The sequence below is a fragment of the Chrysemys picta genome, chromosome 17 (assembly GCF_011386835.1).
Source record: "Chrysemys picta bellii isolate R12L10 chromosome 17, ASM1138683v2, whole genome shotgun sequence".
Classification (NCBI taxonomy): Eukaryota; Metazoa; Chordata; order Testudines; family Emydidae; genus Chrysemys; species Chrysemys picta.
In genome coordinates this window covers 15,313,606-15,371,271 of record NC_088807.1, presented here as the reverse complement: position 1 = coordinate 15,371,271, position 57,666 = coordinate 15,313,606, and the positions used below count along the sequence as shown (strand labels likewise).

Genomic DNA, 57,666 nt, shown 5'->3' with positions numbered 1-57,666 from the left:
ATGCATTTATAGAGAGCAATCATATATTTTCTCAACCTTTGTCTGATTAGGCTAAACAAGCTAAGATAATTAAAACAACAAAGCATCCGGTGGCACCTTAAAGACTAACAGATTTATTTGGGCATAAGCTTTCGTGGGTAAAAAACCTCACTTCAGATGCATGGAGTGAAAGTTATAGATGCAGGCATTATCTGTAACTTTCACTCCATGCATCTGAAGAAGTGAGGTTTTTTACCCATGAAAACTTATGCCCAAATAAATCTGTTAGTCTTTAAGGTGCCACCGGACGCCTTGTTTTTGTGGATACAGACTAACACGGTTACCCGCTGATACTTAAGATCATTAAGTTTCCTCTCCTAAGGTTGGTTCTTCTTTCTTCTGATCATCCTAATAGCCTGTTCCCGTTTGAATTCATCTTTCTTAAACATGGGAGACCAGAACTGCACACACTACTCCAGCTGAGGTCTCACCAGTGCCTTGTATAATGGTAATAACACTTCCTTAGCTCTACTGGAAATACCTCATCTGATGCATCGTAGGATTGCATTAGCCTTTTTCACAGTTGCATCACATTGATGGCTCATGGACATTCTGTGATCAACTAACACACTCAGGTCTTTCTCTTCCTCTGTCACTTCCAACGGATAAGGTGCCCACTTTATAGCAAAAATTCTTATTAGTGCCTAAATGCATGACTTTGCATTATTAAATTTCATCCCATTTCTATCCAGTATTCAAGGTCATCCACATCTTCATGTATGATATTCTGGTCTTCCTCCATATTGGCAATACCTCCCAACTTTGTGTCACCTGCAAATGTTGTTAGCACACTCACACTGAAAAATAATAAAAGGAAATACTTTTTCACACAGCATGTAATTTAGCGGAGGAACTCATTGCCACAGGAAGTCCTTGAGGTCAAAAACTTAGCAAGATTATAAAAGGATTGGATACATATGTGGATATTCTTATATCCAGTTACAATAATTATTACAAACAAAATAATGGTGATGATATTACACCTCATGCTTCTGGGTTTAAACCAATTTCTAATTGTAGGCAATCAGGATAAGACTTTGTGGGAATGGATTGTCCTATATCTGCTACTGTGGGGGTTCTTACACCAGCCTCTGAAGCATTTGATGCTAGCCACAGTCAGACAGGATACAGGGCTAGCTGGACCTTGGGTCTGATCCAGTCTGGCAATTCCTATATTCCCATGATTTCCATATCATGTGATAAAGGGACAGCCTCTCCACCCCCAACCATCTATCCCCTACCTTTTTGTTTGCAGTCCAGGCGGAACTACACAGTGGGGATAAGGGACCTAACACTCCAGAGAAGACATTACAGTATTTGAGAATTTACAGTAGGGAGGAGACAATTGGTGTCACTTACCTCAAAATGTTACAGGTGTAAGAACCAGGGTAGCCAGAATGGATGCCAGCCCAGCATCTTTTCATCTGCACGGGGTGCCTGGAAGAGATATTCACCCTTTGGAGCTGGCATCTTGCTGTTCCCATGCAGACATCACGTGTCCTGGAGTGTTGGGCTCCCTGAACCAGCAAAGTAAAACCAGACTTGAAACTTCAACTCCAAGGTAGTTAGTGAGTCTTGTGCATTGTGACTGGATGCCTGGCTTCCTGCAGCCCAGCTGTTCTCAGTGTGGATGAGTGTGTGACTTGGCAAGTTAGGTCATAACTCACTCCTGGTGCACCTGCTCTCTGGGAAGGAACAGGGGTAGCTGCAATGGAGACAAGACTCAGGAATTGCCACTGCCATCGACCCCTGACTAACAGGCTAGCCATTGGCCAAATCCTCAGAAAGGGCTGTGACAGCTGCTGCTGAGGACTCGGTGTTGGAAACATGCATGTCGCAGCAAAGCAACCCTGAGATGTCAAAATGGAATTGCAGAATGTCCTTTTCCAAGGACATCGTGAGTTGCCAAAAGAAGAGCAAAAGGGCCATGAATAAGGACTGGAGGGGGACAAGACATGCTTTGTAGACTTCATAGGAGGAGTGAGAGAGACTCCAGTGAAAGTGGAGGAAGAGGAGCCAGGTCTAGGTTAGCTTTTGCCATCTCCAACAACTCATACATATTCCTGATCTCAGTGTGGCTCTGAGCCAAGACAGGGGCTGGATCCCAAGTCCTACACTCCCACTGCCCAGGGAACAGATGACACTGAGGCCTGTCTGACATAGGATATATCTACACTTCAACCTGGGATGTAACTCACAGCTTGAGGAGATGCTCTGTTTGAGCCAGCACACTAAAAATAGAGTGTAGTTGGAGTGGCGGGAGGGATTAGCTGCCCACATATACCGGTCCAACAAGATGCCTGGCACGTTCTCAGGACAGCTAGCCCCCACACCGCCATGGCTACACTCTATTTTAGCACACCAGCTCAATCAGAGCTAATGTGGCTAGGGCTCCTCGACCTGGAAATTGCACCCCCTGCTCAAAATGTAGATGGACCTATAGTGCAAGCAGGTGGCACGGACGGGCACATGGGGCTGGCCACAGGAGGAGCTCACCTCTTTCTGGAAAGGTCCTGGAGCCTTACACTACTGGGGAAGATATCAGAAGGAAGTAGGAGGGTCCAGGGAACAGCAGAGGTCCCAGGCCTCAGCCTCAGCTCTAGAAATCCCCCTTCCAAACCGCTGTGGCAGCCTGCCTACTGGCTGCTCAGAGGGGCTCTGCCCCTAGTTTAGGAGTTCTCAAACTGGGGGTTGTGACCCCTCAGGGGGTTGCAAGGTTATTACATGGGCAGTTGCAGCTGTCAGCCTCCACTCCCAAACCCTGCTTTGCCTCCAGCATTTATAATAGTGTTAAATATTTTTTAAAAGTGTTTTTAATTTATAAGGGGCAGTTGCACACAGGCTTGCTGTGTGAAAGAGGTCACTAATACAAAAGTTTGAGAATCACTGCCTTAGCTCGTCTTCCTCCCTGCAGTCCCATTTCCTCGTTTCCCCCCCGGCCCTCTGACCACTGAGCCACAGCCATCTTCCCTGAGAAGTTTGGCTTCAGTTTCCTTGAAAACCATGGGAGTTGGCAGGGGCAGTCTCCTATACCAAGGGCAGCCTCACTGCCACACACATAGGCTGCAGGAAAATGGGGACTATCTTGACTGAGGCCAATTTGGCTTCAGACCAGTGGGAAATAATGGGAGATGATGGCCATTTTGAATAGGGGAATATTCACAGACTTGATGCCACGAACTACGCGATGGTGAGAAACTCAAAAAATCCCCCACCAAATACTGCCTGGCAACTCTGCCTCCCCCTGCACAGGGCTGCAATCACTGAGGCTGGGAGCTCTGAGATTGCCATAATGCTCCAGGAGGTGCTATCTCCTCTGAGGTCAATTCCTCGCCCTTCAACCACACTGGGAACAAATATGGCAGGGGTCGGCAACCTTTGGCACGTGGCTCGCCAGGGTAAGCAACCTGGCAGGCCGGGCTGGTTTATTTACCTGCCGTGTCCGCAGGTTTGGCTGATCGCGGCTCCCACTGTGGTTCGTTGCTCCAGGCCAATGGGGGAGGCGGGAAGTGGCACAGGCTGAGGGATGTGCTGGCCGCTGCTTCCATTGGCCTGGGACAGCAAACTGCAGCCAGTGGGAGCCACGATCAGACGAACCTGCGGACAGGATTTTTACCCTGTTGCTTTTGTTCATTCCAGTGACGAGTGTGTGAGGACTCAGAGGGGAGCTGAGAAAGGGGCTAGAGAGGACAGAGGGCCCTGAAATGGGGTTTCCCAGGTCAGGGCTGGCAGGTTCCTGAGAACTAAGGGGTGTCCGGGGCAGGGTGTCTCCAGAACCCCTACGGGGGGCAGTCTGAGGAAGATGCTGGGGGGGAAGTGGCCCCTTTGGATCCCCTTGACTGGTGATCCTGGAAAGGAGTTGGCCCTGGGCGGGGGTCTCCAGCTCTCTGCGGGGAGCCCCCTGCCCAAGGCTGCAGGGTCCCCAGCCCGGGAGCCACAGTCCCAGCCGCCTGCAGACGGGCAGCCCCAGATGTGGGGGGGAGGGGGGAGGGAAGGGCGAGCTCTGGCCCGTTGCCCCCTGCCCGGCTCTAGGGATTGAGCCCCCGAGGCGGCCGAGCGGGGGACGGGCCGGGCTCTGACTGACAGCGATCGCGGCCAATCCTCGCGCTGGAGATTAACCCTGCGCTGGCCGGGGCGGAACCTCTTTGTCTGGGGAACCGGGCCGGCCTCCCCCTGCGTCCGGGCGGGGCGGCGAGGTGAGGCGGGGGGACGGCCGGGACCTGGGGTTCCGGGAGGGGGCTGGGCAGTGGGGGGCAGGGAGCTGGGGATATGGGCAGGGGTCTGGCTGGGCTGGGGGGCCAGGGAGCTGGGAATATGGGCAGGGGGTCTGGCAGTGCTGGGGGGCCAGGGAGCGGGGGGAGGAGCAGGGACCTGGTGGGGGAGCAGGGACCTGGGGATATGGGGTCTGGCTGTGCTGGGGGGCAGGGAGCTGGGGATATGGGCAGGGGTCTGGCTGGGCAGTGGGGGGCAAGGAGCTGGGGATATGGGCAGGGGGTCTGGCTGTGCTGGAGGGCCAGGGAGCTGGGAGCGGGGGCAGGGACCTGGGGATATGGGGTCTGGCTGTGCTGGGGGAGGATTCTGGCTGTGCTGGGGAGCCAGGGAGCTGGGGATATGGGTCAGGCTGGATGGGGGTCAGGGACTCAGGGAGGGGCCTTCCTGTGCTGGGAGCAGGGCACGGAGCTGAAATGACCATTATTGCCAGTACTCACAAGCTTATCACAAGACCCCGGATATGTGATGATGTTGTTAGAGCTTCAGCTCAGTCCCTGCATTGGTTAAAATGAACGAAGTAGTAAGTTCCTACAAGGCTGCAGAGAAAAGCTTGGAAACCTGAATCCTACAGGGTGCAAAACAGAACTCAACATTTATCATTGTAAATCTCATGGTGATAAAGCTAAACTCGTGATTTTTGAGTGCTTAGTTATCAGTACTGGATTAGGGGTCAGCACGGGGCTAGTCTGTGCTGAAGGGGAGCTGGCTGTTTGGGTGAATCAGGCCTGGGTGTCTCTTTTCCCTTCTGTTTACTAGGGTCCTTGTTACACAGTGAAATCCCTAGTCAGTGTTTTGCTGCAGGAGCCCCAGGAGTATGTACCATTCCAGCAGGAACAAGGGAGAGATGCAGGTTTGAAAACTAGAGCACTTACCTCAACTGGGATAAGGCTGTTTTCACAAGGCACAAAATGGCTGCAAAGCACCGTGGTCGGAAGCCCCTGGGGCTGCAGATCCAGGGTCCACTACAACAAGTGGTGCTAACGCATGTCAAAGTGGAAACAGAAAATCCAGCAGGCCCCAAACCAGGGAAGGAATCGGAGAGAGAAGGGAAAGATGCTGCTGTGATGCCGCCCATCTCAGCAAGTCCCCCATTGTCCCGGACAGGACAACAAAAATCCAGCTCTGAGCAACGGGAGAAGATCCCCCAGCATGGGGAAAATCAAAATCAGGAAATGCTGCGAGCCCCCTGGACCTCTCCTGAGGCTGTACCGGCATTAGCCTGGGCCTGGGGAAACCCAGAACTGCCTGAGCTCACACCAGAGGATGACATTGAGGTCTATCTGGCTTCCTTCGAGCGAGTGGCTGAAGCCTGCCACTGGCCCAGAAGAGAGTGGGTGACCCGACTCCTGCCATCCCTCACTGGAAAAGCCCAACAGGCCATTAGGAGCCTGGATGCCAGAGACGCCCGAGACTATGGGACGGTGAAGGCAGCCATCCTGCGAGGCTGCAACATCAGCACGGAGATGCAGCGCCTTCACTTTAGGCAGTTCCGCTACCAGGAGGCAAAAGGGCCCCAAGAGGTCTGCAGCCGCCTGCGGGAACTCTCCCATCAATGGCTGAAGCCGGAGATCCGCACCAAGGAGCAGATTATGGAGCTGCTGATCCTGGAGCAGTTCCTGACCATCCTGCCTGAGGAAATCCAGAGCTGGGTCTGGGTACGCCACCCGGAAACCTGCGCCCAGGCTGTGTCCCTGGCCGAGGATTTCCAGCTGGGACAGCGAGAGACTGGAGTGTGGGAGCAGCAGGTGAGAGCAGGTGCAGGGGAATGTCCATTGGGCTCTGCAGGGAATTTGACGGGGCAGGTTTGAGCACTGGGTGAACATAGGAATTCTCAAGGCAGGACATGAGTGGGGCTTGTTCTGTGTAATCCTGCTCTCAGCACTGGGGTCTGGGCTGCCTGGGACTCAGGACTCAGCTGGGTCCCCAGTTACAGGGATTTCCAGAGCTCCCTGGTCTGTGATGCTCTGCTCTGCAGATCCTGGTGTTCTCTCTTTGTAAATGTTGCCACCTCCCACCTGTCCCCTTCACTCAGTACCTCTCAGCAGGCCCATCATGAGCAACTGTGGCTGCTGTTACAGTGCACTCAGTGCCTCACCAAGGCTTGGATCAATAGTGAAGCCCCAGTCTGATTGGGGAAGGTGAGAGGGAGATTTGGTTACTGTGTTTAAACATGCTGTTCAGCAGGTTATTTTGGATGTTGCAGCTATGGAAAGGGGGCAAGGAAGGAGCCATTTTTACTCAACAAGGGCAACATTATTAAAAGCCTGAGAGGGTATAAATATGCATCCACGTGCACCTGGGAGCTCTAGTGATTTTCAAAGCGAGGGTAGGACTCTGCCTGAATGCCCAGGAAACGTGTGGGTGTGCAAGGCTGAGAGGAAAAGCTCGTGGCGTTCCATTTGGTAACAAAGCCTGAGATGCAGATGTGATCTACAAGATTAAGAGTAGCAGCCGTGTTAGTCTGTATCTGCAAAAAGAACAGGAGTATTTGTGGCATCTTAGAGACTAACAAATTTATTTGAGGATAATTTGTTAGTCTCTAAGGTGCCACAAGTACACCTGTTCTTTTTGCGGATCTACAAGATGTTATCAGCCCCTACTGCAGGGTGGCCAAATCCACAGGACAGGTGATTCAGACAGCGGTCAAGGGGGCAAGGTGGGACCCTGCCAATTTGAATGCTTTGGAAGCCCTCCAGGCACATTGAGAGTGGAGTGCCTGATGCCTGTAATGTCCTGTCAGTCCTTTACAAGGCCCCAGTTGCATGGATGCCAGTTGCAATGTTGGCCCTGACTGGCTGGGACAGGACATGGCTCCAATAAATTAACCTCTGTGGCTTCCCCTTCAGCTCATCAGAGGGATGAGTCTGTACTTTAGTGAGGCAGGTCCTCCAAGTCCCCTTGACCCTGTTAGGGGCTAGGAGCGCTTTGACAGCATGGCCTTTTAGATACAGTACAGCTCCTCCCCATGAATCTCTGGCCCTGGCTCCAAAGTGATGTGCTTGTATGGGGTTCATTCCTAGGTCACAGTGTGCGTAAAGGTTGAGGAAATGGAGACCCCTGAAGCATTATGGGAATCTGAGAACTCCCAGCTGGAGCAACTGCAACCCAGTCACAAGTGCGTCTCCCCCGAGGAGGTTGGACAAAACAAGTCCAAGTTGCCCTGTGCCGAGGAGAATCAAGCGCTACAGGAAACTGGTAATAAGCCACGTATAGAGAATAAGGGGCGTTCTTCTCACCACGGGGAGGTGTGGGGCAAGGGAAGGGGGCACAGATGACAGTAACAAGGGAACCCCTAAGTCAGAGGGTCTGTGGAGGGTAAATCAATGGCTCTGGAGAACTGTAATTTTGTATAGAGCCTTTCATCTACAGGTAAGCAAGACTGATGCCTGAGAAAGAGAGGGGGCTGCATGGCGGCAGTGGGTGCTCATTAAGGGAATTTAGAGTAGGTATTGTGGGTCACAGTTCATCATCCCTGGGCCAGGAAAGCTCCAGTGCCTTAGCAGTGATTGAGGTGGGGCTGGCCATGAGAGGAATAGCTGTGCAGACCCTAGTCCTTGTCACCCGCCCCCACAATGTTGAACTATCCTCTGTGTCCTTCCTGGCATTCTGGGAGCTGTAGCAGTGGGAATGCAGGAGCCCTCTGAATTCAGGCCCTCTGAATTCACTGCCAAACTCAGGGACAAGAATATCTGCACATACTGGTGTAATGTATTATGTAGTAAAAATAAAGCCTGGAGAATGAGCCCCAGCACTGGGCATTATGGCGCTGATGGGCTGAGAAATCCTGCTGGCAAAGAAGCCTGTATAGCGTGGGTGGTATGGTGCCTAGCAAGGTGATGGGGCTGAAGGGGAGGAGAAGGAGGCTGTAAAAACCTTCTGGTGGGGTCTGAGGGGAAAAAGGAAGGGAATGAAGAATGGGGATGTGGACCTTCCTGACTTTTCCTCCTCCACAGCTCCCCTCAGCCCCATTTCTGTGTGGCTGACTCTGGGGTTCCTCTTGGGGTATCTCCAGTGGGGAGGATGTGAGGCTGCCACAGTCATGGCCATGAGACGAGTGACTTTCCTTTACAACAGCAGCACATGAAATAGATTCTCCTTTCCATCCAGGTGCTGGGATCCTGAGCAGAACTGAGGAGCAGCCTCGTGATGAAGGGCCTGAAAACCTGCTGCTGCCCAGCGTACCAGAAAGGGGATCAGGGGAGAGTGTTACCCACAAATGTGAGCAGGGAGGAGCCTGCAAGAGGCAGAAGAGGAGCCCAGCACACGAGACAGATCCCCCAGGGGAATGTGAGAGCAGATTCAGGAGACTAACCCAGCTCCCTGCACCAGGGCGACCTCGGACCATAGGGGACCATTACCGTCAAAGCAATTTTCTCAGGACAGAGAAACCCCACAGATGTAGAGACTGTGGGGAAAGGTTCTGGGAAAAACAGAAGCTTACAGAGCATGGCAAAGTCCACAGGAGTGAGAGGCCTCATCCTTGTGCTGAATGTGGGAAGAGCTTCAACCGCCTAGCTCATCTCAAAACACACCAGAGAACCCACACAGGAGAGAAACCCTATTTCTGTTCAGTGTGTGGGAAACGCTTTGGCCACCTCTCCACACTGACCACTCACCAGAGATTGCACACAGGGGAGAGACCCTACTCCTGTGCTGAGTGCAGGAAAACCTTCACTCACCCCTCAGACTTGAATAAGCACCAGCGCTCCCACACAGGTGAGCGGCCCTACCCCTGTGCCGAGTGTGGGAAGTGCTTCAGCCAGCTCTCCAACCTGACTAAACACCAAAGAAGCCACACCGAGGAGCGGCCTTACCCATGCACTGAGTGTGGGAAGAGCTTCAAGTACCTCGCTGATCTCACCGTGCACGAGCGCTCCCACACGGGCGAGCGGCCCTTCCCATGCCCTGAGTGTGGGAAGAGCTTCAGTAACAAATCCTCTCTGGCCCGTCACCAGAGAATCCACGCCAGAGCCGCAGCCAGAAACAAGTGAGACCATGTTTAGACTATAGACTAACCAAGAGCTCCGCTCCTGTTAGCCTATATGTGCGATTGGAGAAGAAGAACGTGAGCCACTACTACACAGCCTGAGGGAAATCAGCCCTCCGCCCTCCCTTATGCCATCATCACCCCCTCACATCCTACAGGAGAATGAGGGAGGCTTAAGTGGAGTCCCAGTGCCTGAAACCTCCAGAAGATATTCTGTTCTTACCTGCTTTTACTAATAACACCTAGCTCTTGTATATCTCTCTCTATATGTTGAAGTGCTGCAGAAAGGAGGTAAGGTGATAGGAGAGCACTGGTTTCCTTTCTGCTGTTCTGGGGCAGGTGTGTATTTGTAGTACCCATAAGCAAAGCAGGCCAGCCAGAAGAGGAGAAAGGATTTTTGTTTTCCAAGGTTGAGCTCTATCAACGCCACAGGAGAAACGGCCCTGCTTCCCAACAGCACTCTGCTAGCAGCACCTCTCACTGCCTGGCCCCTGCAATGCCTGATTTGTAACTCAGTAGGAAGCACCAGGGACAGGCAATCTAGCCCCTCTGCCACCACCACTGACCAGCTGTGTCACTGCCATCTTCCCTGCTCTGCCTCACTGGCCCTAGCTGCATCCCAGTCCTGGGAATGGAGCCTCAGTATGTAACTCACTGATGTACCTCATTTGCTGCTGTTCTGATTTATTTATATGATTTCCTGTTCACCTGATTATAATGAATTTAACAGCACTCCTTGTCAGTTCAGTCATTAGTGCTGTGTACTTAACTCCTTCCCTAGTCACTTGTCTAACCTACAGCACTGTCCCTTAATTGGTAATCATAGAATCATAGACTTTAAGGTCAGAAGGGACCATTATGATCACCCCTGATCAAATTGGCCCTGTCAACACTGTTTCTCCACTTGTGAGGTAACTCCCTTCCCTTCATGTGTCATTATATAATGCCTGCATTTGTAATTTTCACTCCATGCATCTGAAGAAGTGGTGTTTTACCCACAAAAGCTTACGCCCAAATAAATCCGTTAGTCTTTAAGGTGCCACCAGACTCCTTGTTGTTTTTGTAGATACAGACTAACACGGCTACCCCCTGATAAATCAAGATTGGATGTCTTCCTGAAAGACACATTTTAATCAGGCTTGATGGAGGAACTCACTGGGTGAATGCTACAGCCTGTGTTATGGAAGAGGTCAGACTAGGTGATCATAAAAGTCCTTTCTGGTCTTAAAGAACTGTGTAATTCACACTCTGTTGCAGCTTCCTTTGCCTGAGTGTTGTGACTTGCATTATTCCCATGCTATATAGATGAATACAGGAAGATCTAGGACACTGGGTAAGGCTTTGTCTACACTGGACTTTCGTCAGTGAAACCTCCGCGCCCCCCCCCCCCCAAACGACAAACGTTTTACCAACGAAAAGCACCGGTGTGAATAGTGCTTTGTTGGCGGGAGAGCGCTCTCCTGCCGACAAAGAGCGACTACGCTGCGCACCTTTTAGCAGTATGGCTGTAGCTGCACAGCTGTGTTACTAAAAGGTGCATACTGTAGACATAGCCTAAAGCCACTGTGAGGCATGTAACCCATCATCTTGTTACTTAGTGCTCCTGACTCTGTGTAGACAGACCCTTATCCACTGGATCTGCATTTATGAGTGCCAACACCACAAGAAATCAGTAGATGAAAACATATAAGGAGAGTATTGGAGCTGAGGAAACATCATTTATTTTGAATCCTGAACAACCTTTTCCCAGGCTGGTTTCAGTAAAGCCAGAGTTTGCAAACATTTCAAGTCACTGAAAGTGGGAAAATTCAGGGTCTCTCTTAATCTTAGGGTTGTAATTAATTTTTCTGTTAGCAACTGGAGTTTTAAATGAATCTGGGAAGGAAACACCAGGCCTAGTGATACCAAACAATCAAATCCACATTAAAACACAGGCTGTAATGGGTTCAGGATCAAGTATATGGGGAGAGGGTGCAGTTAAGAGAAGGGACTGTGGTCATGTTCAGCACAACACGAATTGCCAAAAAATATGCTCTGAAAATAAAATAAAGGCCAAAGGAACGAGGTAACTTTTCTGTCTGGGCCAATGAGCTGCAGGAAGCCTGAAAGCACCTCCCATGCAAGTTACAGCATTGCTTCCTTTGCAGAAATATGGTCAGCAATCCTAGAAGTGTAGGATTAAAATACCATGCAGAACTACTACATGGCTCCCATGAGAAGAGTCTCTGGAAGGAGGGACTCCACCAAGGAGAGATCCTAAATCTGCAGGGACGTTCCAAACAGTCCTCAGACACCAACAGCCTGATCCTACCCCAAGGTCACATCTACCCCTCAAATCACTTAGGCAGGGGGCTCTGAGAATCCTGACAGGAATAAAATCTAGTCTCAGCTTCCAGGGGATGCTGGTCCTGGTACTCCTCAGACTCCCGCTGATGTAAGTCAGGAGTAACTCCACTGAAGTCAAGAGAGTGACAGTGTAAAACTGCTGTGAGTAAGAGGACAATCAGGTCTGGAATCTGTAAACATCTTAACTGACTCTGTTGTGCAAGGTTCTGCAGCTATCTCTCAGGTGGATGCTGGGGCCTCCCCAACCCATGGGACAAACCGTTTCTCTACCTCCTCCTGCTCACAGCCCTAGCAAGTCCCAGGGGAATCCCAAACACATCTAAAGAAACCTCCCTTACCCAAAGGCAGAGAGCCCCAAGTAGGCTCCATCCCAGCCACAGAGGAAGCCAGAGCAGGGAACAAAATGAGTTCACACAGATGCAGAGAAGAGACAAACTACCCCCTGACTGGTAAAACGCAAGTAAGGGACTAATTGCTGCTGGGGGATTTCTGGCACTGGACAACTCTTCAGAGAAAGCCCTTCCCAGGGGTTTAAACCACTGATTCTGGGAGGAGATGGTGGGAGTCGGGGGCAGGGGCCAATGTTTCTCAAACTCTGTAGTAGTGGTTCCTGTTCCTCAGTTTCACGTTATTATACACATACGTCTGGAGCGAAGTCCATGTCTGGCAAGGTCTCATTTGTCTAGCTGGATTCTCTGGTAGGCTCTAGCTAGAAATCAGTCTGCGTGGCACTCAATCTGCAAGGAGGCTTTGTCCCTTGGGATCTGCCATTGTGATGCTGCTGATTCTCTGGCAGCACACCAGAGGCTCTCTCTCTGCAAATCCTTCCCCAGGGTTACTCCCCCATGTGGATTCTCTTGTGTTTAATTAGGTTTGATGGGTGCGTGTACCTTTTTTCACACACGTCGCAGACGTAGGGTCTTTCTCCAGTGTGGGTTCTCTGGTGTAGGGTGAGTGCGGAGACCTGGCTAAAGCTTCTCCCACACTCAGTGCAGGGATAGGGCCGCTCACCCGTGTGCACCCGCAGGTGCTTGTTGAGATCCGACCTATTGCTGAACCTTTTCCCGCACTCAGCACAGGGAAAGGGCCGCTCGCCCGTGTGTACCCGCAGGTGCTTGTTGAGATCCGAGCTCTGGCTGAACCCCTTCCCACACTCAGGGCAGGGGAAAGGGCGCTCACCCGTGTGCATTCGCAGGTGCCTGCTCAGTTCGCAGGGGTGATTGAATCCTTTCCTGCATTCAGGGCAGGCATAGCGCCTCTCGGCAGTGTGCAACCTCTGGTGATTGCTGAGATCTGAGGGGCAGCTGAACCTCTTCCCACACTCACCACAGGGATGGTGTCTCTCCCCCATGTGGATTTGGCGATGCACAGCAAGCGTGGCCAGATGCCGGAAGCTCTTCCCGCATTCCCCACAGGAATGGGGGCTCTCCCCTGTGTGGGTTCTTTGGTGTTTAGAAAGCTCTGACCGATGCTTGAACCTCTCCCCACATTCAGCACAGAGATGGGATCTTTCCCTCCTGTGGACTCTCCCATGGGCCAAGAGTTCCTGCTCTTCATGAAAGCTTTCCCTACAGTCTATACATTTATGGGGTTTCTCTTGGCTATTAAGATCTCCCATGGCCCCAGGTCTGCCCTGTGAAAGTGGCTGGGGAAGTCTGAATCTGTTCTCACACTCTCCTAAGGGATCTGACACATTCCTGACTTGGTTCCTCTTCTGCTTCTCGCAGGCTTCTTCCTGCTGAGGACTCTGGCAAGCAGTCTCTCCTGATCCCCCTTGTAACATGTCAGGAAGCTCCAGGTTTTCAGGCCCTTCCTCATGAGGCTGTATCTCGGCTTTGCTCAGGATCCCGGCACCTGCGGAGTGGAAAGAGAATCCAGGGATGATTTAATCTCTCACATTTCCAGCAGAGGGTACGACCTGGCAGGCTCACATCCATGATAACTGGAGGTACCACCAGAAGGAGCCCCACACTCACCCAGGAAAAAAATGGGGACCAAGAGGAGCCACAGAGGGGCACAATCCATAGCCCCAAAATCTGATCACCTTCTCCCCTGGCTTCACAATTTTCTCACAACTGTGAGGGGTTCAGCTGTGTCAGGCCAGAAATCTCTTCCCTTTCCTCCCAGTTCCCTCCTTTTCTTGGCTCATGTCCCTTTGCCTCTTCTCTCATGCAGAAATCCCCTCATCTCTCTCCCTCTTCTTCATTTCTGGCACTCTCCCCACTTGCTCCCTACTTCGCTCACCTGCCGCCAGTACATTTGGTCTGCACATTAATCCTTCTGGATATCTCCCCTTTGGTCATGAGTGGGACCTCTCCCCAAAATCACAAGTTTTTTAAAAAAAAGAAAAACCGCCAATGATCTGTAAGCCCATGTGAGGTTCTGAACTGCATTCTGGTTTTGCATTCTTTAGCGGGAGCTGCCTGGCCCCAGTGTGTGTGAAATCATTTTGGGGTCAAAATTCAAAGTGAAGCGCACAATCAGAATGCAGCCTCACCACTGAGGGCTCCAAGGGGGACTCCACCTAATCCCTTACCCCCTAGAATGGTGGAGCCACTCGCCAATGCTTCTCCACTCTCCTCCCCTATCACTGACCTTTTCCTCTCCCTTAAACGCCTCCTTATCAACCCCACCAAGTCTCCTCTCCCCACTCACATTATCCCCCTCTGCCTCCAACACTCCTGTCCCCAGTTTCCCTCCCTATCACTTTATAGCATCTTACCCCTCACATTTTCCCTTGCACTTGAAAGATGTTCCCAACTCCTCTCTTGCCTCTCTTCAGTTTCCTCCTGCACCTCACATTCTCCTGCTCCACCCTTCCCCATCTCCTCCTGCACTCCATATACCCTATGTCCCTGTCTCTCTCCCTGTACCCCCATTCATCCCTCCTGTCCCTCATATCTACTTGCAAATCTTCAGCCCCCGTTCTGTTCCCTGTATTCCCGTCACCTCATGGCTTCCAGTTCAGCCTCCTAACAGAGGCAGCCATCTTCCCTGAGAACAGTCTGGCTTCAGTCTCCATGTCCACTAGGGGCAACCTCACTTCTATGTGCAAAAGCTATAGGGAAATGGCCAGCTTGAGGGAGGCCATCTTGTCTTCAGCTCACTGAAAGTTATGAGAGAGGACACATGGGACTGTGAGAAAATGTGGGAGTTTGCTGTGAGATCATGGGCACATCCCCCCGACCGACCTGTGTAGCTCCCTAAACACCCCAAGAGACAGGCCCCTTCCTGCACATCCCCCACAGACAGATCCCTCCCTGCACATCCCCCAACCTGTAATCCCGTCTCCCTGAACTCCCCAATAGACAGGCCTCTCCCTGGCACATTTCCCCACCTCCACCTATAACCCCAGCCACCCCAACTCACTCACCCACATGTCTCAAAGATATTGAGACGGGTTCGCCTGCAGTAACCGGCAGCACAGCAGCAGTTTCCCACAACACACCTACTAATCATCACACACGTGCTTCCTGCTTGCAAATTGCAGCCTCTATCCAGCGCAGAGTTCATCCCACCTCTGCGTGACAGGGATTGGCCGCGATCGCTGTCAGTCAAGGGCAGGGGGCTGCTTTAACCCGCCCCTGAGGTCTAGCCCTCGCAGCTGACCACAGCGGCCTCGGGGTTGAGCTGGTGTCTGTGAAGGGACAGACCCACCCCTGACCTTTTCACCTGTTCTCCCTGCCCCCTTCGGGAGGCGCTTGGCACTCAGCAGTGATCCTGGAGCAGCCCCTATGCAGAGCAGGGAATAGGAGAGTGTGGGAGCGGAACACAGTAAAATCTCATTCCCCGGTCACGTGAGTACTAGAAAGCGAAGGAAAGTAAAAATCTACAGAATCATAAATTCAGTGGTGCGGGTCACCCTCTGAAGCACGGGGGGGCTGGTTTTGACCTAGCCTTTCACTCAAGCACTCGTACATCAGGCTATGTGCTAAAGCAGCAGCCTTGTACTCCGCTTGCTTATTGGCCTACTTGCTGGTGCTGAAGTCACTGACTTAAATTTGTTAGTCTCTACAGTGCCACAAAGACTCCTTGTTATTTTTGCTGATACAGACTAACACGGCTGCCACTCTGAAACCTACACCCCTTAAGAAGTTGTCCAGGTCACGTGGCATTATTTTTTCAGGTTTGGGATCAGCCCTGAAACTCCCATGTACTGCAGGACAAAATACTTTTCTGTGTGTTGTTTTTTTTTTTTTTTTTTAAAAAGAGAAACTTAGCAGCTGCAAACAGTGTCTTCATATTACTGTTGATGTCAGCACTTTCTTCCGCATTTGGTAGGGCCAGACCTTGTGCAGCTTTTAAGGAAATGCACTGATTCATTTCTGTGGCTAGGATTGCTAAAAACTATGTCTATATCTCACAGTTCAGATTCAATAAGGGCTTTAAAAGCCCTTCTGCTAAGCATCTGTTCTGCTGCAATCTCATTCAAAGCACATATTTCTCTGTACTTAGCTTCTGCATTGGCCATGGTCATCACTTTTCCCATCCATTAGAGTCTCTACCAGGCAATTTATTGAGTCACACAAGTTGCAATAGTAAAATCAGTATTTGTTTCTGTTGCTTTTACCTTTTGACCCAACACATTATATACATTCATTGTGGCACTCAAAGTGATACTCAATGCTGTATGTGTGGGCATCTTTTGAGTCATTGCACCCACTTAATTATACTGTCCATGCAACATTTTTTCTAAGAGTGACTCTTTATGCAGTGTCTGACCTGCCTCATGTTGAAACTATGCTTAATGGATGCCTTCGGGCTTCCGACTGACCTCAGAAGAACCAGGGGTTTGTCTCAAAACATGCTTTGCAATTTAGTAGAAGGTGAGTCTTGCCCACAGCTGGCATGGCCCAGCATCTTCAACTTTTGTCTTAAGCCTGATGTACTTCCCCTTCAACCTTGCGAAATTCAGTTTATGGATGCATTTCTGTACTCCTGGAGGAATTCTGCACAACGCATTTTACAATTCTGCAAATTTTTATTTGTCAAAATATCACAATATAATCACACCAGTTTCAATTATTTTGGTAATTTATTTCAAAGTACCCATCAGCAAATATGTCTGTAATAATGACAATGACAATGAGAAAGGTTCAGGAAATGTTTTCTGACAAATGGATTCCTTACTAGGTATATAAATACAGAACTTTGAGCAATTCATTTAAACTACAGTACAGAGCTCAAGTATCAGAGGGGTAGCCGTGTTAGTCTGGATCTGTAAAAAGCAACAAAGAGTCCTGTGGCACATCTGTTAGTCTATAAGGTGCCACAGGATTCTTTGGCTTAATACAGAGTTTTACTTCCCACCTGCCTCAGAAGCAGTGCAAAGGCTTGGGGAGTCAGGGATAATGGAGGAGCTGAGGGAGAGGGAAGGAGCCTAGGAATGAACCTGGAGGGTTATTGGGTGTGGGTGGGAGAAATATGGAATGGGCTTTTGGGGGTTGGGGATTGTTAGGGAGCCTTAGCCATGCAGACCCTGGCTGACCCCAGCCTTTCCAGTTCAGTCAGGCACATCTGCCCAGTCTCCATGTATCCCCGCCGCTCCCACTCAGACACCCCCTCCCCCATCCCCATGTGTCTCTGTGCCTCTACTCAGCCACCACCCTTCCCCAATGTGGCCCGCACCACCTTCCCCTGTCCCCATGTGGCCCTGTGCCTCCATCCCCATTCAGCCCCTGCCCCAATCTGTCCTCCACCACTAGCCCTTATGAACCCCAGTTTGTGACCTCTTCCAGCAGCCCCATGTGCCCCACGCTGCCTGTTCTCTCTCCCCCCCCCCCCCCCCCCCCCCCCCCCCCCCCTGCCATATCCCTTGTCTTCTGTTCTGGCTGCACCAGCAGGGCACTGCTGTCAGGAAGGCAGCCACTTTCTCTTCTCTATCACAGCTAGAGACGGGGCCCCAGAGCAACTGCTCTGTTCTAACACCACGGCAGCCCCTGGTGGGCTAAAGGTGTAACTGCAGCAACTTTCCGGCAGAAGTTATTTTCTGTGGGGGGGGGAAATAAATTGTGTGGCATATCACGCATACAGTGGCACAGAATTCCTCCAGGAGTAACTTCTTACAGCATGTAAGGTGCCACTGAGCAATGTGTTTAACCGGGTCCTCCACAGTGGTACTCTCCAAATATTCAGCTATTAGCTGGTACTCTTCATCTCCCCATTGATGCCTAAAAATGATCAAGACCAAAGTAAAAAACAAGGATTTTGTAATAAATTACTTTGGGATTGTAATTAAGTATGTTTGGTAATGTATGTTATGTAACTATGCGCATACCCAGTTTGCGGATTGATTTTAGTAATTTTTGGCTGGATGCTGACATCTTAACCTGTGCCTCATTATAACTCTCTTTTGGCATAATAAGCAAAGGTGATCATCAATACCACTGAACCGCTTCCTTTTGCCAATGATGACAAATTAACTTGAAGCACTCCTTCCATTTATAATAATTTGTAACATTAAAAAAATGCTCAGGTACCATGTTCTGAGCATTAACTGACAACACAGTATTGTCATTTGAAGGCCACAGTTTAACTTTGTGAGGGCTGCATATTTGACATGCTGGTGTTAAAGTATAATTTTAAACAAGTTTTTTTTTTTATATCCCCCAAATATATGTCTACATAATTGTTCTGGGTTTGTCATGGTTGGTACCATTGTGTTCATCGGTGTTGTGAAAGAAATAGGTTGAGTTGGGTATCAAACACCATTGTATTATCAAAATTTCCACCAACTGGAAGACCTGGAGCTGGGAGTCGGGGAGAGGAGGGAGCAAGATCCCTCTCCCATCAGCCATTGAGGGTGACACCACTGAAATTATAATTCTGTAGATTTTTACAAATCAAATGACCTCTTATCTTTTTAACACTAACTTGCCCATGGAGCTACACATGCTTCCAGACGAGGAAGCAAATAGAACTTTTTCCAAAGATGGTAGGACAACAGGAGAGAAAGAGAAGCTGGACTCTTATGCCAGGCATGTGTCCCCTCCAGGAGAGATGCTGCTTCCAGCTAGTACCTTTTCTCCATGGAGACATGCTCCCTCTCACTTTTATTTCTCAGGGAACTACTAGCCCTGAGTTATAAATTCTGAGTGTGACCCTCACCCTTTTCAAGAGTTGTCTGGCTTCCAGCCCAAGATCCCCTTTTCAGCTCCTTCTGAGATCTCAAACATCCATCGCTGTGATGAGAAACACTAAACAAAGGTTCAGATTAGCCCCAGGGACAGTGCACAACTTCATCCCACAGAAGGGGATGCCTGGATGAGCCAGGGATGATTCATTACAGTATTGGAAGATCTTGACACAGGGAAGGAATTGAAGAGGAAAGGAAAAAAAGCCTATTGTGGTCTCACTCATCTCAGTAGCTACCCAGCAATCCTGGACTGAATGACAACAGGCCACATCTGAGCAATGTGAGGGGATTGCTGGGAAACGTTCCCCTTGGATCCTCCAATAATGTCCCACTCTCAAACCCTTCCTGCAAATCATTCTCCTCATTCTCACTCACCATCTGCTGGAAGAGGAAGAAAAACCAAACCCAACCAGCCCCTCTGCTGAGAAGACTGCCAGAGTCTGAGTCCCCTAAACCTTTCCCTCAAAAGGAGGCAGGGGGGAGGGATAGCTCAGTGGTTTGAGCATTGGCCTGCTAAACCCAGGGTTGTGAGTTCAATCCTTGAGGGGGCCATTTAGGGATTTGGGGCAAAAATCTGTCAGGGAATTGGTCCTGCTTTGAGCAGAGGGTTGGACTAGATGACCTCCTGAGGTCCCTTCCAACCCTGATATTCTATGAGAGGCCCATTCTGCCTCAACAATCCACTCATAGCATGTTGGATAGTTTTCAACACCCTCTCCTTTCTGGGATTTTGCAATCTCAGGCAGGAAACCAGTTCAGAAGTGGAAACCCATGCTCAGTGAACTCAATACCACAGTCTGAGAGAGGGAATATTTACTTCACGGGGATGGCTGGGATTACAGGCTGCCAGGTGCTTAGATACTATATAATTATTGTTTAGCACCAAGGAGTCCCAGTCATGGACCACATGCTCTATAAACACAGAGCAAAAAGACAGTCCCTGCCCCAGAGAGCTTACAATATAATGACCCAGCTACATTGTTCAGGAGTGTGAAAAATCCACCCTGCTGAGTGACATAGTTAAGCCAGCCTAACCCACAGTGTTGACAGTGCTAGGTTGATGGAAGAATTCTTCCAGGGAGCTAGCTACTGCCTTTTGGGGAGGTGGATTAACTATAAAGGGCCAGAAGAAATAGAAGCTGGAGTGAGGAGAGGAGGCAAAGAGACATGAGCACAGGTGCATGCAGAGAAGGGAGATGGGCTGAAAGGGCGAGCTGTTTTTATTATTATTTCAGTAGTGCCTAGAGGGTTCAGTCAGGGCTCCACTGTGACAGACACTGTACCAACAAGTAATGCAAATGTAGTTCCTACCTCAGCTCAGAATCTAGGATCATGAAAAGATGCAAACAGATGGATAAATGGGGTGGGGAGCTAGGTAACAATAAGGATGGATGTGTGTGCATAAATTAGTCAACCTGGTCATAGTAATTATAGATGGCCATCAGCCAGGTGGTAATGATTGGCATGCATGAGGCAAAGTTAGGTTTTAAGGGGGGATTTACAATAAGATACAGTGGGTGTCTTTATGAAATTTGATGTGACATTTTCCCCATTCATTGGGGTCAGCTTGGGAAAAAGTGTGAAGGTGCTTGTGGGAAAACCTGACAACATGGTAGGGTCTAAGGAAAAGATTTGAGGGCAAAAAGGAAGAGTCTGCAAAAGGGGAAAGGAATATGGGGCTTCCGGGTTGGGCCCTCCACAGCTCTCTTGGGACCCATAATTTTGCTTGGTTGATTGTTGAGCTCCTGCTGGAGGTATCTCCAGTGGGGAGGGATTGGAAGCTGCCTCAATCACACCCACCCCTGGGAAATAGGAGTGATCTCCCCTTGCAACAGCACATTAAATAATCCTGGATTCTCTTTTCCAACCAGTAGCGATATTATTCGGAGTGCAATGAGTAACAACCTGATGAGGAAGGGCCTGAAAAATTGGAGCCATGCAGAAAGATATGAGGAGTGTGAGAACGTGTTTCCCAGGGTCTTGAAAAGAGAGATGCCTGCAAGAGAGTGAAGGTCATTGAGGCAGAAGAGAAACCCATCAGGGAATGAGTAAGATAACCCTAGGGAATATGAGAGAGGACTGAGGAGTCTGCCAGAGGAACCAACTAGGGGCAGAGCTCTTCTTGACCTGCTGCTCACAAACAGGGAAGAAATAGTAGGGGAAGCAAAAGTGGATGGGAACCTGGGAGGCCGTGACCATGAGATGGTCGAGTTCAGGATCCTGACACAAGGAAGAAAGGAGAGCAGCAGAATACGGACTCTGGACTTCAGAAAAGCAGACTTTGACTCCCTCAGGGAACTGATGGGCAGGATCCCCTGGGAGAATAACATGAGGGGGAAAGGAGTCCAGGAGAGCTGGTTGTATTTTAAAGAATCCTTTTTGAGGTTGCAGGAACAAACCATCCCGATGTGTAGAAAGAATAGTAAATATGGCAGGCGACCAGCTTGGCTTAACAGTGAAATCCTTCCTGATCTTAAACGCAAAAAAGAAGCTTACAAGAAGTGGAAGATTGGACAAATGACCAGGGAGGAGTATAAAAATATTGCTCAGGCATGCAGGAGTGAAATCAGGAAGGCCAGATAACACTTGGAGTTGCAGCTAGCAAGAGATGTTAAGAGTAAGAAGAAGGGTTTCTTCAGGTATATTGGCAACAAGAAGAAAGTCAAGCAAAGTGTGGGCCCCTTACTGAATGAGGGAGGCAACCTAGTGACCGAGGATGTGGAAAAAGCTAATGTACTCAATGCTTTTTTTGCCTCTGCCTTCACAAACAAGGTCAGCTCCCAGACTGCTGCACTGAGCAGCACAGTATGGGGAGGAGGTGACCAGCCCTGTGTGGAGAAAGAAGTGGTTCGGGACTATTTAGAAAAACTGGACAAGCACAAGTCCATGGGGCCAGATGCGCTGCATCCGAGGGTGCTAAAGGAATTGGCGGATGTGATTGCGAAGCCATTGGCCATTATCTTTGAAAATTCATGGCGATCGGGGGATGTCCTGGATGACTGGAAAAAGGCTAATGTAGTCCCTATCTTTAAAAAAAGGGAAGGAGGAGGATCCGGGGAACTACAGGCCAGTCAGCCTCACCTCAGTCCCTGGAAAAATCATGGAGCAGGTCCTCAAGGAATCAATTTTGAAACACTTAGAGGAGAGAACAGTGATCAGGAACAGTCAGCATGGATTCACCAAGGGCAAGTCATGCCTGACTAACCTAATTGCCTTCTATGATGAGATAACTGACTCTGTGGATGAGGGGAAAGTAGTGGACATGTTATTCCTTAATTTTCACAAAGCTTTTGATACAGTCTCCCACAGTGGTATTGTCAGCAAGTTAAAGAAGTAAGGGATGAATGAATGGACTGTAAGGTGGATAGAAAGCTGGCTAGATCATCAGGCTCAACGGGTAGTGATCAATGGCTCCATGTCTAGTTGGCAGCCGGTATCAAGTGGAGTGCCCCAAGGGTCGGTCCTGGGGCCAGTTTTGTTCAATATCTTCATTAATCAGCTGGAGGATGGTGTGGATTGCACCCTCAGCAAGTTTGCAGATGACACTAAACTGGGAAGAGTGGTAGCGATAGGATACAGAGGGACCTAGCCAAATTAGAGGATTGGGCCAAAAGAAATCTGATGAGGTTCAACAAGAACAAGTGCAGAGTCCTGCATTTAGGACGGAAGAATCCCATGCACTGCTAGAGAGTAGGGACTGAGTGGCTAGGCTGCAGTTCTGCAGAAAAGGACTTGGGGATTACAATGGACGAGAAGCTGGATATGAATCAACAGTGTACCCTTGTTGCCAAGAACACTAACAGCATTTTGGGCTGTATAAATAGGAGCATTGCCAGCAGATCAAGGGATGTGATCATTCCCCTCTATTTGGCAGTGGTGAGGCCTCATCTGGAGTACTGTGTCCAGTTTTGGGCCCCACACTACAAGAAGGATGTGGAAAAATTGGAAAGAGTCCAGTGGAGGGCAACAAAAATTATTAGGGGGCCAGAACACGTGATTCATGGGGAGAGACTGAGGGAACTGGGATTGTTTAGTCTGCAGAAGAGAAGAATGAGGGGGGATTTGATAGCTGCTTTGAACTACCTGAAAGGGGGTTCCAAAGAGGATGGATCTAGACTGTTCTCAGTGGTACGAGATGACAGAACAAGGAGTAATGGTCTCAAATTACAGTGTGGGAGGTTTAGGTTGGTGTCACGGAGTTCCCGGGCAATGCTCTGGAACTGCTCCCTACGAAGCCAGCCAGGACTCTGGTGCAGCCTCCTCTCTGTGAGCCAACTGTCTTTAGGGAAAGCCACTCACCCTGCTTCTACCTTTCTGGGTCTGACCTTGGAGCATTCAGCATCCTCTGCCCCTCTGTGCGCTTCCCACAGTGAGCCCACACAGGCGGGGTCCTGGGGAAGCCAGAGGGTCCTGCACCCCAACTCCGCAGTCAGATGTGATTCTCAGCCAGCCAGTAAAACAGAGGTTTATTAGATGACAGGAACAGTCTAAAACAGTGCTTGTAGGTACAGAGAACAGGACCTCTCAGCCGGGTCCATTTTGGGGGGAAGTGAGCCAGACAACCACATCTTCACTTCACTCCACTTCCCCAGCCAGCTCCCAAACTGACTACCTAGCCCCTTCTCTGCCTTTGTCTCTTTCCCGGGGCCAGGAGGTCACCTGATCCCTTTGTTCTCCAACACCTTCAGTTGGCACCTTGAAGGGGGGAAGGGCCCAGGGCATCAGTTGCCAGGAAACAGGGTATCTGCCACACCACCACACTGGCCCTCGACTCTGCCACAATCATGCCCCCTAATCCTCCCTGTTAGAGACTCAAGAAATGCATAGGGGAAACTGAGGCACTCACACAGTATCCAGAGAGAACATTACAAACATTCCCACTTCGTCACAGTTGGATATTAGGAAAAACTTTTTCACTAGGAGGATGGTGGAACCTCCTTCCTTAGAGGTTTTTAAGGTCAGCCTTGACAAAGCCCTGGCTGGGATGATTTAGTTGGGAATTGGTGGAGGAAGGGGTTGGACTAGATGACCTCCTGAGGTCCCTTCCAACCCTGATAATCTATGATCAGAGACCTTTCCCTGGATTTGGGAGTGGGAGGAATGGTGGGGGGCACCAAGCAGGAGGGCTGGTAGGGTCACTGAGTGGGAGCTAGATGATGGGTGGAACAGAGTAGGAGGGCTGGAACGGGGCACCATGCACAGGGTGGAGGTGTGCAAGGGTCGCTCTCTCTGACAAGTGAAGCTGCAGCTCCTGTGTGTGGTGGGAGGTTGTGTGGCACTGCCCTCTATTGTCTAGGCCAAAATTTCAGCCCCACCTGCACCTCCCCCACCCCCCTCCAGGAGCTGGCAATGCGAGGGGGATTTTGCCATCAGTGAAACAATTTTTGTTGCAGTATCCAACCAGGCTGCCCTGCAGGGGTATGTGGGAGGGGAAGGGAGAAGTGGGGGTGAGGAGAGAACTTAGCCCCATTGTTGCTAGTCATGGAGTAACCTGGTCAGCCCAGGCTCTACACCAGTGGTTCTCAACCTATTTACCATTGTGGGCCGCATATGTGTCCCACAATGTGTTATGTGGGCCGCATCCAATGCTACCTGTATGGCCTGAGGATGACACATAGGCTGCAGTAGTGTGTTGATTGGGCTGCAAATGGCCTATGGGTTGCAAGTTGAGAACCACTGCTATATGCCCTGTCCTCAGCTGTGGGGTGACCGGCCTGGCCCCAGGCTCTACGCTCCATCTCTGGCCCCAGGGTGGTGGGATTGGCCCTGGGTTCTACGCTAGACTGACCACTTTTTCAAAATGCAAAAGTGGGAGACATGCAGGAGCCCCACCCCACCATTGTTCTGCCCACTACTCCTCCTCTCCTTCCCCCCAAGCTCCTTTGCCCCTTCTATCCCCTGAGACCTCAACCTGTGGCCAGGCCAGAAGCTGGAGCCCAGCCACTCAGGGAGCCAGGGCCACTGTGGGGAGCCCTAGACCCTCCACCTGCCCTGGGTGGGGGCCAAGGTGCCTGAGAGCAGCCCCGGCCCATGTCCCTGCCCTAGGGTGACCCTGTGTCCCATTTTTATAGGGACAGTCATGTTTTTTGGGATTTTTTTCTTATATAGGCACTGTCATAACTATAAAGGGAAGGGTAACAGCTCTCCTGTGTACAGTACTATAAAATCCCTCCTGGCCAGAGACTCCAAAATCCTTTTACCTGTAAAGGGTTAAGAAGCTCGGGTGACCTGGCTGACACCTGACCCAAAGGACCAATAAGGGGACAAGATACTTTCAAATCTTGGGGGGGGGGGGGAAGGTTTTTGTTTGTGCTCTTTGTTTAGGGGGTTGTATGCTCTTGGGACTGAGAGGGACCAGACATTAATCCAGGTTCTCCATATCTTTCTAAACAAGTCTCTTATATTTCAAACTTGTAAATAAACAGCCAGGCAAGCAAGGCATGTTAGTTTTTATCTTTGTTTTCTCAACTTGTAAATGTACCTTTTACTAGAGTGTTTATCTTTGTTTGCTATACTTTGAACCTGGGCTAGAGGGGGTTCCTCTGAGCTCTTTAAGTTTGCTTACCCTGTAAAGTTATTTTCCATCCTGATTTTACAGAGATGATTTTTACCTTTTTCTTTAATTAAAAGCCTTCTTTTTAAGAACCTGATTGATTTTTCCTTGTTTTTAGATCCAAGGGGTTTGGATCTGTATTCACCAGGGAATTGGTGAAAGGTTTCTCAAGGCTTCCCAGGGAAGGGAATTAGCTTTGGGAATGGTGGCAGCGGACCAGATCTAAGCAGGTAGTTAAGCTTAGAAGTCTTCATGCAGGCCCCCATATTTGTACCCTAAAGTTCAAAGTGGGGAAGCAGCTTTGACATGGTGGCAGAGCGGTGGAGATCATTTTAAACCCAAAAGCCAGTAAGATATTTTTTTTTTTTTTTTCCTTCTAGCTGCTTGGAAAGCAGAGCTGAAGGTAGATGCATATCTTATCTCTCCTTGCCTGAAGGCAGAGGTGTTAATTTTTTTTTTTTTAACAAGGGCCTTTGTTAAGAGAAGGGTTCAATCATTGAGCAAACTGGTAAAAGGAATTTACAAGCTGAATTGTTTTGTTTTTGTTTTTGTTTTGTTTTTTCTTTTTACATCCTCGGGAGTAGAGTTAGAAAGTCTCTTAACTCAGCAGCAGCCTGAGCTGAGAGTATCCTAGTTTCAGTCAACTGCAGAGGGGTGTGACCCAGCATAAGAAAACAGGGAAATGACTACAAAAGAAGAGAAAGCCAAAGAGGAGGCCCACAAGAGAGCTATGGCGCTGGAGAAAGCCAAAGAGGAGGCCAGAGAAAAAGAAAGGAGGCATGAACTGGAAGTAGCAAGGGCTAGGCTGGATACAACAGCCAATCCTAACAACCCCTCTCCAGGTACCACTTCCCATCCCAGAAAATTCCCCACCTACAAGGCAGGTGATGATACTGAGGCCTTCTTAGAAAATTTTGAAAGGGCCTGCCTTGGATACACCCTCACTCCAGACCAGTACATGGTAGAGCTGAGGCCTCAGCTCAGTGGACCCTTAGCAGAGGTGGCGACTGCAACAGCCATAGTGGATCCAATCCCAGAGACCCAGCCAAAGCCAGTCCCAGAACCGGAACTGGCAACACAACCAGCACCAGAACCATTGCCAGCACTGAGTCCAGCGCTTGCAAACCCGTCTACAACTCCAATGCCAGAGGGCACCAGCGAGCCTGAACTGGTGAAGCAGCAGATAACCCTACCCAAGAGGCTCAGCCAGAGCCTGAAATACCACATAGTGCACCAGCGGACAGCAGTTCACAGTCAATGGAAACAGCCCCAGCATCTGCATCGCTTCCAGAGGGACCAAGCCCCAGTCCACAGTCCAAGGAGGAACTGATGTCTCCAGCATCAAGGGAACAGTTCCAGGCCGAGCAGGAAGCAGATGACAGCCTTCAGAAAGCTTGGGCGGCAGCACAGAGCACCCTACTGCCTCTCAGCTCTTCTAACTGATCTCGGTTTGTTGTAGAACAAGGACTTTTATACAAGGAGACTCTTTCTGGTGGGCACCAGGAAGACTGGCATCCTCAAAGACAGTTGGTAGTTCCCACTAAGTATCGGGTAAAGCTCTTGAGCTTAGCCCATGATCATCCCAGTGGCCATTCTGGGGTGAACAGAACCAAAGACCGGTTGGGGAAGTCCTTCCACTGGGAGGGAATGGGCAAGGACGTTATTAATTATGTCCGGTCTTGTGGGGTGTGCCAACGAGTGGGAAAGCCCCAAGACCAGGTCAAAGCCCCTCTCCAGCCACTACCCATAATTGAGGTCCCATTTCAGCGAGTAGCTGTGGATATTCTGGGTCCTTTCCCAAAGAAGACACCCAGAGGAAAGCAGTACGTACTGACTTTCATGGATTTTGCTATCCGATGGCCGGAAGCAGTACCCTTAAGCAACACCAGGGCTAAAAGTGTGTGCCAGGCATTAGCAGACATTTTTGCCAGGGTAGGTTGGCCCTCCGACATCCTTACAGATTCGGGAACTAATTTCCTGGCAGGGACCATGAAAAACCTGTGGGAAGCTCATGGGGTGAATCACTTGGTTGCCACCCCTTACCACCATCAAACCAATGGCCTGGTGGAGAGGTTTAATGGAACTTTGGGGGCCATGATATGTAAATTCGTAAATGAACACTCCAATGATTGGGACCTAGTGTTGCAGCAGTTGCTTTTTGCCTGCAGGGCTGTATCACATCCCAGTTTAGGGTTTTCACCATTTGAACTTGTGTATGGCCACGAGGTTAAGGGGCCGTTACAGTTGGTGAAGCAGCAATGGGAGGGGTTTACACCTTCTCCAGGAACTAACATTCTAGACTTTGTAAGCAACCTACAAAGCACCCTCCGACACTCTTTAGCCCTTGCTAAAGAAAACCTAAAGGATGCTCAGGAAGAGCAAAAGGCCTGGTATGATAAACATTCCAGAGAACGGTCCTTCAAAGTAGGAGACCTAGTCATGGTCTTAAAGGCGCTCCAGGCCCATAAAATGGAAGCGTCGTGGGAAGGACCATTCAAGGTCCAGGAATGCCTAGGAGCTGTTAACTATCTCATAGCCTCCCCCACCTCCAACATAAAGCCTAAGGTATACCATGTTAATTCTCTTAAGCCCTTTTATTCCAGAGAATTAAACGTTTGCCAGTTTACAGCCCAGGAAACAGATGACGCGGAGTGGCCTGAAGGTGTCTACTACGAAGGAAAAAAGGATGGTGGCGTGGAAGAGGTGAACCTCTCCACGACCCTTGGACGTCTGCAGCGACAGCAGATCAAGGAGCTGTGTACAAGCTTTGCACCAGTTTTCTCAGCCACTCCAGGATGGACCGAACGGGCATACCACTCCATTGACACAGGTAATGCTCACCCAATTAGAACCCCACCCTACCGGGAGTCACCTCATGCCCAAACTGCTATACAAAGGGAGATCCAGGACATGCTACAGATGGGTATAATCAGCCCCTCTAATAGTGCATGGGCATCTCCAGTGGTTCTAGTTCCCAAACCAGATGGGGAAATACACTTTTGCGTGGACTACCGTAAGCTAAATGCTGTAACTCGTCCTGACAACTATCCATTGCCACGCACAGATGAGCTATTGGAAAAATTGGGACATGCCCAATTCATTTTTACCTTAGACTTAACCAAAGGGTACTGGCAAGTACCACTAGATGAACCCGCTAAGGAAAGGTCAGCCTTCGTCACCCAGGCAGGGGTGTATGAATTCAATGTACTCCCTTTTGGGTTGCGAAATGCACCCGCCACCTTCCAAAGACTTGTAGATGGTCTCCTAGCGGGATTGGGAGAATCTGCAGTTGCCTACCTCGATGATGTGGCCATTTTTTCTGATTCATGGACAGAACACCTGGAGCACCTGGAAAAAGTCTTCGAGCGCATCCGGCAGGCAGGACTAACTGTTAAGGCTAAAAAGTGTCAAATAGGCCAAAACAGAGTGCCTTACCTGGGGCACCAGGTGGGTCAAGGAACTGTAAATCACCTACAGGCCAAAGTGGATGCTATCCAAAAATGGCCTGTCCCAAAGTCAAAGAAACAGGTCCAATCCTTCTTAGGCTTGGCCGGATATTATAGGCAATTTGTACCACACTACAGCCAAATCGCCGCCCCGCTGACAGACCTAACCAGAAAGAAACAGCCAAATGCAGTTCAGTAGACTGATGAGTGTCAAAAGGCCTTTCACCAGCTTAAGGCAATGCTCATGTCTGACCCTGTGCTAAGGGCCCCAGACTTTGACAAACCGTTCCTGGTAACCACAGATGTGTCTGAGCGAGGCGTGGGAGGAGTTTTAATGCAGGAAGGACCGGATCAAGAATTCCAACCTGTCGTGTTTCTCAGAAAAAAACTGTCTGAGAGGGAAAGCCACTGGTCAATCATCGAAAAGGAATGCTACGCCATTGTGTACGCGCTGGAAAAGCTATGCCCATATGTTTGGGGACAGCGTTTCCAACTACAGACCATGCTGCAGTGGCTTCATACCACCAAGGGGAATAACAAAAAACTTCTTCGGTGGAGTTTAGCTCTCCAAGATTTTGATTTTGAAATACAACACATTTCAGGAGCTTCTAACAAAGTGGCTGATGCACTCTCCCGGGAAAGTTTCCCAGAATCAACTGGTTAAAAATTGTTCTTGGACTGGAACATATTGTTAGTTTTTATATAATCAGTAGTATGTCTAAAGGTACATGTGTCTTATTAACTCTGTTTTCTCCTAGAGCTCCAGGAAGAAATCGCAGCCAGTGTGGAACCGGACGTCCAACGCTATCTGTGATTTGGGGGGTGTGTCATAACTATAAAGGGAAGGGTAACAGTTGTCCTGTGTACAGTACTATAAAATCCCTCCTGGCCAGGGACTCCAAAATCCTTTTACTTGTAAAGGGTTAAGAAGCTCGGGTAACCTGGCTGACACCTGACCCAAAGGACCAATAAGCGGACAAGATACTTTCAAATCTTGCGGGGGGTGGGAAAGGCTTTTGTTTGTGCTCTTTGTTTAGGGGGTTGTTTGCTCTTGGGACTGAGAGGGACCAGACATCAATCCAGGTTCTCCATATCTTTCTAAACAAGTCTCTCATATTTCAAACTTGTAAGTAAACAGCCAGGGAAGGCGTGTTAGTTTTTATCTTTGTTTTCTCAACTTGTAAATGTACCTTTTACTAGAGTGTTTATCTTTGTTTGCTATACTTTGAACCTGGGCTAGAGGGGGTTCCTCTGAGCTCTTTAAGTTTGCTTACCCTGTAAAGTTATTTTCCATCCTGATTTTACAGAGATGATTTTTACCTTTTTTTTCCCTTTAATTAAAAGCCTTCTTTTTAAGAACCTGATTGATTTTTTTTTTTCCCCTTGTTTTTAGATCCAAGGGGTTTGGATCTGTATTCACTAGGGAATTGGTGAAAGGTTTCTCAAGGCTTCCCAGGGAAGGGAATTAGCTTTGGGAATGGTGGCAGCGGACCAGATCTAAGCAGGTAGTTAAGCTTAGAAGTCTTCATGCAGGCCCCCACATTTGTACCCTAAAGTTCAAAGTGGGGAAGCAGCCTTGACAGGCGCTTATTACCCTCCACCCCTGTCCCATTTTTTTCACAGTTGCTAGCTGGTCACCCTACCCTGTCCCCCGGGGTGCACCGCCCAGGGCAGGTGGAGGGTCTGGGGCTCCCGACAATAGGCAGGCTCCTTGGGCAGCTCTTACAACTGCCCAGGTCCAGCTTCTGGCCTGGCCAGGTGGTGGGACCTCGGGGGACGCAGCAAGAGAAGAGGAGCAGGGGACAGGGCCTCATGGGAAAAGGGGCTAAGGCCCACCTCAGGTCTCCGCACTTGGGCAGGGGCAGAGCAGCACTGCTGGGAATTGGGACAAATACTGTCCAGGAGTCATTCAGCCCGGGACTGGGACTTGAACTCTGCATTTTGGGACTGTCCCACCCTATTTGGGACAGGCTGTCACACTACTCTATGCCCCATAGCTGGCTGTGGGGTGATGCAACTGGGGGCATGGGGAATGGCTGCTTGGGGCCTAGGTGAGGGACTGAGGGGACCTGTCTCTGGAGCAGGGAACTGAGCAGCAGCAAGGGGTGGGGGCTGAGTGGCTGCTCCCCAGCTTGGGATCCATTGTCCCCCAAGAGCCAGCCTGGCTGGAGTCATTCCAAAGGGAAGGAGGAGATGCTGAGAGACTTGGGACCAGGACAGCTGGGAGCAGTGAGGCCTAGACCTGCCCCCCCTTGGCCAGCCTCTCTCCAGTGGCCCCAGCTCCATGGGACACCCTAAGAGCAGCGGCTCTTGGGCTGCTGCAGGGGGAGGGGCCAGCTGCTGTGTGAGGAGGCAGCGGGGTCCCGAATGGGGGAATGCAGCATAGAGAGACCAGAGACTTAGGGACACTTGGAAGCTTTATTGGTGCCAATCACAGTGAAAGCCAGACCCAGGCAAAAGAGCCAGCACAGTAGCACCCACCCTCTGACCCACTGCAGAATCCTCTTCCCCCACCCCGCTGCCCTGAATCCCCAACTAGGGAGTCAGGACTGCTGGGTTCCACCCCTGGCTCTGTGAGGGGAGCAGGATCTAGTGGTTAGAGCAGGGGGCTGGGAGCCAGGTCTCCTGGGTTCTATTCAAAGCTCCAAGAATATAGTTAGAGAATGAGCCAGGACTCCTGTTTTTAATTCTGGCTCAGCCAGACCTTGGGCGAGTCCTTTCCCTCTACCAGGACTCAGTTTCTGCTTTTGTAGACTGGGGCACTGCTCTGATCTAGCTTTGGGGGATGGAGCTCTAGGGCAGGGCCAGCATTACTACACCCTCCATGAGGGACTCTGCTTCCTAGGCCAGGAATCCAGCTCCATCAGGCCACACCAAGAGCAGCTGAGGCCGGCCTTCCTACATCCCAGCAGCCGTGACTCCAGCCCCAAGGTGGGTGGGTGTGGACCCAGGATCCTGGGGAAGGAAGAGGGGATGTTGTATCCTCCTCTTGCAGAAGCAGTGCCCCTTGGAGGGCAAAGAGCTCAGCAAAGCATGAGAGTCTGAGCGTGGCAGAGCCGTGACAAATGTCACCCCCCTCACTTGGGGCATCAGCCATGGTAGCGGCCCTCAGGAAACACTGGGATGTCAGCCAAGCACTCATCGGTGCCAAGGGTCTTGTGCCTCTCATGCAGCTGGCGGGAGGGTCGAAGGAGCAGCGGAACAGGGGCATGGGATCCGCCGCCAGGCCTCCCACACCCAAGTTTGGCCCTTGGGTGTATCCTCCCTTTAAGCATACTCGAAAGCAAAGGCTTAGAAACGGGTTGAAGCCCTGCAAGCTGTGCTGCAGGCTGGCAAGATGAACGTGCGGCTGTGGGGGTTCAAGGAGTGGCTCATGCAGGGCGAGATCATGGAGAAGAAGATGAAGCAGCTGTTGTCAGGTGGATACTGCTGGCTCCTGGTGGCCAGGAACCCTTCCAGGAAGTTGCCCCAGTACTGAGGCATGCCCCTGGTGCCCATCAGCACTGCCTCCGGGTGCCAGTTCTTCTGCCACCCGGTATCCCAGACGTTACTCTGCACAGGGGACACCAGGAAATTGTCCTCGGTGGTGAATGTTGCTTGATCCAGTATTCCTGTGGCGCAGATACGAACCAGCTTGGCCTGGAGGGTGGCACCTTCCTGCTCTGCGATGGCTGGTTGCTGGCAGGCCGCGTGGGGCAGCAGTATGGCCATTGCAAACTGGGGGCTGCCACTCATGCCCCGAGAGCCAAAGCAGGACAGAATTGGGAAAGGGCAGAACCATGCTAGCTGGCCCCACTGCTACTCTGACAGTCCCCCCACCCACTGCCTGGGGACACCTGCCAGCCATGCTCACCCCAGGGTACCAGCCAACCAACCCCTCCCCAGGACAACTGCCAACCAACTCCTCCCCCCTTCCCAAGGGCTTCTTCCAACCAGGCCTTGCCCTGAGCACCTGGGTGCTGTGAAGAGAGAAGTGGAGCCACTGGTGGTTTGGGGGAGTCTGGAGACAACAGTTCCAGGGAATTCAGAGGGAAGATTGCTCCCCCCACCTGACCCCTGTGCATGGCTCTGCCCCTCTACACCTGGTCCCTGAGTCCCAGACAGCTCATCAGCACCCAGCACCACCGGTCCCTGCTCCCCTACACCCCACAGCCACCCCATGATCTGCCAACTCTGGTCTATAGCTAAGCTTGTGGACTCTGTCGAGGGGCTACTTGGCGGATTTGTCTGCCCAGCACCCATTGTCGTGTGCATGGGATGGTTCCTCCAACTGCCCCTGCTCCAGAGGGGATCAGAGGAGGCCCCAGCCCTTCAGAGCCAGCCTGGCCCCATGGCTCACTCACCTCTTGGTGCAGTTGGGGATTGTAGCCAGAGCGTCTTCACTGATGTCCGTGGGCAGCAGACTGTTGTCCTCGACGCCCCAGGCTGGTCAGGTGCCCAGGCTCAGCAGGAGAGTGGTGCCCAGCAATGGCAGGCTGGCTCTGGGGTACTGCAGGGCCAAGGCAGAGCAGGGTCAGGGGAGCACAAGAGGGTGGCTGTTTGGGGTCAGGGTTAGTCCCCTTAGGGATGGGATCAGCTGATGTGGCTCAAGGGCGCCAGATAGGGAGAGCATGGATCAACCTCCAACGATGGCTGGCTGGAGTGGGGTGAGAGGGGCTGCCTTGGGCAGAGGGAACTCCCCTGGGGCTCCATGGGGTGGGGGTAGGTGGCAGGTGCAGAGGGGATTCTCCTGGGGCTCCATGGAGCAGGGAGAGGTGGGGGGCAGAGGGGATTCCCTTGGGACTCCATGGGGCAGGGAGGATTCACCAGGGTTTCCATGGGGCAGGAGCAGGAGGTGCTGTCACTCATTGACAGATGCTCACACCAGATCCCCAGTGATGGGCTCAGTCCCTTCCAGCCTCTCTTTATAGCAAGTATCAGAGGGGTAGCCGTGTTAGTCTGGCTCTGTAAAAAGCAACAGAGAGTTCGGTGGCACCTTTAAGACTAACAGATGTATTGGACCGAAGAAGTGGGCATTCACCCACGAAAGCTTATGCTCCAATACATCTGTTAGTCTTAAAGGTGCCACAGGACTCTGTTTCTCTTTATAGCATTAGCCCAGCCTCTCCCCTGGTCCCACTGACCCTGTGGGGGTGGAGCAGGGGAGGGGTGAGACAGACTGGTAGCCCCAACTCCCAGCTGTGCCAATGACAGCTGCTGGGCTGGGCCAGAGGGGGACACTCTGGGGCTGGGGTGTCCGTGGTTTGCTGCAGAGCTCGGCTCCTGCCCTGAACACGGACCTGGTTCCCGAGCTGGCCTGGCTGCGCCGCAGGGGGTCCTGGGGAGAGACAGGACGCTGGTGCTGACAGCCCAGGTTCGGTGTTGTGGAGGCCACGGGCCTGGCCCTGTGGAATCGTGTGGGGCCTTGAGGCCTGACCCAATAATGGGGTCACGCCTAGGGGACCAGTTACAGGCTGGGCACGGACCAGACCCTGTGGCTCCAGGACACCCATCCAGGCCAGGGGCAGGCCAGGCCAGCAACATGACAGCTGCACAGAGCATGGCAAGACCATAATTGCCAGGGGGGTCACCTAGGAGGGGCTCAGTTAAAGTAGGGTTACCATATTTTAATTTAAAAAAAGGAGGACATTCCACGTGGCCCTGACCCCGCCACAACCCTTCCCCAAAGTCCCCGCCCCAACTCTGCCCCCTCCCCTGAACGCTCCGGCCGAGCGACTCCGGCCTGCCCTGGCCCCAGCGGCCCCGGCCCCCCGGCCGAGCACCCCCGGCCCCAGCGGCCGAGCACCGCCGGCCCCAGCGGCTCCGGCCCCCGGCCGAGCACCAGGACCCCTCCCTCCCTATTTTCCCGAACATGTCTGGCGTTTTGGGATTTCCTCCCGGACGGGGATTTGAGGTCCAAAAAGCCGGGCATGTCTGGGAAAATTTGGACGTATGGTAACCCTAAGTTAAAGGGCAAGGAGGCTGGTGGGGAGTGAAGCTGAGGTGAAGGAATGCCAGGAGGGCTCGTGCCAGCAGCCAACTAGCACCAGGTCCAGACCGGGCCAGATCATCTGCACCTTGGGCTGGACTGTCCAGAGGGCAAAAGGTCCCTGTTTTGGGTGCTCCCACACCTCCCAGGACACCCTCTGGCTGGCTCATCTCTGCACCCAACATGGCTTGGGAAAGGGGAGGTCCTTGAACAGTCCCAGTACCCCAACATTGGGGGGCTGCCCTGTATAGGCCTGGGGCATGCTGGGGAGAGGGTGGCCCCGGGCTGAGCCCCATTTTCCCCACTCTTTGCCAGGGATAGCTTTTACCTGGGGAAATGGGGCACATGGAGCCCCTGGCCTGTGGTGAGCAGAGCCAGCAACTTCTGCCAGGTTTGTAATTGTCCATGATTCAATCGATGGTGCTGTTTCCACGTGCCGGCGTAACAGGGCTGCCATCCAAACTCTACCCATTGCCTGGTGAAGTGTAACATGCCAACACCCTGAAGGAGGGCTGCCAGGAGTCCCTAAAGTAGAGGGGGTGGCACCCAGGGAGCATTGGGGGGCTGGAGGACCCATGGAGAAAAAATGGTGGGTGCTGAGAACCCTCTGGCAGCGCCCCATCAGCTCCTCCCACTCCCTTCCTGCGCCTTCCGCCTGCCGTAATCAGCTATTTCACAGCATGCAGTTGGCTGTGGGGAAGGAGCGAGGACGCGGCATGCTCGCGGGAGAGGGCAGAACTGGGCGGGAAGAGGTGGGGTGGGGGTGGAGCAGGTGCAGGAAGTGGTGGCGTGGGGGTAGGGCCTGTGGCAGAGCCGGGGGTTCAGCACCCCCTGGCACTTTGGAAAGTCGGTGCCTGTGGGGACAGGGGTCCCAGCCAGGAGGTGTGGACTCTCTTCAAGACCAAGGGTCCCTGGTCTTATTTAACCTGTTCCTCCCCACTGATCAAAGCAGGGCCACCCAGGGGGGTGGCAAGTGGAGCAATTTGCCCCAGGCCCCGGGTCCCGCAGGGGCCCCCACGACAATGTCGGAGGCTCCCCCCCACCTCCGCCTTCCCCCATCCCTCGGCACCTCAGCGCGCCGCATCCAGGAGCAGCCTGAGCTCCTCCCCGCTCGGAGCCGTGTGGTAAGGGTGCGGGGCTGTGAGCTCCGGCCGAGCTGGGGGAGCTGAGGTCCCACTGGAGCCACACCACTGCAGCGCTGTCCAGGGCGCGCTGAGGATCCGGGAGAGGGGGGAGGCGGGGGTAAGCCCCTCTGAGCTGGGCACTCCTGCACCCCATCCCCCCCACAGCCCTGACCCCCAGCTCTGAGCCCAGCCCCTCTAGGCCGGGCACCCCCCAACCCAGAGCCCAGCTCCCCACCCAGCCCTGGGCAACAGTAGCGCCACCCCCAGGCAGCGACAGCCCATTGGCACCAACCATCACCCAGCGACAGCCCATTATGTAATTGCAAATGCATACATACCATTAAAGCATTTAATGTTTTTAAATAATGTATTTCGTGTATTTTCAAATTATTAAAAATTAATTTTTGAATGTATTTCACTGGTTATTTTTTACATTTTCAAATACATGTTACTATAGTATTGCAACTTTTTTTTATGGAAGGGGCCCCCAAAATTGCTTTGCCCCAGGCCCCCTGAATCCTCTGGGCGGCCCTGGATCAAAGACAGAGCTAAATAGGCTTCATTAGGAGCCTTTTCTTATGTTAAAGTACTCAAATAGAGCTGAAATGACTTGTGGTGGGACAGTGTTTCTGCCCAGTCTGCAAAGAACTGAAAATCACTAAGAGACTGATGTGCAGAGGTCACAGCAGACAGACAGGTGTCAGCAGAAGGTGACTGACATTTGACTGGTGAACGAGTGGCTGGTGAGGCCGTCAGTGGAGGGTAACCACGGCTGGCAGGATGGCCAGCCAGAGCAAATGCACAAATGGTGGAGCAAGCAAGCTGCCTTCTTCCCCAGGTGGGAGGTGAACTCACACAGATGCACCTCTGAATCCTGTGTCCTCACTGACCAAGGACAACCACTGTGAGTGGGATGCAGTGGAAGGAGACGGGAGGGGCACAGAAAAGGAACTTGTTGGTTGTAGAACTCAAGACCATGAGGCAGAATGCTCTGCTCCACGCACTCTGGGGTGGGTGTCCTGCTCACAGCTTTATGTTATGAATCCTGCTTGTGGCATTTTCTCTAATTAATGTCAGGTGATTTCCCTTCTTTCATTAATAGTTTCTTTTCTACACTCAGACTCTGTGCTTTGCCTTTCTGAGACGCCCAGGGGTGGTGTGTACCAGTAATTTCCCCAGGTTACTGTGTGGGACTCAAGCCGGTTCTGTGTTGTATTGTTGAAAAGGAACCTCTAAATATTGAACCCGGCCCTGGTTGCTGCTGGCTCCCACTGGCAGAAGAGTTTCACTTATATAAAGAATGTAGTGATAGAGCCAATATGACAGCTCCCATGCTGTACGCTTGGTGGGGCTGTGTTTTGATAGGCTTTGAATGAAGGGTCAAATAGTTATATGTTGATCTGTTCGTATGACACAGGACCCCACCTGATGTGGAGCTCCATAAGAACATGCTTCACATCAGGGCCGGCTCTAGCTTTTTTGCTGCCCCAAGCAGCAAAAAAAAGCGCCATCCCCCAGCCCCCCCGCCGAGCGCCGCGCAGCCCCCCTCCCCAGCCGAGTGCCGCGCCGCCCCCCCCGCCGAGCGCCGTTGGACCCCCCCCCAGAGTGCCACCCCCCGCGACGCTCTTCCGCCGCGCGCCGGAACCACCCCCAGCGCTGAGCCCCGCGACGCCCCCGAGCGCCGCCGGAGCCCGCCCCCGCCCCCTGCCAAGCGCCGCCGGAACCCCCCTCCAGCGCCGCACCCGCGCCGCACCCCCACCGAGCGCCGCGCGCCGGACCCCCCCCCCCGAGCGCCGAGCCCTGCGCCGCCGGAGCCCGCCCCCACCCCCCGCCGAGCGCCGACGGAACCCCCTTCCAGCGCCGCGCCCGCGCCGCCCCCTCGCCGAGCCCCGTGCAACCGGAGCCCGCCCCCCCAGCGCCGCACCGCCGGAGCGCCCCCCTCCCGCGGAATGCCGCGCCGCGCTCCCCCCGCTACCTCTTACCAGGTGCCACCCCATGTGCTTGGGTGCCTGGTGCCTGGAGCCGGCCCTGCTTCACACAGCCATTTTCAACAGAGTTTATTTACAACACACACTTTTCTTTTATTTTTACCACATCCTTCACCACTTTTAGGGCATTTTTCTTAACAGCATTTTGTAATTTGCTGAACAAAGAAGCCGTTCAACAATCTGCTTTAAACATTTATCCATCGGCTTGATTATTTCATCTAATGCTCTGTCTGGGGCCTCTATCACTTTGTCCAGCAGCTTAGCCCTTTGATCTAAATGTTCCTGAATTAAACAGAGGTACTGCAGTGTGTATCCTAATGTGATGATAACATTTGAAATGCTCTCCATGCACAAATCACCACTAGTATCTTTGATTTTACTGTTCACATTATCGACAGTCCGACTGTCACAGTCGTGACTCCTCTGGTCCAGGGCATCTACAAGACACCCTGGCCAGTCCTCAAATTGCTTCTTTCTTAGTCAGTGCTTGATGATTCTGTGCACAGCAACTCGTGCAATTGCACGCAAAACTGCTTTACAGTTATGGCCCTGCACAGGCTTGATACCATATTTCTTCTTCAGTGTTAGATAGTACAAGTATCCCCTTCTCTTTTGGCATCTGGTTTTGGGTGTGGGCAAAAACAGATGGGGCCCAGTCCGGTTGTGCCTTCTGAGCTGTCGGTGTCCTGACTCTCCAAGGCGTCCGAAGAACCATCGTTCTGCTGCTGAAAAATTTAAAATAAGAAATACTTGTAAGGCATCACTGTACTTTTTTATAATGTGCTTTGAAAACCTTTTACTTTGTTTGTCAAGAGCGCCTCTTCAGCTTGTGGCTTTAAATAAAAAATTACTGCTGTACAGGCTTGATCCAAAAGGTTCTCATCAGTTGAGCTACCATGGCCAGGACCTTTCCGAGCCCCTAAATGTTCTTAAATACAATGTACCTGTGATGTGTCTCTGTCGAACCCTCCCTTTAAACTGCTGTGGTCTCAGACAAAACTTGGGTCGTGGTCTGGCCTCACGTTTCTACTCTGCATTGTACTTACATGCAACAGTAGCTATTCCTGCTGTCCCACTCGAATGCCATGTCTCAACCACCATTTGTCTCAATGGAATACATGTTTCTTCAGTCCCCACAACTTCAGCTGGATAACGTTGTGATGTTGCACCCCATAATGCTTTATGGGAATATGCTTATGAATGTATATATGACATAACTGAAATATGTTTTATGCTACATATGCCATGTAACATATCTCTGTAAAGGTTATGATCTACTGAATATATTCATCCTATTTGTATGCATGTGTCATTTTTGTACTCAAAGTTATGAATATTGACTATGTACTTGTTTGATTTTAAGTAGCCTTAGTAAAGCATTTGGTCAGCTTCTTGAGAAAGGAATGTGCAAATTAAGTGCCCAATCAAGAAACACTTAACAAACAATGGATCTTGGAAAACTCTAATCCATATAAGAAGTCTTCCTGGAGACATTGAAGATAGCATGTGAGCAATGGCCGCTGCCTGTAAAAACTGAGTCATACATGGACATGTGACTTGCCCATGTGACTCCAAAACTCCATCTTGGAGCTGGACTTTGCATAGAAGAGAGGAGGGGGTCTCCACCCACAAGAGAAAGTCTATTTAACCTCCTGGGAGACCCCTCCATTTTGTCTCCAGCTGGCTCAAGAGATAGCGTCTCCACCCCCAAAGGGTATCCATGACTTTCTGTGACCTCCATGACTTCTGCTGTGGCTGGTGTGGCTGGCCCCGGGGCCACCTGAGCAGCTCAGGCAGCCCTCGGACCAGCACACCGGCTGCTACTAGGGCAGTCTGGGGCAGTCTTGGGCCCTACCACCCCCCAGCAGCAGGAGTTTGGGTGTGGGGGGGGCTCAGGGCTGGGGATTAGGGCGCAGGGCAGTGCTTACCTGGAGGGGGACTCCCTTCCTTCAGCTTCTAGCTCCATGTACTGCCTCTATTCTGCCAGCAGGCACCGCCCCTGCAGCTCCCATTGGCCGCAGTTCCCAGCCAATGGGAGATGCAGTACTGGGGCTTGGGGCCCAGCGGAGGCAGCAGGTGGATCTCAGGAGCTGGTGGGTGGGAGCCTGTCCCAGCTGTGCCAACCCTCCCCCACAACCCACACGACACCTCCTCGCTCCCCAAGCACCTGCAGCATCCCCCTCCCCTGCCCCCCTACCCAAGCACCCACAGCTATTCTTTATAACCCTGTTATCCTCCAGGTGCTTAACAACTGATTCTTTAATAATTTATTCCAGTATCTTTCCAGATATTGAAGTTAGGCTGAATGGTCTATAATTCCCCGGGTTCTCTTTGTTCCCCTTTTTAAAGATAGCTGTTTGCCCTTCTCCAGTCCTCTAGATGTGCAGAAAAAAACAAAAACCAAGCACATCTCGCCAGTTGCTCTTGGTACCTGTTGAACTCGGCGACACAGAGCACAATGGATTAGCAATCCAGCACCTTAACCACTTGGTCTCTTTACCAGACAAAATGGCCCCTTTGCCACCAGCTGTCCCTTGGTCAGCCAAGGCCAGGCACCCAAGCCAGGGTAGAGCAGACATAGCAGGGGAGGCCTGCAAGCAGACCAGTGGTGTAGAGGCTTCATGCTTAAGTTCCAGTCTTGTCAAACACGTTTGAGTCCTAGCTGATGTAGGAAGTGCTCCGGCACCCAATTTGTGGGTAGCTTTTCTTCTTCTTTTGGTGACCGTACGGCTTAGCGGGCCAAAGAGGCACAGAAGAGCCGGCCAGTGGCTGCCTCCACCAAAAGCGGAAGGGGCGGCCAACAACCAAAGGGGAATTCAAACACATGGGTTCAGCGTACAATAGATTAGTAGTCTAGGGCCTTAACCACTCAGCCATCCTGCATGATTTGGCAATGGGGTTGGTATCCCTACAGGCCAGCCCTATGTTTCCTTCTCCACATTCACTTGTGTGCCTGGTCTCAGCTGATGAAATAACAGGCTCATGTGAAAGCTGCCCACTGGGTAAAGATGTGGCTGAGGAGTTAAGGCTGATCCCTTATGTGCTGCATGGGTGGGTTTAAATCCCACCTATGCTGATAGCCACCTTTTCTTTGGTAGCGGTGGCCACTGGCTCTTTCCTTTTCAGCCCCTCGCTGCCCCAGCATGTCTTACCATAAATAACATTGTTGTCTGAAGTATGCTTGTAGCTGTGTTTGTCCCAGGATAGCAGAGCTGTGTAACTTGAAATCGTGTCTCTCTCACCAGCAGAAGTTGTTGCAATAGAAGGTTTGACCTCACCCGCCTTGTTTGGCTAATAAAAACCAGACACACCCAACAAATTGGGTCCCACAGTCCCTGGGCCAGCTGGACTCTAGGCAGGCTCACAAAGGTGGGAATTTTGCATGGTGCCTCTCCAGCGCTGGCACCTCAGCAGGCAGAGCCCGTCTCTTCCCCACGCTCACTCGGGCGTCTGGCCACGGCTGAGCAATGCCAGCGTAACCCCCGTGTTTGCATTTCAGGGCACGGTGACATCACTAGGGGAGCAAACAGTCAGGGGCTATGTGGCCCTTTGCTCTGTGGGCTGGAGACTGGCTGTAGCCTGGCGGGGCCCTGCTGGGACGGGCTGAACCCTCCAGCCCTGGGTGTGGCGAGCTCGGGGGATGGGCTGGAGCTGCCTGCAGCTACTTGGGAAACGCCTGTGGGGGGAGGGGCCTGGCGAGCAGAGTCAGCGACGGGACTGTCAAGGGGGGGGAGTAGCCAAATGCCACCTGGGGGGAAAGGGGGGGAAACTGTCACCTGAGGGGGAAAGGGGGGGACAACTGTCACCTGAGGGGGATCTCAATAGGCTGGGGAGAGGCAGTGTCAGGAAATGCCCTCAGATGAGAGGGGGCCAGTGGGGATGGGAGTTGGGCAGAGGGAACAGAGGATAGAGAAGGGTAGGGGGTGGAGATGGGGGAGGAGAACAGGGGATGGAGACAAGATGCGGGAGGGGAGAGGAGCAGGATAGTGATGAGTTTGCCTTGATGGCCTGTTCTGCTTAGCAACCAGCGAGGCCTACTGAAAAAATATACTAGCTGAAACAGTCAGGCGCTTGGTTGCTTGACCTTGCTAGATAAGAGAATGCTTGCAGAGGCTGGGAAAAATGCTTGCAGACGCTTTTTAAAGTAACTTGTATTTCTTTGTCTAACCATGAAGCTTATCAAAACATAACAGTTGTTCTTTGTTCCTCTCTTGTATGCTGAGAAAATATAGCTGGGAAAATACAGTGATGACGTGGCGAAGTGGCTAATAAAGGCAGTTTGCATCTGCAGAGGTGTAGAGGGGGCTGGTTCTATGGCGACGGGTAGTAGTTCTCTATTGTATTGCATGCCTACAATAAAGAGTTTGATAGTTGGATCTTTGCTGGTCGTTGCCTGTCTCTTTGCGGTCGGACAACGAAACCTGAGCCGTCCGGGATAAAAGAAATCCCCAACAAATTTGGCGACTCCGCCGGGACTCGTCCAACTCTCCGGCGAGGGGGTCCGTCTCCGACGCAATGCAGCGCGCATCCTTCGATTGAGAGGAGCCTTGCCTAGGAGTCGGATCTCACGTCGGCGATAAGGCGTTGTCTCATGAACCAGCCTGAGCCCGTTTAAATCCAGCAACGTCCACCTGCCCTTTGAGCAGGAGTCACGGGAACTAGGTAAGTGAGCGCTCGGTACAGGAAAATGAGACAAGGTGGCAGTAAATGCCTGGGGGACGCCCTGTTATCTCTCATTCTGAGAGATTGGAAGAATATATCCGGGACGGCCAGATTGTCCAAGGCTAAGATGAGAAACTTGTGTCAGATCCAATAGCCGTCATTTACCTTTCATTTGTCCCCAACTAGAGACTGGCCGGAGTGTGAAACATTTTCCACAGAAAGGATGAACTCCTTAATGGATATTTTGGTCGATCTTAGGTCGGGACAAATGGATTATTTGTTTGTGTGGTATAATTATAAACCCACGGAGGGATGGGTAGCTTTTGAAGCTGTTTGTATGGAGAGCTCTTGTAAAAATCCCCCGCCATATGCCCCAGAGCCACCGGGAGGAGGACTTTGTTCCTGTTCGTCACCCTGTCCAGCGGAGTTTCAGGCTTCAAAAACAGCAGGTTAGGGACAGTTTAGGGACAGAGGAGAATCAAGGGGGGGCTCAGGGTGATGTTCCCTTGTCTTCAGAGGGATCAGGCAGCCTCACCCCCTCTGTGCAGCCTTCAGCCAGCCTTCTTCAAACTTGGCCAGGGGCTGCTTCTCAAACACTCCCAATATTACAGCAGCCCTCGTCCTCGCCATTGCGGACCCTCACTAGGTTACTTAACTCTGTGAGGAAGGATGTTTCTGAGACACCCCTGATATTACAAGCCCCATTGAGAACTTATCCGGTTCCACTGGTCGCTGGGGGACATGCGATGGTTTTTACCCATACCCCGTTTGCAACTTCAGATTTGCTTAATTGGCAGCGCACTATGCCTCACCTACGAGACAATCCCGAGGCAGTGGAAAGAATGTTCCACACAATCTTTTCCACTCATGTGCCCACTTGGGCAGATGTAAATCAGTTATTAGACACTCTCCTGACAGAGGATGAAAGACAAAAAGTAAAAGAAAAATCTGCAGTCCATTTGGGCGATTCTTGGCCGACTGCTGACCCTAAGTGGGATCCCAACAATCCAGCTCAAAAGACAAGTTTGGATAATTTTTTGAAAGCTGTTTTGAAAGGCATTAGGGACGCAGGGAAAGCTACTCCAAATTGGAGTAAGGTGACTGCTTGTGTTCAGCGTCCAGATGAGCATCCCTCTGCCTTTTGTGCCTGACTGATTTGAGAAGTTAGAAAGCATGGGAATTTGGATCCTGAAACTGATCATGGAAAGGATATACTTAAACTGGTTTTCATGTCACAGTGTGCAGAGGATATTGCTAAGAGATTTAGAGAGCATCCAGATGGTATGCAAAGGAAAAATTTGCCTGAGGTAGTTAGCATCGCTACTAGAGTGTTTAATGGAAGAGAGGAGAAGAAAGAAAAAGAGAAAAGGAAGGAAAAGCAGAAGGATATAAAGGAGCAAGTGTCACTGTTGGCAGTAGCAATGACTGGGGGAAGGGGAAGAGGTCGCGGATGGAACAGAGGTGGATGGAATGAACGGGGAAGAGGAGGAGCAGCGAGAGGCAGAGGACATGGAGAAGGAGTTAGAAGTAGTGATTGTCATTATTGTGGTGCAGAAGGACATGGGAAGAGAGAGTGCCCAGTGCGCCCTAAGAAGGAGTATAAGCCAGAGGCAGCAGGGCAGTTCGCAGAGGACAGCGAATGAAAGGAGGCGCCGCTCCCTTGGAGTCCTGAGATTTATGAGGCTGGACTTGTGCAATTTAAATGTGATGCCCGGTTCCCTATTATTCCCCTTAAAATAGGGAACGAGACTTTTCAACTGTTAGTGGATACTGGTGCTACTCATTCAGCTATTCCTGAGGGAGCGGCCCCAAAAGGAAGTATTGAAACATGTGTGCTAGGAGTTATTGGAGAGACAGAATGATGTTTTATGACCAGCGAATGCATGGCCACTTTGGGCCCTTTAAATATTCAGCGTTCCTTTTTGCTTATGAATGGGCCAGTAAACTTGCTTAGGCGAGATTTGCTGTGTAAATTGCATGCTCAAATTTTTTGTAATCCGGATGACATCATTAAGGTTCCCATTGGAAAAGGCATATTTACTGGCAAGGCTGGAAGTTCAAGGATCTAGTAAAAACCTCCCTGTGCGAGTGCAAAACGAAGTTAACCCTATAGTGTGGGGAGGAAAACATGCAGTGGGACTAGTGAAATCAGCTCCCTTTTTAAATCTGACAGTGAAAAGTGACAAGCCTCCGCCTGCCCAGAGACAATACCCTTTGAAACCTGAAGCTGTTCAGGGGCTAGGGCCCCTCATATAGGATTTGAAGGAGAAGGGAATTCTGGTGCCATGCGTCTCCCATTGCAATACCCCTATTCTGGCTATTAAGAAGCCTCAGCCTGGGCCAGATGGAAAACCAGTGTATCGAATGGTTCAGGACTTAAGACTCATTAATCAATATGTGATCCCAGAACACCGTGTAGTGCCAAACCCTAGCACCATACTGGCAATGGTGCCGCCAGACGCAAAATGGTTTACTTGTCTGGATCTGGCAAATGCTTTTTTTTTCTGTACCGGTTGCCCCAGATAAACAGTACCTTTTTGCATTCACCTGGGAAATACCAGGTGCAGCCGGGCAAAGGGGGGAGAAACAGGAAATTCCACCCCCAGGGCAACTTACGTGGACTAGATTGTCCCAAGGGTATGTGGAGGCACCAGGGGTGTTTGCTAGAATTTTAGCAGAAGATTTAAAAGATGTCCAGCTACCCCGTGGCTCTACTTTGATAACTTATGTTGATGATATCTTAGTGGTATCAAAAACACAGGAAGATAATGAAATTGATTCCATCTATCTACTTAATCAGTTGGCAATGAAGGGACACAAAGTCAGCCCCACAAAATTGCAATGGGCAAAACAAGAGGTGAAATATTTGGGGTGTACTTTAGGGCCTGGAATTTGTTGCATAGATCCCCAGCGGGTAAAAGCAATTTTAGATATTCCTTTTCCCACAACAAAACGAGGAATGAGAGGCTTTATTGGAATGATTGGATTTTGTCGTTCATGGATAGTGGCTGCAGGTGAATTATTGAAGCCATTACATGAGTTAACTAAAGAAGGGACAGAGGAGCCTTTACATCCAAATGCTGAGCAGTTAAGAGCCTTCAGAATACTCAAGGAGTCCCTTGTTCAGGCCCCTGCTCTAGGGCTCCCTAATTATAACAAACCCTTTGACTTGTATGTACATGAATCTAAAGGAGTGGCATCTGGAGTGTTAACACAATTATTTGGAGGCTCTCCTCGACCGGTTGCTTATTTGTCAGGACAATTAGACCCTGTAGTTCAAGGCCATCCAGGCTGCCTAAGGAATGTTGCAGCGGCTGCTCTCATTGTGGAAAAAGCTCAAGAAATAGTACTAGGACACCCCTTCACAGTGTATACGCCTCATGCTGTGGTCAGCCTGTTAAATTCACGACAGCATAAGCTTCTGTCTAACCAACGATTGTCAAAATATGAAATTGCTCTCTTAATGATTCATGGGGTAACCCTCAAATGATGTGCCATGTTAAACCCAGCTTCTTTGTTGCCCCAGGAGGGAAGTAGTGGATATGTGCATGATTGTTTGCAGGTTTTGGACTTAATTCCACCCCTCTCCCTGACCTTACTGATGTTCCCCTCCAAGACCCTGAAATGGAGTTGTTTGTGGATGGATCTGCCTTTGTCTGTGAGGGAATCAGACACTCTGGATACGCAGTCACTGATAGCAAGACTGTATTGATAGGGAAAGCTCTTTCACCCCGGGGTGAGTGCCCAGGCAGCAGAGTTGAAAGCCCTGACTGCAGCCTGCCTCTATGCTAAAGGAAAGAGGGTCAATATTTATATGGATTCAAAATATGCTTTTGGGGTGTGCCACGCCACAGGTGCAATTTGGAAGGAACGAGGTTTCATTACCTCGTCTGGAGCTCAGATTGCCCACGGAAAGGAAATTGCTGAACTGCTTCAAGCCATTCAGGCTCCTAGGGAGATTGCGGTGATATACTGCAAAGCTCATACCAGGCAAACTGATCCAGTCGCAATGGGAAATCGCTTGGCTGACGGGGTGGCCAAGGCAGCAGCCCTACAAGGGGCCCAATTAGACTTGATCTCTCCCTTAGCTCAATGGCAATTACATGCTTCAGATACTGAAAAGGCAACATGGGAAAAGTGGGGGGCCCAACCTAATTCAGTGGGAATTTGGGAATGTGATGGTCGTCCTATCCTACCTAGAAGCTATCAGCGTGAGGTGCTACAAAAGGTTCACCGTAACACCCACCTAGGAGCAAATAAAATGGTTCAAATCGTTCTTAGGCAGTTTGTATCCCCTGGATTAAGTGAAATGGCTAGAAGAGTAGTGGAAAGTTGTATTCTTTGTCAGCAATGTAATACTAAGGGAACAAGCCAACAGGCGCCACCTGGTGGGCGCAGATGGGCTCATAGGCCCATGCAGCACATTCAAATTGATTTTACTGATTTACCTTCCTCAGAAGGAAAGAAACATTTGTTAGTGATCGTAGATCAACTTTCAGGATGGGTAGAGGCCTTTCCCACTGCCCAAGCCACTGCCAAAGCAGTTTGCAAGGTGCTTCATAATGAGATCATGCCAAGATTTGGCCCTCCTGAAAAAATTGATTTTGACCAGGGAACGCATTTTACAGCAAAAATTTGCAAAGAACTCACAGAAGCAGTTGGGACAAAATGGGTTTTTCATGCCCCCTGGCATCCTCAGAGTTCAGGCCAGGTGGAGAGTATGAATGGAACTCTAAAGACCACCCTAACTAAGTTGTGTAAGGAACTTAAGATGAAATGGACTAAAGTTCTTCCTTTGGCTTTGTATATTGTCCGGACTACCCCGAATTGTACGACTAAGCTAGCACCCTTTGAGATACTTTTTGGACATGTACCCCCTTCCTTTACTTCTTTGGTTTCAATGCCTAGTGACACTGATCTGACTTGTGAAACGGAAGTTTATGTAAAAGCATTGCAGCAGCATTTAACAACATTACAACAGTACTCAGCACAGTCTCAGTCTTTACCATTGTGGGAAGCTGTTCATTCTATTTCTCCAGGTGACCCAGTGTGGATCAAAACTTACCGAAAGACTCCACTTCAACCCCAGTGGCCAGGACCATTCGAGACTATTCTGGTGAGCCCTACTGCTGTTCGGGTCAAGGAACTTCCCACTTGGATTCATCATATCTGAGTCAAACGGAGCCTCACTAGGGAGCCCGACCTGGTAAAGGGTTCCCCAGAAGCAGACGGCGTCGGACTTCAAGGGGGCCACACACGTTCACCCCACCGCGAACCGGGTGAGCCAGAAGCAGACGACCTCCTTGCTCAGGACAAATGGACTGCTACCCCTTTGGGCGACCTACGGCTCAAATTCAAGAAGAAGTATACTGGTGCCCATTCCCCAAGGAATGGCAACAAATAGTTGCCTGGGGAGTTGGTGGACTATATAATTATAAAATGTGGGTGCTGTATAACTGCTCAATTGTGCAAAACAGCCCCTAACGTCAGTCGACCTTATCATGTAATCTAAGTTGTGTTCCTCGAGTCCCCTTAGTGGGTCCTCTAGGAACAAAGGGGGGACTTGATGAGTTTGCCTTGATGGCCTGTTCTGCTTAGCAACCAGCGAGGCCTACTGAAAAAATATACTAGCTGAAACAGTCAGACACTTGGTTGCTTGACCTTACTAGATAAGAGAATGGTTGCAGAGGCTGGGAAAAATGCTTGCAGATGCTTTTTTAAGTAACTTGTATATCTTTGTCTAACCATGAAGCTTATCAAAACATAACAGTTGTTCTTTGTTCCTCTCTTGTATGCTGGGAAAATATAGATGGGAAAATACAGTGATGATGTGGCAAAGTGGCTAATAAAGGCAGTTTGCATCTGCAGAGGTATAGAGGGGGCTGGTTCTATGGAGACGGGTAGTAGTTCTCTTTTGTATTGCATGCCTACAATAAAGAGCTTGATAGTTGGATCTTTGCTGGTCGTTGCCTGTCTCTTTGCAGTCGGACAACGAAACCTGAGCCGTCCGGGATAAAAGAAATCCCCAACAAACAGAGCTGGGGTGGGTGGGAGCCCAGACAGGGCCCAGGCAAGCTACCCTTTTTGTCTCTGGGTGCCAGAGGGTCTCCCCTACATGTACATAACCCTGCTCCTTAGCACATAATTAAAGCCCCCGTCTTTCCCAGCTCCCCACATCGTGTGGCAGGGATCTGCTGATGGAGAGGGGTGGCCATGTCAGGAGATCCCTCATGTCACATGGGATATTGCCAGAAGAAAGCCTCGTCCACCTCATCCCCCTGGTCTGGTGGTCTATAGCAGACTCCAACCACGACATCACCCTTGTTGCTCACACTTCTCAACTTTATCCAGAGACTCTCAGGTTTTTCTGCAGTTTCATACCGGAGCTCTGAGCAGTCATACTCCTCTCTTACATACAACGCAACTCCCCCACCTTTTCTGCCCTGCCTGTCCTTCCTGAACAGTTTATATCCATCCATGACAGTACTCCAGTCATGTGAGTTATCCCACCAAGTCTCTGTTATTCCAATCACATCATAGTTCCCTGACTGTGCCAGGACTTCCAGTTCTCCCTGCTTGTTTCCCAGGCTTCTTGCATTTGTGTATAGGCACTTAAGATAACTCGCTGATTGTCCTGCTTTCTCAGTCTGAGACAGGAGTCCTCCCCTCTTGCGCTCTCCTGCTTGTGCTTCCTCCCAGGATCCCATTTCCCCACTTACCTCAGGGCTTTGGTCTCCTTCCCCTGGTGAACCTAGTTTAAAGCCCTCCTCACTAGGTTAGCCAGCCTGCTGGCGAAGATGCTCTTCCCTCTCTTCGTTAGGTGGAGCCCGTCTCTGCCTAGCACTCCTTCTTCTTGGAACACCATCCCATGGTCGAAGAATCCAAAGCCTTCTCTCCAACACCACCTGCATAGCCATTCGTTGACTTCCACTATTCGACGGTCTCTACCCCGGCCTTTTCCTTGCACAGGGAGGATGGACGAGAACACCACTTGCGCCTCAAACTCCTTTATCCTTCTTCCCAGAGCCACGTAGTCTGCAGTGATCCGCTCAAGGTCATTCTTGGCAGTATCATTGGTGCCCACTTGGAGAAGCAGGAAGGGGTAGCGATCCGAGGGCTTGATGAGTCTCGGCAGTCTCTCCGTCACATTGTGTATCCTAGCTCCTGGCAAGCAGCAGACCTCTCTGTTTTCCCGGTCGGGGCGGCAGATAGATGACTCAGTCCCCCTGAGGAGGGAGTCCCCGACCACCACCACCCTCCTCCTCCTCTTGGGAGTGGTGGTCGTGGAACCCCCATCCCTAGGACAGTGCATCTTTTGCCTTCCAATTGGTGGAGTCTCCTTCTGCTCCCTTGCCTCAGATGGGTCATCTAGTCCACTCTCCGCATTAGTACCTGTAGAGAGAACATGGAAACGATTGCTCACCTGTATCTCCATTGCTGGTGCATGGACGCTCCTCTTTCTCCTTCTGGTGGTCACATGCTGCCAAACCTCTTCACAATCCTTCTGTCCCTGCTGCGCCTGCTCTGAATCTTCAGAACATTGTGGCCGTAGAAGCATCTCCTGACGTCTGTCCAGGAAATCTTCATTTTCCCTTATGCAACGCAGAGTCAATACTCGTTTCTCCAGGCCTCGAACCTTCTCTTCCAATATGGAGACCAGCTTGCACTTTGTACAGACAAAGTCGCTTCTGTCCTGTGGAAGAAAGACAAACATGGCACAACCTGTGCAGGTTACAACAGCTGATCGCTCACCTTCCATATCACCGTCCTCTTAAGAGCTTCCTCAACTGTTGCAGGAACTACTCAGAGAAACCTGCAGATGAAAGCCTCAGTGCGCTCTCCCCAGGCAAACTCCCGCTGTTAGCCTCTGCTGTTCGCCGCTCAGCTGGTTCGCTGCTGACTGCCCTTATATACCAGTTGCGTTGTATGTAAGAGAGGAGTATGACTGCTCAGAGCTCCGGTATGAAACTGCAGAAAAACCTGAGAGTCTCTGGATAAAGTTGAGAAGTGTGAGCAACAAGGGTGATGTCGTGGTTGGAGTCTGCTATAGACCACCAGACCAGGGGGATGAGGTGGACGAGGCTTTCTTCTGGCAACTAGCAGAAGTTGCTAGATCGCAGGCCCTGGTTCTCATGGGAGACTTTAATCACCCTGATATCTGCTGGGAGAGCAATACAGCGGTGCACAGGCAATCCAGGAATTTTTTGGAAAGTGTAGGGGACAATTTCCTGGTGCAAGTGCTGGAGGAACCAACTAGGGGCAAAGCTTTTCTTGACCTGCTACTCACAAACAGGGAAGAACTAGTAGGGGAAGCAAAAGTGGATGGGAACCTGGGAGGCAGTGACCATGAGATGGTCGAGTTCAGGATCCTGACACAAGGAAGAAAGGAGAGCAGCAGAATATGGACCCTGGACTTCAGAAAAGCAGACTTTGACTCCCTCAGGGAACAGATGGGCAGGATCCCCTGGGAGAATAACATGAAGGGCAAAGGGGTCCAGGAGAGCTGGCTGTATTTTAAATAATCCTTATTGAGGTTGCAGGAACAAACCATCCCGATGTGTAGAAAGAATAGTAAATATGGCAGGCGACCAGCTTGGCTAAACAAGAAGTGGAAGATTGGACAAATGACCAGGGAGGAGTATAAAAATATTGCTCAGGCGTGCAGGAGTGAAATCAGGAAGGCCAAATCACACTTGGAGTTGCAGTTAGCAAGAGATGTTAAGAGTAACAAGAAGGGTTTCTTCAGGTATGTTAGCAACAAGAAGAAAATCAAGGAAAGTGTGGGCCCCTTACTGAATGAGGGAGGCAACCTAGTGACCAAGGATGTGGAAAAAGCTAATGTACTCAATGATTTTTTTGCCTCTGTCTTCACGCACAAGGTCAGCTCCCAGATTGCTGCACTGGGCAGTACAGCATGGGGAGAAGGTGACCAACCCTCTGTGGAGAAAGAAGTGGTTCGGGACTATTTAGAAAAACTGGACGTGCACAAGTCCATGGGGCCGGATGCCCTGCATCCGAGGGTGCTAAAGGAGTTGGCGGGTGAGATTGCAGAGCCATTAGCCATTATTTTTGAAAACTCCTGGCGATCGGGGGAGGTCCCAGATGACTGGAAAAAGGCTAATGTAGTGCCCATCTTTAAAAAAGGGAAGAAGGAGGATCCAGGGAACTACAGGCCAGTCAGCCTCACCTCAGTCCCTGGAAAAATCATGGAGCAGGTCCTCAAGGAATCAATTATGAAACATTTAGAGGAGAGGAAAGTGATCAGGAACAGTCAGCATGGATTCACGAAGGGGAAGTCGTGCCTGACTAACCTAATTGCCTTCTATGATGAGATAACTGGCTCTGTGGATGAGGGGCAAGCAGTGGATGTGTTATTCCTTGACTTTAGCAAAGCTTTTGATACGGTCTCCCACAGTATTCTTGCCGCCAAGTTAAAGAAGTATGGGCTGGATGAATGGACTGTAAGGTGGATAGAAAGCTGGCTAGATCGTCGGGCTCAACGGGTAGTGATCAATGGCTCCATGTCTAGTTGGCAGCCGGTTTCAAGCGGAGTGCCCCAAGGGTCGGTCCTGGGGCCAGTTTTGTTTAATATCTTTATTAATGATCTGGAGGATGGTGTGGACTGCACTCTCAGCAAGTTTGCAGATGACACTAAACTAGGAGGCGTGGTAGATACACTAGAGGGTAGGGATCAGATACAGAGGGACCTAGACAAATTAGAGGATTGGGCCAAAAAAAACCTGATGAGGTTCAACAAGGACAAGTGCAGAGTCCTGCACTTAGGACGGAAGAATCCCATGCACTGCTACAGACTAGGGACCGAATGGCTAGGTAGCAGTTCTGCAGAAAAGGACCTAGGGGTCACAGTGGACGAGAAGCTGGATATGAGTCAACAGTGTGCTCTTGTTGCCAAGAAGGCTAATGGCATTTTGGGCTGTATAAGTAGGGGCATTGCCAGCAGATCGAGGAACGTGATCGTTCCCCTTTATTCGACATTGGTGAGGCCTCATCTGGAATACTGTGTCCAGTTTTGGTCCCCACACTACAAGAAGGATGTGGAAAAATTGGAAAGAGTCCAGCGGAGGGCAACAAAAATGATTAGGGGTCTGGAGCACATGACTTATGAGGAGAGGCTGAGGGAACTGGGATTGTTTAGTCTCCAGAAGAGAAGAATGAGGGGGGATTTGATAGCAGCCTTCAACTACCTGAAGGGGGGTTCCAAAGAAGATGGAGCTCGGCTGTTCTCAGTGGTGGCAGATGACAGAACAAGGAGCAATGGTCTCAAGTTGCAGTGGGGGAGGTCCAGGTTGGATATCAGGAAAAACTATTTCACTAGGAGGGTGGTGAAACACTGGAATGCGTTACCTAGGGAAGTGGTGGAGTCTCCTTCCTTGGAGGTTTTTAAGGCCCGGCTTGACAAAGCCCTGGCTGGGATGATTTAGCTGGGAATTGGTCCTGCTTTGAGCAGGGGGTTGGACTAGATGACCTCTTGAGATCCCTTCCAACTCTGATATTCTATGATTCTGTGATTCTATGATATGGTGGGACCCAAGTGAGAGAGGCCAGGGGAAGCTGCAAGGGGATGTACGGTAGAGACCTGCCTGCCCCTCTGCATTGCCTTCAGAGGAGGTGACCCCCACCCTGAGGCTGCAAAGCGCATCCCAGAGCTAATCGACCATTCCAGGGTCTCTGGGGGGTTCATCAATTTCTGATGGGTGTGTTTTGCAGAGGTTGGTGCTGGGTTTACAGGCTTCTGCAATGTCACTGTGTCTGTGTGTTATTGCAGGTCACTTGTGGGTGAAGCTGGGCGAATAGTTGATGTTTTGATCTGGCAGCAAATTGAAAAATCAGAGCAGGTATTTGGGTAGGTTCCAAATGCTTTTGGAATTTCTCAGGAAATCGGGTCATAGAAAACTAATTCAGGGCAGCTTCCTAAAAGTGCCTGCCCTTCCCAACCTTTGCCCAGGTAGAGCCCTGAGTGGATACAAAATTTGTATCAGCATCTGATCTGAGAACCGCAAAAATTATCTGTGGATATCCGCATCTGGATATTAAGTGGATATCAGGGTTCTATGCCCAAGGCTTCAGGCTCTTGCCTGGCATGTGGGAGAGCCACATTTGCAACCCGACTTTGGAGCAGGGTCTTTAACTCAGCATGAGAATCCTAACGCCCAGGGCACAGGCAGTTCTGGGGTGGGGGGTTGCTCTCCTGTGGAGGCTGTTCCAATTTGCATAACTACTTAAATATTAATTGCGTCAAAGAGTGAACGAATGAGAATGACTCTCCAGGCTGGGGATTGAGGGGTCACCTGGGTGGTAGGAGCTATGGATTCAAATCCCTCCTCTGAATGAGGAAGAAAGAAGATTTGAGACAGCATCTCCTATCTCCTGAGTCCCTTAATCCCCAGGCTGGAGAGTCGTTCTCATGCTCTTTGGCCCAAGGAATAGCAAATTATTAGCTGGTATTTAGGGGTTAAACACACACTTCTGAGGCTGGCCTGAACAACATATTAAAAACCTTTGTCCCGAGAAAACTAATCTCAACTTTGTGAATAGTTTCACTTTGGTCAAAACTGCATTTTTCGGCGAGTAAACTATTTGTCCAGAAATTTTTGCCCAGCTCTATGTATGAGAACACAAACTGGTTTGTTGTTGTGGGGTCTTTGCTGAGTGCCAGGACTGTACACAAAGCTGTTTGTTTGAAGGTTTGTGTGACTGCTGGGGTGGCGTTTTTTATTTATTTTTGTAGGTGCATCCATGAGCCCTGGGACACTTTCCACGTGGGATTGTTATTGTAGGGTTGTCCATAAGTACTGAGGCTACTCATATGTTGGGGCTGCATGTATACTGTTTGTTATTGTAGAGTTGCTTGTGACTGCTGAGGCTGCAATCACTCTGGTTTGAATCATCGGGTTGCTAGTGAGTGCTGGGGCTGTGTTCACACTAGATTGTTATTGTAGGGCTGCTCATGAATGCTGGTTTTTTGTTAATAACAACAGTGAAGTGGGATGAGAATCGCCAGTGGTTTCCATGTGTATATTGCTACCCTGGTCAGAGTGAAACCACCACTTTGGGAGAGGCTCTATGGGGCAGGGGAGGTGACTTCACTGTTGTGGGGAGACCTCCCTGTATTTCTCTGCTTTGTTTCCCCAACTCTGCCCCAGAGCAGAAACTCCTTGTCCCCCCAGAATTCATCCTGGGTGGGTTCTTTTGTGTACTTCACTGCTGGGATAAGGCCAGGTCAGTGGATTTGGGTCCTACCCCCCTAAGGATCATTTTATTTCTCCTAGAGCAGAGTGAGTGAGCAGCTGAAGCCATCCATAGCTGTGGAAAAATTAGAAAGAGTCCAACAGAGGGCAACAAAAATGATTAGGGGCTGGAGCACATGATTTATGAGGAGAGGCTGAGGGAACTGGGATTGTTTAGTCTGCAGAAGAGAAGAATGAGGGGGGATTTGATAGCTGCTTTCAACTACCTGAAAGGGGGTTCCAAAGAGGATGGATCTAGACTGTTCTCAGTGGTACCTGATGACAGAACAAGGAGTAATGGTCTCAAGTTGCAGTTGGGGAGGTTTAGGTTGGATATTAGGAAAATCTTTTTCACTAGGAGGGTGGTGAAGTACTGGAATGGGTTACCTAGGGAGGTGGTGGAATCTCCTTCCTTAGAGGTTTTTAAGGTCAGGCTTGACAAAGCCCTGTCTGGGATGATTTAGTTGGGAATTGGTCCTGCTTTGAGCAGGGGGTTGGACTAGATGACCTCCTGAGGTCCCTTCCAACCCTGATATTCTATGATTCTATGATTCTATAGCTGGGGTCCCCCTCATGTCAGGACCCCCCCCCCCAGTGGCATGTGACTGAGGGGAGTGGGAGCAGTGGCAGTGGCAGACACACCCTGAATGTGCTGCTGAAGGAAAGGAGGCTGCGCCCTGTTGACATCACTAGGCCTCACCCTAGGTAACTTGGGAGGGTGGAAGGCCACTAAGTGTCAATGAAGCCTTCCTGCACTAGGCCTAAGTGAACCAAACTCTATCCTTCCATGTTTAAACTCTAATCAACCTCAAAAGCCAAGTGCAATTGGAATATGTAAGCAACCAGTTATCTGTGTGCAACCCCCTGCTCAAGCGGTAATAATGAGGCCTGCATGTTTCTGGCTGAAGGGAAAAAGGACAAAATAACGGTTTAAGGAAATTACTAACAAGCTAGGCTTATAGATGCCAAGAATGACTTAACTGCTTAAATGTAATCGTTATTTGCTTAGTAACTATTACCAGGAACGGGAGGGGTAGAGGGAGGAATGGGGGGGGGGGGGAGAAAGGGAGGGCTAGAGGGGAAAGGGGGGGGGGGTGAGGCTTAACTGCAAAATGTATAAAAGAAGAAAAACTGTTCCTGTTAATGTGCTTGATCTGAGACGTGCCTGTCTCCTAGCACCGCTTTGGGATCCCAAATAAACTTTGTTTGCTTCTCCACCTGGTGTGTTTATTGACGCGAAGCACACCGGGCAACGAACCCGCTGTTGCTTTGCCTCAGGCACTCTGTGCTGGCAACAGCCCTATCCCCGTGTGCCCTGGAGCAGAAGCCAAGGGCATTGAACCCGAGATGTCAGGGGATGTCAGGGAGCAGCGGCCCAGACCCTAGAGGATGCAGTGAGCAGGAGCAGAGAGGTTTTTAAAATCCTTTTTCTCTTGAGGTTTACTCTGTGTGTTTTTGGCAATGTCAATGCTGGTTTACAATTTTTTTTTGCACTTCTGTAGTTTGTGGTTGTCTTTTGGGTGCTGGGGCTGCACATGCTGCTTTGTTATTGTAGGGTCAGACACTGGCTCTGCTCACAGACTGCTTGTTGTCATTTCCATGTCTGCTTTCAGATTTGCCTTGGTTGTTTACACCTGTATGAAGCACACAAATGTTATTTGCCCTGGCTTTTGAAGGGGCAAACTGAGGAACCCAGACAGGAGGGGACTTACCAAAGCTCACAGGGTGAGTCAGTGCCACAGCTGGGAATAGAACCCAGGAATCCCTCAAGCGTTGGGCGTTAGCCCCAAGATCCTTCTTCCCACCCTCTGCAATGGGAAGTCTCATGTCTTGTCAGTGCACAGAACTGACACCCCTGGGCATGGAAACAAAACATTGCCAAGGGCTGGAATCTGTGTGGATTAGGGTGCAGCGGTAGTTACACCAGAGCTAGGGTTGTGTTAAAGACATTTGTGCTTTGACAGTTGAAAGAATGGTGAATATTGTGTGTTTTTAGTGAGAAAGAAAGAAAATCTGGGTTGTAATCTTGAGCGAATGATGGATGGTTTGGTGTATTGATTGTATAATTTATATTCTAGAAAGTTTATCATAAATTGTTGAAAAATGGGTGTTTTAGTGATTTTTTTTCTGGGAAATGTCTTACCTTTTAATATATTCCTCTAACAGAAAGTTCCAATCACAGACAAGGTCCACATTTGTATATATCATTTTTTCTATAACACAAATTCCAAGAATACCAGTTTTAGGTCAATATATGGTGAGACGCTGGCAAACCAGGACATACCAGAGTGTATTCAAGCCAATTCACTTGTATATTAGCATGGATCAAAGTAATTGTTGAATGTAGAAGAGTGTACTTGGTGTTTAAACTTCATGAAAAAAAGTGGAATGTTACTTGCATTGTTTTCACTTATGTGTCCTGGTATAATGGAATAGCAAGCATTTATATTGTGTATACCCCTGTAAGTAAATAACCCATCAAATGTGAATGAAGTTTTGTGGAATGCAAGAAAAGCACTAATTTCAAAGCAGGTGGCTTTGTGTGATGACCGGATGTCAGAGACTTTAAATGCATTCCTCACTCACCGTCATCAAAGGAAAAGCCCACGTGGGTAGTGACACAGTCAGCTAGTTTTGTCTGAGAAGAAGCTATAAAGATGGATTGAAGGAAAGATCCTTCATCTCTGGACTGTTTGGACTCTTACGGGGAAGTGCACCAGATGGAAAGCGGAGATCCTCAGAGACGATCTGGGTAAACTGAAAAGACTTTTGGGAAACTGGCAGTTTATTACATCACTGGCACCATTTGAGATTACAAACTGTGACTCACTTGTGTGTTATATTTTATCTGCTTTAACCTTTCAATAACTCTCACTTCCTTTTTGCTAACTAATAAAC

General features: G+C 50.5%; 2 protein-coding genes and 1 long non-coding RNA gene across 8 annotated transcripts; 2 read left to right on the top strand and 1 right to left on the bottom strand.

Moving 5' to 3' along the window:
- The first annotated feature begins 4,104 nt into the window (after positions 1 to 4,104).
- Positions 4,105 to 29,741, top strand: LOC135976266 (zinc finger and SCAN domain-containing protein 31-like). Of its 4 annotated transcripts, none has more exons than XM_065571157.1 (4): positions 4,105 to 4,235; positions 5,113 to 6,056; positions 7,332 to 7,506; positions 8,419 to 10,338. In XM_065571157.1, the coding sequence occupies exons 2-4, from the start codon at positions 5,220 to 5,222 to the stop codon at positions 9,300 to 9,302; spliced, it is 1,896 nt and encodes a 631-aa protein (XP_065427229.1). In that variant the 5' UTR covers positions 4,105 to 4,235; positions 5,113 to 5,219; the 3' UTR covers positions 9,303 to 10,338. The 4 variants fall into 4 exon arrangements, with proteins under 4 accessions (XP_065427229.1, XP_065427228.1, XP_065427227.1 ...); XM_065571156.1 differs by having other exon boundaries at positions 4,138 to 4,235; positions 5,084 to 6,056; XM_065571155.1 differs by having other exon boundaries at positions 4,142 to 4,235; positions 5,068 to 6,056.
- LOC101935882 (zinc finger protein 239-like) lies at positions 10,997 to 15,217 on the bottom strand. 3 transcript variants are annotated; one of them, XR_010593429.1, is made up of 3 exons: positions 15,018 to 15,157; positions 14,594 to 14,750; positions 10,997 to 13,498 (listed from the first exon to the last, which is right to left on the bottom strand). XR_010593429.1 is itself a non-coding variant. In XM_042847338.2 (2 exons), the coding sequence occupies exons 1-2, from the start codon at positions 13,667 to 13,669 to the stop codon at positions 12,480 to 12,482; spliced, it is 1,068 nt and encodes a 355-aa protein (XP_042703272.2). In that variant the 5' UTR covers positions 13,670 to 13,795; the 3' UTR covers positions 10,997 to 12,479. The 3 variants fall into 3 exon arrangements, 1 of the variants encoding a protein (XP_042703272.2); XR_010593430.1 differs by lacking the exon at positions 14,594 to 14,750 and having other exon boundaries at positions 15,093 to 15,217; XM_042847338.2 differs by lacking the exons at positions 14,594 to 14,750; positions 15,018 to 15,157 and adding an exon at positions 13,621 to 13,795.
- Positions 29,742 to 41,743: 12,002 nt separating the features above from the next.
- On the top strand, positions 41,744 to 48,477 carry LOC135976188 (uncharacterized). The gene is made up of 2 exons (XR_010593392.1): positions 41,744 to 42,520; positions 47,560 to 48,477. It is a non-coding gene; the product is annotated as an uncharacterized LOC135976188 (long non-coding RNA).
- The last annotated feature ends 9,189 nt before the right edge of the window (positions 48,478 to 57,666 follow it).

Bases quoted from the DNA above. Each gene is read 5' to 3' on its own strand.
- LOC135976266 (XM_065571157.1), top strand. From the start codon at position 5,220: ATGGCTGCAAAGCACCGTGGTCGGAAGCCCCTGGGGCTGCAGATCCAG. The intron at 6,057-7,331 runs GTGAGAGCAGGT...GTTCATTCCTAG, and splicing joins CTGGAGTGTGGGAGCAGCAG to GTCACAGTGTGCGTAAAGGT. The intron at 7,507-8,418 runs GTAATAAGCCAC...CTTTCCATCCAG, and splicing joins TCAAGCGCTACAGGAAACTG to GTGCTGGGATCCTGAGCAGA.
- LOC101935882 (XM_042847338.2), bottom strand. From the start codon at position 13,669: ATGGATTGTGCCCCTCTGTGGCTCCTCTTGGTCCCCATTTTTTTCCTG. The intron at 13,499-13,620 runs GTGAGTGTGGGG...TCCACTCCGCAG, and splicing joins GGTCCCCATTTTTTTCCTGG to GTGCCGGGATCCTGAGCAAA.